This window comes from Papaver somniferum, chromosome 7 (assembly GCF_003573695.1).
Source record: "Papaver somniferum cultivar HN1 chromosome 7, ASM357369v1, whole genome shotgun sequence".
Taxonomy (NCBI): Eukaryota; Viridiplantae; Streptophyta; class Magnoliopsida; order Ranunculales; family Papaveraceae; genus Papaver; species Papaver somniferum.
Window position 1 is genome coordinate 84,094,033 of NC_039364.1, and position 62,608 is coordinate 84,156,640.

Below are 62,608 nucleotides of genomic sequence, written 5' to 3' on the forward strand. Positions count from 1 at the left end.
CGAGCCTTCCGGTCGGTCGGCCCAATAATGTTAACTGTTATCAATTAGTATCATAGTGAACTTAACTCAATTGAAATCTTATTAATATATATATATTATAAAAAGAAGTGCAGTTTGTGTATCCTTAAAAAAATAAAAGTTGTATATTGACCGATCCGTGAGCGTCCGTCCCTTGGGCTTTCCAGATATAACTTTGTTTCTTGCGCCTAATAAGATTCATAAAGGTTGCTGCAATTTAGGGACGTCCTGGGTTTAGGCTGAATTACGGTGTTCTGTTTAGCAAATATTAGGATTTATCACTCCTTTATCTCAGCATTAACAGTTCCCATGTTTGAATGATCGTTGCGCTAAAACCAATTAAAATAAAAGGATTTTCTCCAATTGAAGGTCAGTGTTCTTCCTTTACATGATTAATTTTCTTTGATTTTGATTTCTGTTTCTTTTTTTAATTACGAACATTACTATGTTTTCGTTAACAGTTGCTTCCTAATGCTAACACCACAAGATTTTAAGCGTTTTCAATATCTAAATAGATTGATAATCTTCTGCAATTTTATTCTTTAGTAATCCAGGGTTAACGATTCACACGACCCTGCTTCCTTTGATCAAACGACGCATCTGATTCGATCAAGATGTGCTCCTTCGTTTTCTCCTACTTTTCTGTAGAGTTTCTAATGACGAGGATATTTGTTTGTTTTTTTAGTCAAGGTATGTATTAGGGTTGAGTATATTGAAATATGATATCTTGAAATAAATTCAATTCTTTCCTGAGCTAATTTTTTTTCTACCACTGTGATTCTATTCTTCTTCTCCCCTCTCCTCTCAAAACGCACTTCGAACACACCCTAATTTATCCAACTTAGTTTTTGATTCGTTATTGAGTTACGCCTAATAAGATTCATAAAGTTTTTTTCGATTTAGAGACGTCATAGGCAGAATTAGATTCTAGGGTTTGTAACTCATATGTCTCAACAATTAACGTTTCTGAGTATTCCATGGTTAAAAATCGTTTTCTCTGATTTAGAGTCAGTTTTCTTTCTTTCTATGATTTATTTGCTACTGATTTCTATTTGTTTGGTTTTTTATATATTGCAGGTGATTATACAGGTTGCGATTCTTCCCTAGACTTCCCTAGATTGTTAGGTTGAATAACATGTGGAGACATGACTCTCTTTTTCTTATTCTTGATCTGTTCATTCTATCTTGATTTTAATCTCAACGATTGTTGTATTACATAAACAGATTGCACTAAAGCAGTGACCACCAAAGATATCATGAACATTAACAGTACAAGAAGATATTGAGATCGAAGTTGAGGAGGTTTTTTGGTTTGGTGAGACAATCTCAGCGTTCTTCATCAAAACGCTGGAATTGCCATAGTTGGAATAATCTCGGGTTCTTTTGTATGTGGTACATGACTAATAGCTCATAGTTGGAACTGCCATACACTTGCGCGCAGGTTTGTGGTTTTGTTATTGTTTTAATTTTCTTAATATTAGTAAATAATCTAAATGAGCACCATGTCAAAAGTATACATATAGTCACTCATTGTAGTAAACGACCCTATTTTCACATTGTAGGTAATGCTTTTACATATGGCGTTGCGAGTAATAGGAAGACACACTGGTTATCCAAGTAATTTTCGTATATGCCTCAAATTAGCAAAGCACCTGAGCATGAAAGGCTCACTGTAACAGTCTTCCGTTGGACTTGACATATGTTTTTTTGCTCATACAAGTTTTATTTCTGCTGAGACATAACCATCTATCGTCTTGATATTATTTAGAAAATTTTCACATGCTAATTTGTGGATCATTTTGGGTTTATGTTATATGGTTGATGATTATGAAAGAGTAGATGATTTTGTATTTTCTTTTTATAACTCGACTGATAATTTTTTTTCATATAATTAATAATGTCGTGCATCATTTCCATGGATGCATCACTGATGAGACAAACCAGAGGAACGAGGCAGCAATGCGGTTAATGCCCAAAAGTGTTTTTTTGGAAAAGCTTTTTACTAAAAATGTCTAGGCTTCCAAAAATATATGTCTTATATAAAAGTATATGACTGTCCGTCGGATCAATGGGTTTTTTGATCAGGATAGGCTTCCAAAAACTTTTAAAATTCCAAAAATAAAATAAAATCCGGTCCTTAGTTTTTCAAATTTGGCTAGGCTTCGGGCTTCCATAAAAAAAAGAAATTTGATCCTTAAAATACCACGTACCCTGTGTTTCCTAATATAGATATGCTTCCATAAGATCTTAACTAACGATTATATCAGGCAAAAATAATATCTTCTTCAACTTACAAGTAATACCGAACACAACACTGTTTTGGGTTTGATTAGGGAGAAAACAAGTGAACTCTAGGAATTGTGTTTGTCTGTGTTTTTTTCTCATTCTTTTTCGATTGCATTCTTCCTTCTTCGATATAGTTCTTTGAATTTAATTGTATGATTGGGGTTTGTTGAATTTTTTTTCCAGGATTTTTTACAGGGTCCATGAAGAATCAAAAAGGTTTGCTGCTTTTTAGGGTTGTTGTAATCAGATTTATGATGTGTAATTAATGATGTGTAATTGATGAGCATTTTCATGCATGAACATTTTGTGTGAACTATATATTCAGTCTGGAAAAAAACCCCTTCTGACTGAATATTTGTATAAGCAACTTTTGATTGTGCCCAAAACATTTAAATTTGTCCGTTGCTTCTTTGCGTTGCGAACTAAATAAATTATCTTGACTATGATTTAATCTACCAAACCACCATACAAAATGTACAAAATACACGCCAACGACATTAAAGGAAAGATCTACTCATCACAGATCTAACATCAATTCGAGAATTTTGTGATTCGCAGGCTTTCAAAGAGAAACGGCTAAATTTAACTCGGAAACTATTGGTGCACTTTGTGTTAGTTCTTAAGTATGAAACAGTGAACTTGAGGTGAAGGAATCTGTTGTTACAGTAGTAGGCGGGGGAATTGGATCACTCTTGCATTAGGTGTTTTGCAATCAATTGTGGGTCAGTGTGCTACAGACGCGCTCATTAATAGTTGTTGGATGATAAGAAGCTTAGAATTGGCGTCAAGAGAGAAGTAAAGATGGTTTTCTTATTGTTATACATGTACATTCGATGCTATCCCAACCAATAAATAAGTATAACCCGGCTCATTTGACACGACTAACGAAACATTACGGGATATTCTAACTGGATTTCAATCTAATCGCATCCAATTTAAACACGGGACTATGTTTGACCATGAACTTTATAATTTACGGCCCGGCCGTAGCCCCAGCCAATTTGACGCGACCAACAAAACACCAGGATCTTCTTAAGGGCTACGTCCGGGGTTGTAGGCCCCGACCAATTTGATGCGACCAACAAAACATCAGGATCTTTTTAAGGGCTATGGCCGGGTAGTAGGCCCCGGCCTATTTGACCCGACCAACAAAACACCAGGATCTTTTTAAGGGGCTATAGACCCCGTTAAATTTTCCCATCCACGGCGGGGCCCGCAAGGTCTAGCTAATTTGACCTGACTAACAAATCACCGAGATCAGAGACCCCGCTAATTTGACCCGACTAACGAACACACTATGCTATTAGAGGCCCCGCTAGCCGCTAAAGGCTTGATTAACTAAATATGAATAATAATAATAATTAATCCAACAACAATTTTAAGAAGAAACTATTACCATTAGGTAGATCTCGCGAAAATACGCATCAATCGGATATCGGATGAAAACGATATCTCACTTGGAAACTTGCATGCAAAGATTGACTTCGGTCAATCCGCTTTGACTTCGGGATTTGACTAATATTAAGAGTAATCATTGTTTAAGTTTATATTAATACATTAGTGAGCTAATTAATCACTATGGGTGTGGACGTGGTGTAACCATACCATTTGTAGTTTAGTGAAAATGCGGGGGTCTAACAACCACACCCAACAATTCGTTTGGCAATCTGAAAGGACTTACTTCAATACACTTTCTAGAGAATCAACTAGACAGTCAGACTCAATCTAGAATAAAGTATATCAAAGAGTTTAATATCTCTAACTCTTAATTCAATCCGCAATCAGCAAATAGAAATCTGTGACCCCGATTGAATATAAGAGAAATTACTTGAACGGTACCAAAGCCCAATGTTCAAGTGTCAATCAATGTAAATCAACAACCAAAGGTTGGATATTCTAATTGATTGATCTTAACGCACAACCTGTGATATTTAATATATAACAAAATATAATGCTGAAAAGAAATAACACGGTCACCAGAATTTTGTTAACGAGGAAACCGCAAATGCAGGAAAAACCCCGAGACTTAGTCCAGTTTGAACACCACACTGTATTAAGCCGCTACAGACACTATCCTACTACCAATTAACTTCAGACTGGAGTGTAGTTGAACCCTAATCAATCTCACACTGATTCAAGGTACAATTGTGCTCCTTGTGTCTCTGATCCTAGCAGGATACTACACACTTGATTCCCTTAGCTGATCTCACCCACAACTAAGAGTTGCTACGACCCAAAGTCGAAGAAATCTGTCTCACACAAAAAGTCTCTAGGATTGAATAAATCTGTCTCCCACAGAAATACCCAAGACTTTTTGTTTTGTCTTTTGATAAATCAAGGTGAAGATGAACCAATTGATAAACCAGACTTATATTCTCGAAGAAAAGCCTAGTATTATCAATCACCTCACAATAAATTTAATCGACTAGCGAATCAAGTTATTGTGGAATCACAAACGATGAGACGAAGGTGTTTGTGAATACTTTTCTATCTTGCCTATCGGAGATATAAATTTCAAGTCAATTTTACAGTTACACCCAATCACGATAGAAACAACAAGATCAGATCACGCAACTACAAAGAGAATAGTTGGGTCTGGCTTCACAATCCCAATGAAGTCTTCAAGTCGTTAACCTACAGGCTCGAGAAGAAACCTAAGTTTAAAGGAGAATCGACTCTAGTTATGCAACTAGTAACACACAGGAGGTGTGGGGATTATGTTTCCCAGTTGCTAAAGTTCTTCTTTATGTAGTTTTCAAATCAGGGTTTGCAATCCAAGTTACCTTATAGTTTTGATCACTAACATTGACAAACATGCTTGAATTAGCAACGCATGCGAGTTCGACCGAGCACTGCTCTAACAATCTCCCCCTTTGTCAATTTTAGTGACAAAACTATCAATTCATATGGATTACAAAATAAATAAAAATTGTACCTTCTCATCCAAATGCTTGATCTCCTTGGCGACTCAAAATCTTAGTCACTTCCAAGCACTCCATGATCCTAAAGGTTGTAAGTTCATCATCATAGTTGTTGAAGATCCGTAGCGATAACAATGATAAAACAAAGTGCTCTCAATCATTTTTATACAGTGTCATAATATTATTACACAACATCAAAGTTCAATTGTATCACAACTTTGACAATAATACTATGGTGATATGTATCATTCCCCCTTAGTCAATACTTCATCTCAACATGAAAACCACTCCCCCTTACATAATGATCCGTAAACCTTATGTATTTTTAGTATCACACTACACAATTCTCCCACTTTTTGTCAATATAAATTGGCAAAGGTACGAAAACTAGTGGGATCCTCATGAAATTTTCATAGAGATACTTCATGACCAAAAGAGAATACCATATCAACTTATTTAGATGCCATCATAAATCTGAAGATAAATGCATTCATCAAGGAGTTTATAAAGATACAAGATAACCCCTATATTCTATAGCCGTACTCCCCACAAAGATTTGGAAATTAAGCACAAGTTCAAAAAGAACTCTCCCTCCATAAAATATCATTCCCGAAAGAACAACAAAGGCGACCTTGCTTTTACAAGAAAAGAAGGATTTCTTTTGGATAAAACCAAATCACATGAAAACATGAATTTGTATCCAAAATATTCAATTAAATTAACCACAAAAGAACCCATAATTAATCCAATCGAAATGCACAACTAAATTAACCACAAGAAAACCCATGATTAATTCAATCGGAATTACACAGCTAAATTAACCACAAGAAAGTGATCAATTCAATTGGTCATGCTCGTCATAAGAGAACTTACGGAGCAACAACTAAACTGACCACAAGAGAATGATCAATTCAATTGGTCATGCTCAAACATAAGAAAACTTATGGAGCAACACAGTATATGCACACAAATATGGATCGGAGAATGATCAATATTGCGGAATAGACAAGGATTCATTCTATTTTCCATCACTATTTGCACAATGACATGTAATAGACTTAATCCTTGTAAACAAAAGCTTTATCCTTTCTTCCATCAAAACAATGACATAGAATGCTTTAACTTTTGTAATGTCAAAAGTTCATTCTATCTTCTATCAATACTTTCATACCGACATAATAGAGATAACTTTTGACCAATTACGGGATAGTCACAGGTTCACGGATGTAAACAACATATCCCATAACAGTTTGCAATATACGAAATCATAAAGATTAAAATTGCAAAAATCATCTTCCAAAAACTTAGAATTTAAATAAATAAATCTAAAAACATTGAAGATGAAAATCGTTGGACATAGCTATGTGTACTCACAATAATGGCTATTCCAAACCCTAGTTATTCTTTTAAAAACACAAAAAGAAGATTTAGTAGAAATATAAACTCAGACGAGATTAGCAACCATGGAACGGACAAGGGCAAGTTCATCAGTTGCTTTCTTTAGCTCCTCCTTCAAAAACACTAGATTCTTTGATGCAATCTCGAGATGTTCACGCACGACCTCAAAATCTTGAAGAATATTTCCAACCAATTGAATAGACATCTGGATTGGAAGATCTTTTTCATGATCAATTGATTTATAGCAAATAACGGGAATGGGATCATCATCAAATTAAAAGGTTACATCATCAAAGTTGTCTTCCTTTTTGCTTCCTTCCATCGTGCACTTGCTCAATCAATCCCAGAAGAGCTCTTGGCGTTACCGAACCAGTATATATGTATATTAAAGACTTGATACATATTTAAAGGAAAAATTCCACAAGATAAACCCATGGTTTCTTGTAAACGTTTGGTAATGGGCCAGTGTGCACAGATACATGGTTAAGACCCAAGGCGAGGTCGATTAACGGATGGAGCAAATAGGTTGAGAAGATGACAGGAATCACTGATACAAGGTGACTCGACTGTCATTCTAGGAAGAAAAACTAGTGTATCTTAAGAAGGTAATAGGTAAATAATTAAAATAAAACTGTTTGGAGCAAACTACAGGAAGGGAGAACACTGTCATTACAATACAACACAGACCATTTGTCAAGATGAAGATCTTCGTTGAGGGTTATGTGTATCTTCTCATTGGTCCATATAGAGGATACACATAAAAGAATAATCAAGTTGTATGTTGATGAACATGAAGTTCATCAGTGGTGTTGACATACTCCTTTTTACTCTCCTCCCCTATACTAGAATTATTAGGAGAATGACAAGAGTTACCTGGGTCAGCTGCTTTCCTTGCCTTCTTGATCTTGCGCTTGAGACCGTTGATACTGGTCTTGAGTTCTGAGACACAATTATTGATGTGAATGTAATCAGGAATATCGGCAAGATCATTATTGAGGGAAAGAGAGAAGTTTGAAGAATTTTTCTTTTTTCGACACCTTTTTCTTCTTACAGGTCTTTCAGAATTATCAGTCATCCACATAACATCGTTCCTTTTACAGTTGTAAGTAGAAGAATTGTTATGTTCATAATCAGAAAAAGCCCCATTGCAGCCTTTTTCATGATTGTGGAATGAGTTTTTAACTGAACACTGAGGAACAGGTTCAATGACTTCTTTCGACATCCAAATAAGAATGTTGTGAATTTTTTCATTCCGCGTACGAAAGTGACATCTTCTTTCAACACGACCTTTCTTTCCGCAATAATAGCAGTTGACAGGAGAGTTTTTATTTGCCCTCAGATACATCTATGGTAGTAGAAGGGTTTTTTGCCTTGACAAAACTCATCTTACATGTACTTGGAGATTTTATACCTTTATATCCCAGACCACGTGTATCACGATGTTCTTTGCAAGCTCCAAGCATTGAAGATAGTTTTGTAGAGCTAGAATTGAACTTTTTCAAATTCTCTTCTAATGCCTTGATCATTTTAAGAGTCGTACTAAGATCAGTCTCCAATTGTTTTTCCCGCGTGAATAATGCCTTTTCTCTGACGTTAAAACATTCTTGTTGAGAGACATACCTTGCATCGGTTTCTGCAATCCTTTCTTTCAACACAAGGAGATTTTGACGAAGATCATCACATTCAGAAATTTTTGAACATATATCTTCGTTACGATCTTTAAGAGTAGCTTGTAATAAGCTATCATAACCCTTAAAGAGTTTTCTCAATTTTATGTTTTCAATGCAGAGAGGAGTTAGAAATTCAGCCAAGCAGGATGTTGATTTCTTTTTCTTTAGAAGACGATCAAAGAGAAGGATGTATTGTGAGACTTCCTCTTCAATATCTTGTCCTTCTTCTAAATCGCCCCCATCAGAGAGTTCATCTAATTGTTCTTCAAGACGAGCTTCCCAGTTAAGAGTGGGTTTAGATGATGATGAAGATGTGACTGATTTCTCAGGTGTATCAGGATTTTTAGCCAAACTTTCCTGAACTGGTGATGCATGTTTAGAGATAACACCTCTGTCCATATCAGATCGCTACAAACACAAACTTGTAAGGTCTTTAACGTGTTTGCCTGCTCTGATACCAATTGAAAATGCGGGGGTCTAACAACCACACCAACATTTCGTTTGGCAATCTGAGAGGACTTACTCCAATAAACTTTCTAGAGAATCAACTAGACAGTCAGACTCAATCTAGAATAAAGTATATCAAAGAGTTTAATATCTCTAACTCTTAATTCAATCCGCAATCAGCAAATAAAAATATGCGAGCCCGATTGAATATAAGAGGAATTACTTGAACGGTACCAAATACCAATGTTCAAGTGTCAATCAATGTAAATCAACAACCAAAGGTTGGATATTCTAATTGGTTGATCTTAACGCACAACCTGTGATATTTCAATTATATAACAAAATATAATGCTGAAAAGAAATGACACAGACACCAGAATTTTGTTAACGAGGAAACCGCAAATGCAGAAAAACCCTGGGACCTAGTCCAGTTTGAACACCACACTGTATTAAGCCGCTACAGACACTAGCCTACTACCAATTAACTTCGGACTGGACTGTAGTTGAACCTTAATCAATCTCACACTGATTCAAGGTACAGTTGCGCTCCTTTTGTCTCTGATCCCAGCAGGATACTACGAACTTGATTCCCTTAGCTGATCTCACCCACAACTAAGAGTTGTTACGACCCAAAGTCGAAGACTTGATAAACAAATCTGTCTCACACAGAAAAGTCTATAGGATTGAATAAATCTGTCTCCCACAGAAATACCCAAGAGTTTTTGTTCTGTCTTTTGATAAATCAAGGTGAACAGGCCAATTGACAAACCGGACTTATATTCCCGAAGAACAACCTAGTATTATCAATCACCTCACAATAAACTTAATCGACTAGCGAAACAAGTTATTGTGGAATCACAAACGATGAGACGAAGGTGTTTGTGACTACTAATCTATCTTGCCTATCGGAGATATAAATCTCAAGCCAATTTTACAATTGCACTCAATCACTATAGAAATATCAAGATCAGATCACGCAACTATAAAAAGAATAGTTGGGTCTTGCTTCACAATCCCAATGAAGTCTTCAAGTCATTAACCTACAAGGTCTCGAGAAGAAACCTAAGGTTAAAGGAAAATCGACTCTAGTTATGCAACTAGTAACACACAAGAGGTGTGGGGATTAGGTTTCCCAGTTCCTAGAGTTCTCCTTTATATAGTTTGCAAATCAGGGTTTGCAATCCAAGTTACCTTGGTAATAAAGCATTCAATATTCACCGTTAGAAGAAAACCTGATTCAACCAAGCTAATATCTTTCAACCGTTAGATCGAACTTAGCTTGTTACACACAAATGAAATGTACTCTCATTTAGGTTTATGTAACCGTACCCAAACGTGTACACCATGTTGGTTCACAAATAGTTAACCGAGGTTAGCCATATGATTACTCTCATATCAACCTTATTCATCTTAACCATAACTAGTTCAAATGACTCAAATGAAACTAGTTAAATAGTTGTTCAAATGTTATATTCTCATGGATTTATACAAGAACACTATTGAAGCAAAATCGGTCTGATTCACTCGAATCAATACATGAATATTATAGCCACGGTTTGCAAAGATTGCATTCCTTATTGATAAATGTTTATGTTCATGTACACTACCGATTTTAGAAGGTAACCACTTAAGTATGCGTACTTAAGTAACCGGATTTGAGTTTGTTTTAGTTTTCAAACTCAGCAGAAATTCATGGACGTGAACTTTCCGCCAGTACGCGTACGAGTACGTACACTTAGGTAACTGAATGAGTTGGTTTTGAAATTCCAACATCAACAGAAATTCACGGACGTGAACTTCTTCCAGTATGCGTACGGGTACGCATACTTATCCAGTCTCCTTCAACCTTTTTGTATACACACAAGTATGCATACTTTAGGTTCCCGGTTTTGGACTTATACACAAATGTGCGAACACACTCTATGCTTATATACAAAGATGGTTACAAGAATCTAAACTCTTTATTTCAATCATTGAAACATTCTTCTATAATGATAATAGTCGTTTTCACACACTATTAGCATCAAAGCAATTTTCAAGATGTTGAAATAATCATTATCGAAACATTCCAAGTCTTACACCAAATGATTGTATCACACAAACCATGTAAGATGTTACTTGGAAATTTTCTCATGATATAAGATGAACTTGGTCGAAGCGAAAGCTTACCAACACATATTTCGAGAAATATGTAAGCGAGATATACTGAGCTCGAAATCTCAAATGTGTATATAGAAAACTATATCCTAACACGACTCATGTCTCAATATAGGAGATAGAGTAGAAATAAACTTTCCAAGTGATAGATGAGTTTAAGTCTCCACATATCTTTTTTCGATGAAGTTCCACAATTTTCCATAGTAGTTCTTCGTCTTCAAGTGATAAATGCCGTGAAGTCTATGCTCAAGTGAGATAGCAACGTATGCGAGTTCGACCGAGCAGTGCTCTAACATTTAGAATTATATCTACCCCTCATCAACCTAGTCAAGATAGTAATAGTAAGTCCTTTATCTTTTGAATTAAGATTTGAATGTTTATATTTCGTTTTCTACTAAGGAGGTGTTGTTGAGATAGGGAAGAAAAGATATGAGTCATCTAATGAGTATATGATTTAGATATAAGAGGCTAGTTAGTGTTGGCAGTATAAAACATAGAGAATATGAAAGAAAGAAAGATAATAGTTTAGGGAGAACATGAGAGAAATATTATAGAGGATTTTATGAATAGAGATGATGATGATTATGATTATGATTTGATCAACCTAGTTAACCAAGGTAACCATTTATACTGATTTACTAATGATATCAATGATGAGGGTTTGTACCATATAATGAAAATACAAATAATCTTATATTTGAACGTTTGGTGAAAATCATGAGTTTATGCGAGTAAATATGTGTCTCTGCCAAGTTCTGTACAATGAAAATGATCAACTTAAATTATGAATAAGAGTTCAAACAAAACATGAGTCTTTTATATGAGTCTCTTATATTTCTATAGAGATTGAGTTTGCTCGATTTGGGTAATCCTATAATTAATTATGAACTTTTGAAGTTTAGCTGTTGCGACTGAATTTCTGGAAAACAACAGTGAGTTAGCGACTAAACATACTTTTCTAGGTATCTTAGGGTCGAAATTGGATTATAGTTTAAACTACAAAGTTGTATAAGAGACTGTAGCCTTTCTAGCGAGCCATTAATAGCTTTGTTTGAATCAAAATTGAGAAGTCTAGAGACTCTCAAACTTAAGTGCTTGTGTTGTGTACAAGTTGTAAGAAACTTGAAAAGAAATATTCAAAACTGCCTATCAAGTGTTTGATAAATTGACTGACTGAACTTGTTCAGTCAGTGAGCTGACTCAAGTGTCAGACCGCGTCAGATGGTTGGGGGATGGACCGAGTTAGTGGGCCGGTCCGAGTTGACCCGCGAACCATAATCAGAGCCAATTTTCTTATTTTGATGTTTTGAACCCCTTATGTTCTGATTTAGCTTTCGGTTCCTTCTTCAAAGTTGTAGGGTGTTTCAACAGCTTTCCAATGATACCCAATTTGACCCTATTTGGATAAATATATGTTTATTTATTCCTAGAACACTAAATATCAGGTTATAGAACCATTGATAAAACTAGAATCATTAGTTATTTCACTTAGCGTATAACTGGAGACTTGTATGAAATTATGTTGTGATCATTGTTTGAGCCTATTGGCTAAGTTCTTAGAGTGCTTATGTGATCAACAGTTAGTCTATGTTAACAACGATCGATTCAAAGGATGAACCAGTGGATTGAGGAACACAAGGTAGGCGTGACTTGTCATCAAATCAGGTGGGAACTCTGTAAACTTCTTTTAATCATTGAGCTTACTTTCTAATTGCGAGCATGATGTGATTTTACTATTTGATTGAGTGTATATTGTGATTGAAGGTATACGATAGTTACTTTGAATATAATTGTGTGCGTTATAATATGCGTTGTGTGATTTTCCCGCGAAGAGTGTCCGTGTTTCCCAACGACTCCTAGCTAAGTCAAGTAGGGCGTAAGTCATCCATCGACAATAGTATTAATAGGGCGGTAAGTCATACGTCTGAATATTATTATAACTATTTCATTTAGTAGGGCGGTAAGTCATCCGTTTGAATATTAATGCTTATTAAGATAGTAGGGCGGTAAGTCATCCGTCGACAATAATATTAGTAGGGAGGTAAGTCATCTGTTTGATTATTATTATATACTATTTTATTTGGGGGAAATCACTCATGTGCATATTATACTTGTTTGTCTAACTTTATGATCTTGATGGTAATATTCTGAATCATGGTTTGTATGGGGACTCTGTGTGGACGATATTATTATTATTGATTAGGGTTGGTCTCGCGTCGTTTTCTCCAATGAGTTTGGCGAGGTTAGAGTGACACTTGCTTCGTGTTGCATAAATTGCTAAATGATTAGTTTCTTCCTGTTTCTTTCAATTTATATTCTTTTACAAATTGTGAAGCATGTTAGGGATTACTTGAGAGTTACATGTTTTCATTGAGCACCCTTTTGGGATGCTGTGCTCACTCGTTCCCACTTCAGTTGCAGTTATCAGGAGAATTGGTGTACGTGAATATATCTGTAGTGTAGAGCTTTACATAATTAGATTACGCCTATGTATCTTTTAGATATGTACTCTTGGATATTTGTAAAAACCACACATTAATATATTCTTAACACTTTGAGAGTTTCTCATTATAAAGTACTAGAGAGTTTTGGGTTTATGTTGGTTCCATTTATGTAATTATGATTCTTAAAATCGGTAAATTAGATTTAATATTTCATTTAGGTTGTAATCCTATTAGCTAAGCAGGTTTAGTAGTTGGGGTGTCACTATTTGCTAAGAAACTTCTAGATGTCGACGTTATTTGAACATGTACATAACTCTTATCATTAATTATTCAAAGATATTCATTGATACTCAAGGTGATCCCGTACCGAAAAATTGAAAAGAATTTAATTATGATTTTCATAATATATGTTTTAATTACCAGCAATTAAAGCATATCCTCTCGAAAATATTATAAGTTAATGTGCCAGACTAATAATAAAAGTTTTATAAGGGAGTTTTCAGAAATATGGTTTGGTAATTAATTGGAATAGGAAAACCTAATTTAGGTACTTTAATAAATATCTTGAGAATATTTTCGGTTTTGGAATTTCTTCTTGTCCAAACCATATTGGTCTATAAATGCTTGAATTTGCATTTCTTGCAAGATCCAGGCAAACTTCATTCTTGTTTTTTTCTAGTGGAGCCATATATCCGGAGAGAAAAGTACCCTAATTAGGAGAAATCTCTTACGACCGCTCGTTTAAAGACTTTTGTGGGATCAAGCAGTTGCACGAGTACCGTTGGTGGGAAACTAGATAATTGTATTGTTATTTTAGTTTTTGATTATTGATTTGATTGACTTACGGCTGTTGAAACTTTGATTGCACCTAGTTTGTTTATTCTTGATAACCTTCGATTCTGATATAATGCTCACTCAAACTAGATCAGAGTATTGACGGGATATTTAGAACCATTTTTCGGATCTAAAGACAACTTGTGATAATCCATTGTTAACAGACTCTGTTCTGTGTGTGATTGATCACAAGAGGATTCAAGTTGTGTTGTGCAGGTTATTATTGAAGACAAACGAAGATATGAAGACGACGAAGTTTTTCTTATTAGTTTCGTATCTTGTGAATTGTGTGGACAATCCTTGATTGGCTGGATCCAACTAGAATCGTGTTTATCTTTGATAGACTTGATTGGCTAGTTGCATGAGATCGACATCACCTTATAGTTTCTCTTTGAGATCTATATTGATTGATTGCAAATCTAGAGTTTGGTTATTTCGGTAATCAAAATTTAGGTTGATCTAACCAGGCAAAGGAGTTTATTAGTTTAAACGAAAGAGCTTTTCTTAACGAGTCATAAATATCTTATTACCAAGATTAATAAAGTGGTTACCAAATAGCTTTATCCTTTACTGTTTGCAATACGATCAAAAAGATTAGTGATTCACGTGCGTGACTCTAGAAGTCGAAGAAGCAGGGATACTGAGGAAACTAAGTAGCTAGGGGTAGTCTACTTGGTCTCAACTATACGAAGTTGGTATGAGATTTTGTATAACGTCTTAATTCTGAGAGTACTCAAAATTGGACCAGGTCCCGAGGTTTTTCTGCATTTGCGGTTTCCTCGTTAACAAAATCTTGTTGTGTCATTTACTTTTTTTTCCGCATTATAATTGTTATTATAATTAAGTAAATTACACATGTACGTTAATCCTAGTCACTTGATATTGATCCTATAGAGTTTCGGTATAATACCGTACCTATCATCAAGTTATCACTTTGTTGTCGTATTGTCTCGATTTCATATCCATAGACTATCACACAAAGTGAATACCATAGTTGTTGTATTGTCTCGACTTTGTCCATAGACGATCACGCTTGGTATCGGACTTATAGGTTGATATTTAAAAGATTGTGATGTATTTGGGTACCCTCGTCTTTTCAATAGGTCTTCAGGTTCTTCATGAGTAATAATAGGAGGTATCAACATCTATATGTTCCTAGTCTAACATAACGAAGTTGACTCTAGCAGTCAACTCAAGCAGCTTCGAGTTTTGGAACTAAATTCGACAACAAACTTGACATACCAATGCTTGGTGGCTTTAACCGAGCAATGCTCTAACAATGTGTTTTGTATCAATATTATTTTCTTTGTTTGTATATATCATATTTATCACTTGGTACGTGTGATAACATGTAATAAACTCGAGTTAAGAGAATATGTAATCATATCACATCACATATATTATGAAATATGTACTACTATATATATTATTAATCTTGCTTTGTTTATTAAACTTTATCTTCCATAACATAAACGAAAAATCTCTTTCTAAAATTTATCGACTAGTAGTTTTTTATTAACTATAGTCATTGTTGTACTTTTAATAATTGATTAGTTAATATAACTTCCTTATATGAAGCTACCTTTAGTAACTTTTCCTAGAGCCTCCAGAAACTTTCATACGACCCTGATAGTAGTGTTTGTTAAAGATGTTTTGACCGACTCTTTCTATTACCGTGGTTAATCTGGCACGCAGAGAAATACAACCATAAACATTGGGATAATTGCATTGGAGAAAAATTGAAAATTTTATTTAACTCAATATATCGATGAAGGATTTGAATTCATATATTTTTCAAAATACTTTTTATTCACAAAATAAATTCACTACTAATACTAACTGATCAACATGTATTGATTATGTATTATATCTACTATTATGTAGAAATAACTTCTCTATTTATGTTAAATTTTGGGCTAGAATCTCTCCAAGCATAAACAAAATGGTTATCAAGCGATAAACAACATACAAGGGTTCCAATGAAATTCCCATGTACTCGTACTAAAGTACAAGTACACAAACTAAGAAAACAAAGTATATGAAAGAATAAATTAAAAACACTATATAAAATAAAATCAGATCTTCACTTCAACTTCCACATATTCTGCATGTGGTACTAAAGGAGCTGTATATTTTCCACATGCTACTCCATTTGAACAAAATTTTGAGATAATTGTTTTAAATAAATGGCTCCCACAACTTTTTTCGCAAAGAAAAAAAGGAAACAATGAGTATTTAAAGAAATAAATTAAGAAAGAAAGAGAAGAAATAAAGTAAAATCCTTAAGGGTATTTCTGGTAATGTCGATACTTAGTTGCATGCGTAAGTAGATTGTCATACTTTAGAAGAGATACCTAGGCGTGATCAGGAACCTTTCCATGCATTGATTGAGTTCACCAATTTCGAAAATCATTTTTTCCTATTATCTTAAAAAGTCATTATTTAACGAAAAGTTTCAGATTCAAACTTTGAAAAAATTAGGATTTCGAGGGATGATGAAACTCAATATGGCGATTCAACTCTTTTGATAAATCGTTGATCAATTCTCAAGTCAATTTTTGGGAAAATTATAATGCTACAACCTGCTCTGCCTATGAGAAATCACATAGGTTTAAAACATCTTTGGGAGCTGGTTTAGGTCGTACTACACTATATAATTCTAAATGATTCCATTTGTTTGAGTTAGTTACACACTGATTGGGTGTGTACTCTCGTGATCAAAGAGAAACCTAATGTCACACATATTTGATTTCAGTAATGAATTTCCCTATGGAAAAAAAAGTTACACACAAATGGTAGTAAAGGTAATAACATGTACGTCTTACATTGTTGAAGGGTAAAGATGATATAGGTCCTACATGTCCTAGTCACAACAATGACTACACCTTTTCCTCGAATAGTATGATAGGGAGCTTGTTTTCCATTGTACTATGTCCTTCCTTTTATAGGCTTTTCCCAAAATCTCTTCTTCTCATGGCATCACGCCACATGTCATTGGAATCATCTTATTTACTATTGTTGTCACTCTCCCTAATACAACCCCTAGTTTCTCATTAATCCTCTCCTTATCCTTATTATTCCATGAACATACTCTATTGGACTTGGGCTTTAGTCCCCAAGTCCCCATTTTCCTAATGGGTCTGGCCTCTCTTTTGGGAACTCCCTAGCCCTATTAGAGGGTGACTATTTTCGTGTATCAATACTAGTCCCGTGATTATTGAGTTGATTGTCAAATAACCCTAGTCATCTTGAACTTCATCCGAGGAGTGTTTCTTCTCACTTTGGGTTATAAGTCCCCGGGATGATACTCAAATCGCTTTTTCCCTTCCGCCTAGCCGTGTTTGGCGCTCCAATGTCTCCCGTGGCGGTAGCCTGTCGATGTGCTAGTAAAGAGTAGGTACAAGAGCCGTTCACTCTCGATTTCTTGATTCTCCACTTTTCATGGCCATTCCCCTTCTATGGTTGTACTGCTATGGGATTCTTGCCATGCATTTATTGGGGTGGTTGTATATCCTCACATGCATTGGTGGATATGTGCGGTTATTGTATTATTTATGGCACAAACTTATCTATAAATACATGGCTTGTGGCCCTCATAGTTACTTCTGCCCTGAATCCTTACTCATTCTTCCCTCTCGCTTCTTCCTTCGCAAGTATTCTGACAAAATGACACGTCTTCTCCATGGTTATGTTTTGATTTTGGCTTCTGTACCCACGCTGGTCACCTCCTGGACAAACAGGATGAGTTGGCGCGACAGTTGCTCGTGAAAGCTGAGGTGGAGATGCTTCGGGAACTGAGGGAAATAGATAGGAATACCGCACGCGCCAAGTTTGATGAGCAGTACGAGACATACTTGATTGCTCAGAGGGCACAGGCGTCTGGACATGTGACGTTTGAAGTCCAACGCGTATTGGATGACGCCGTTACTGCGCGTTTCGCTGCTGATAGACTATTCAGAGAATCTGTTGCGAAGGTCGCTAACATAGACAACGCCATAGAAGATTGTCGCATATATTTGTATGGACAGGCGACCCCACGACTTCATGGATATACTTTAACCATGGCGGAAGTATCCGCGCTTGTGTGTTCAATCGATATGTGGAACGAACTGGCACGTCTACTGGTGTTGAAGGATGAGGTAGGTATGCTGCAGACTCATAGGATGATCACCATGACAAGGCACACAAGCTTCATGAAGAACACGAGGAGACCCTTAAGCTCGTGCAGGAAGCGCGAGCTTCCGAAAAGATCATGGAAGATGTTCACAAATTGATTGGTGTGGCTCGCCAAGTTTTGGCTTCAGCGAGTCTTCAGTGTGAGGAAGCGCTCCTGATGATGCGGGCTCTGGACGAGGATATTACTAATTGTTGTGCTCTTATGGCGGAACGATCTTGAAGAGACGAATGGGGTTTAGGGATTCCATCCTCCTCTCTATTATTCTCTTTTTTTTTGTTATTTGTGTGCTTTTTTTTTTCATGTTCGTTTACCTTGTTTTCTTTTTGGAATGTATATCCTTTGTTGCCGTGTTTTTTTTTTCTTGTATCCCTCTCTTTGGAATGTATATTTGTGTCCCTTGTTGTCTCTCTTTTCTCCTTTTTTTTATTTTTATTTTATTTTATTTTTAATCTTTTTTATACAATGCCTACCTATGTCTAATTATTCTGCGTGATTGGAGATGTTAAGGATGGAAAATTTCTGATGAAATGAGAAATTTTATGTGGTGTTGAGTGAGCCCTTTGTACTGTTTAAGGTGAGTAAATAATGAAGGTAGGTCCGACGTGCTTTCCCCCTCTTTTTTTATTTAGGTAGGCAAAATGCGCTTCTCCCTCTTCATTTTTTTAGGTAGGCAAAACGCGTTTCCCTCTTCTTTCAAGGTGCGCGAAACACGCCTTCCCCTATTCTTTCAAGGTGTTGCGTGAGCCCTTTGTACTGTTTTCAAAGTGAATAAAACGCGCTCCCCCCCTTTTTTTTTGTGAGGTGGGCCTGCGGTAATTAACAGGGCGCGTTGCTGTTTGCATAGCCGACCGGACGCATATGGCAACTCGTAGCCTTCTGTAGGCTTGCATGTTAGTCGACTGGGTGTATGGAGAAACCTGTGGTCTTTTGTAAATTTGTATGTCATCCAACCGGATGCACAGAGCAACCGGTAGCCTTTTGTAGATTTGTATATCAGTCGACTGGATGCGCGGAGCAACCCGTATCCTTTTGTAAATTTGTATGTCAGCCGACCAGATGTGTAGAGCAACCCGTAGCCTTTTGTAAATTTGTATATCAGCTGACCGGATGCGCAAAACAATCAGTAGCCTTTTGTAAATTTGTATGTCAGCCGACCGGATGTCCGGAGCAACCGTAGCATTTTGTAAATTTGTATACCTTTTGCTCGTTATTTGTAAATCTTCTTTATTATGCGAAATAACTGCTTGTCCATCAATTGAACTTATGCATTAAAATTTTCAGCCATTTGCCATTGATGGAAGACTTGATCTTGGAACCATCCATCCTCTTTAGCTTGTACTATCCGCTCTCGGCAGCTTTTCTTACTCTTAACGGTCCTTCCCAGTTTGCTGCAAATTTCCCTGCGCTGGCGTTCCTTTGCACATGTGGGGAGATCTTCAGAATTAACTCATCAATCTTAAAAATTCTTTATTTAACGCTCTGGTTGAAGTAGTTAGCCGTACGCTTTCTATAGGCGCCTGCAAATCGTTCCGCGCGAGCCCTTCTTTCTTTTATTGTACCCAAATGAGCAAAACAACTTACTTCATCTGGTGTAGTATGGTTCGCCATTACCACTCTCGCCGATGGGATTGCTATTTCCGTTGGTAGGATGGCGTCTTCTCCATATACTAGAGAATATGGTGATGCTCCTGTTGAGCTACGCTTCGAGATCCCGTATGCCCATAGCGTCAGAGGTAGCTGCTCATGCCATCCTCTGTGATGATCGTGCACTGTTCTACTCAAAATCCGAAGAAGGGTCTTATTGGTGGCCTCCGCCTGCCCATTTCCTCGGGGATAGTAGGGAGTTGACGTATGCAGTCTCGTGTTGTATTGTTGTAGTAAGTCTATTACATACTTAATGACTTGGCATTATCTGCTCGGATTATCATTGGTGCGCCAAACCTGCAGATGATGTATTCCTTGATGAATGCGGCTATAGTTTCCCATGCATAGTCTTTCAATGGTATTGCTTCCACCCATTTGGATGAGTATTCTATCATAGTAATTATGTATTTGTGGTGCTTTGAGGAATATGGGTTTATGGGCCCTATCAGATCTAGTCCCCAACTGTGAAATGGCCATGTCGCTACTATGAGTTGTGTAACTGTGTATGTGGCGCCCTGATTAGCGTTCTGTGCATCTGGAAACTTAAACATTTTTGAATATGTTCCGCAGTGTCGATTTCCATAGTCGGCCAATAGAACCCCCCTTCATAAATTAGTAGGAATAACTTTCGCATTCCTTGGTGTTTAGCATTATGGGATCTAGTCCTGACTTCCGCTGCTTCCTGGGCAAACATGCATCGTAGGATTGTGTTACTGTATCCTTCGATAGAGCACATTTTCGTTTATAAAGAAGCATGCCGCTTTCTTTTGTATCTTTAGCACTACTTGTATGTCTTTTGGTAATTTATTATGCTGAAGATAATCGACGTACGGCTGCCTCAAATCGACTTCTTCTACTATGCATATTTCTGCAGGTTGCGGCGGAGCTTGACAATCGGCACAATTATCCTGAATGGTTGCCGCTTGCACTGACATGCTTGGCCAATATACCTCGAGTCGTTGGAGCTTCCTATAGAGGCGTACAGTACCAGTCTGCCCGCAGATTTCTTCATGTATTTCTCGTAATATTTTCTCCGCTTCTTTATTGTTTTCGCATCTGGCGAGTGATCCCCCGCTGGTCGGTAGTATAGTGCCCCTTGTATTACCAAAAATTGTTTCAGAACCTTGGTGTGCATGATGCGATCTTCATTAATTTTTGCCAAATCTTCAACGTATACCTTCCTCCAATCATCCGTCTCGTCGAATGCCAAGTCCTCTTTCCAGGTGCTAGGCAGTTCTTTCCTTTTCACAGTTACCGTTCCTCCGTCTTCGCTATTTAGCCGCATCTTTCTTGCTAGGGTGGCTAGCGCATCCGCATGCCGGTTGCCGCTCCTGCATGTATGCTCTACTATTGATCTCATTTGAGAGATAAGGCTTCTCGCTTCCGTCCGGTGCTAGGTGTGCTTCCTTAACATGAAAATCCCCATTCACTTGGATTGTTACCAGTTTGGAATCTCCATTCACCTCCATGCTTCCAAGGTTGAGCTCTTTGGCTATCCTTAGACCTAGTATCAATACCTCATATTCAGCCACGTTATTACTACATGGGAAATCCAACTTGAAAGAGTAAGACATGAGATCGCCTTGTGGGGCTTCAAACACTACCCATGCTCCTCCTCCAATCCCGTAGTATGACCCGTCAAAATACATGGCCCAAGGTTTTTCCGTTTCAACAACTGCCCTTTTCGGGGTATATTTTCATGCACTTCGTCGGTACCTTCTTCTGAGAACATCGCCAGTAAGTCTGCTATCGCTTGGCCCCGCACTCCTCTAGGTCTCTGATATTTTAGCTCGAACTCGGATAGTTGCAACAGCTATCGGGCGGTTTTTGATAGACACATTTTTGTGTCTGATATGATCTCAATTATATATGTCGATAGTGCTCGATTTGGTGCTTATTTTGATATTTTATGTTTTTGCAGGTATTTTTAGGAAATAAACTCTTATAGAAAAAGTTGCTCGAAAAGTGGTTTTTGCACCCCAGAAGTATGTCGGAGATGACCCAGAAAAATGTTATTGGCACCCGGAGGACAACTGCTAAACAGATCGTCACTTTGGATAAGGGGAACTTCAATTGATAAAGGGCACCCATCAGATATTTGCACCCCTGGAATTGATAAGGGGCGACCTTCTTCTTTCTCACTCAAAAACAATTTTGGCGGGAAAATTGACCTCAACTGCAGAATTTTTCTCGTCGATTTTTGAAGGTGTCTTAGAAAGATTAAATGGTTGTAATTGATTGGGTTGACGTGATTAAGCCTAACAGGCGTGGTATGGGTTTTTTTTGGATTAATTTAGGCTAGATTCACGATTTGAAGAGAACAAAGGAAGGAAGATATTCTCGGGATTCTCCGAGTTATTTTTGGAGATTTTGTGTGGCCTGAGAGTATTTGTCGTCAGATGAGGCGTGTAAGAACGAGTTTGGAGTGTGTAGAGCTTGAACAGACACGTGAACGAGGTAAAGAATAAAATAATTACGTAACTTTCGTAAAAAATATTCCTGAGGATGAAAGGCATTAACGGAGATTTCTTGGAGTTATTGTGAAGATTTGATGGCACAGAAGAGTATAAAATGGGTACTGCGTTGTTGTAGAAAGGTTGTCGAGGGATTGGGGCAGCTACATAGTAGAATAGGAAGCTGCATAGCATATTTTTCTGCTGCTGTAGAGAAGAAGAACCTGAAGAACATAGTACCGTCAAAAACTGTCGTTTCCAACGTCTTATATCCAACAGTTTGTTTGTAACGTTTATGTTCAGTTTGTGACATATATTGTAACGGTGAATTATGTAACGCAGCAGCATCGTTGGAAATTCCCTGAGTTATATAATTTCTTCTTTGTAAAAACTATTGAGCAATGAAAAATCATTTTGAGAGTTCCTACAACATGAGGAGCTAAAACCCATCAATGCAATGACGGAGGAAGCCGAATGTCATACTGGGTAATTTTAATTAATTTTTTTATGACTTTTGCACTAATTAAAATTGAATTATGATTTTGATTAATTAGTTGTCATTTCATTTGATAGATCATGCTTGCGTAGATGTTTTGATGTCCCATGCTTAGGATTTACAACTAATATTTTGAAAATCTGCCTTGGCAAAAATAAGAGTCTATATTTTTATTTATTGAGTAATAATTGTTAAAAGAATTAATATTTGAACCTTATGTTAAAAGTTTGGTGGAATCCCGAGTTCCGGTCATCTATTCATATTGTGACCATATTTTATATATATATATATTTTCTTATTTTTAGTATTTTCTATATTTAAGCCTAAAATCAATCCCATCAAGTCCGAGTGAACGACAACCATATTTAACACTATATAAAATTCGATCAATTTTTGGCGCCGCCTATGCGGACTTGCTTTTAGATTTGTTTTTAGCTTTATTTTTATTTTTGTTCTTTTTTATGCGTTTTGGTATTTTCTATTTGCTTTCAGAGTCAGAGCTAAGCTAAAGAAAAAGATAAAATGCTGAAAAGAAAGCAAAGCCCAAAAAGAAAAGAAAAGAGTAATCCAAACGGAGTGAAGAAGAAAACTTTGTATATAGTTATGTTATTTGGTTTCACCTATTTGCCACCCCTACTTTTCCTATTTACCACTCTCATTAATTACCACCCCCATTTATCCTATTTGTCACCCCATATTTTTTCACATATCCTAAATACTACACCTTTGATTTTTGTTTACACCCAACAATGGAACCACCCCAACTAATAACTAAAAAAAAAACCTAAGTTGAAAGTCTATTCCGACCGCACTTCTTCTTCTCCATATTTTCTACCATTCTTGCAGACACTATGATTCAAGTCTTCAACATAATTAAGTTTGAATATCAACCGTAATCAATACATGGATGGAATTGGAATCAGAAGCCGAAAAGACTAAAGAGTAACCAAAAGAAGGCAAAAAATAAAAATAAAATAAACCCAAAAAAACTAGTTCAGGTGATTGGTATGTATTTTTGGGTTGGATCTTGGCATTGTTAGGCTTAAAATCATTGTAGAGAGTTGTTAGAGCATTGCTCGGTCGAACTCGCATGCGTTGCTATCTCAAGCATGTTTGTCAAGTTTAGTTGTCAAAACTATATGTCTTGATTTCTAGACTACTTATAGTTAAGTCTCGGTTTAGGACAGTTTAGTGTAGTTGAGCTCTAGACTCCATGGCGATCATCTTACGAAGACGAAGAACTACTCAAGGAACCAGTGGAACTTATGTGAAGACTTGAACTTATCTATCACTCAAAAGTCTATCTATCTCCTACTTTTGAGACAAAGTCGTATAAGTATGATAGTTTTCATACATACACATTTACTATTTCGAGCTGAGTTTACTCGCCTATCTTTTCCTCGAAATATGTGTTGGTAAGCTTTCGCTTTAACCACTTTTCATCTTAACCCGTGAAGAAAGTCATGATGACGTTTCAATCTTGAAAATAACTTTGATGACGATAGTTGTGAATAACGACTGTTATAACATTATAGAAGAATGTTTCAATGATTGAAATGTAGAGTTGAGATTACGTAACCAACTATGGATATTAGCATATATAGTGTGTTCGCACATTAGTCTATAAATCCATGTGCTGGAAACCAAGTGTGCGCATATGTGTGCATACGGTATTGGTGAAGGAGACAGGTTGGCTCGAAAACTTCTGGTGAGTTTGTAAGTTTGCAAACTGTTAAACCAGTCACATAGGTACGCATACCCGTAGGCGTACCCACATAAGTTTTCGAACCGAAAATTTCTGCTGAGTTTCTAAACTCAAATCCGGTAGTTATGGTACACGTACCCGTACGCGTACCCAAGCTGGTTATATTTCTCAAATCGGAAGTTCATGAACTTAAACACTAAATCAATAAGGAATGCAATCTTTGTAAACCATGGCTATATTTTTCATGAATTGATTCAAGTGAATCAAACCAATGTTGTTTCAATTGTGTCTATTCATAAAGACCTAAGCAATTGAACAACTCTTCAACTAGTTCTTATGAGTCATTTGAACTAGTTATGTGAAGAAGATGAATATGGAAGTGCTCATATGGCTAACCATTGGTTAACTATTTGTGAACCAACTAAGTGTACACATTTAGGTACGATTACTCAAACCTAAATGAAATACATTTCATTTGTGTGTGACAAGCTAAGTTTCTATCTAATGGTTGGAAGAAATTAGCTTGGTTAAATCAGGTTTTTCATCTAACGATGAATATTGAATGCTTTGTTACCAAGGTAACTTGGATTGCAAACCCTGATTTGAAAACTATATAAAGGAGACATCTAGCAACTGGAAAAACTAATCCCCACACCTCCTGTATGATACTAGTTGGTTTTGATAGAGTCGATTCTCCTTTAACCTTAGGTTTCTTCTCGAGACCCTGTAGGTTAACGACTGAAAGACTTCATTGGGATTGTGAAGCCAGACGAAACTACTTCTCTTGTAATTGAGCGGTCTGATCTTGCCATTTTCTATCGTACGAGTTCAATTGAATAATTGACTTGAGATTATATCTCCGATAGGGCAAGATAAAAAGAAATCACAAACAACTTCGTCTCATCGTTTGTGATTCCGCAATATCTAGTTTCGCTACCATACGATTTAGATTATTGTGAGGTGATTGATAATTCTAGGTTGTTCTTCGGGAATATAAGTCCGGGTTATCAATTGGTTTCTGTTCACCTTGATTTTATCAAAAGACAGAACAAAACTCTTAGGTTTATCTATGGGAGAAAGATTTATCTATCATCGTAGACTTTTCTGTGTGATACATATTTGTTTATTAAAGTCTTCAACTTTGGGTCGTAGCAACTCTTGGTTGTGGGTGAGATCAGCTAAGGGAATCAAGTGCGTAGTATCCTGCTAGGATCAGAGACGCAAGGAGCGCAACTGTACCTTTAATCAGTGTGATATTGATTAGGGTTCAACTACAGTCAAGACCGAAGTTAGTTCGTAGTAGGCAAGTGTCTGTAGCGGCTTAATACAGTGTGGTGTTCAATCTGGACTAGGTCCCGGAGTTTTTCTGCATTTGCGGTTTCCTCGTTAACAAAATTTCTGGTGCCTGTGTTATTTTTATTCCGCATTATATTTTGTTATATAATTTAAATATAACAAGTTGTGCATTAAGATCAATCAATCAGAATATCCAACCTTTGGTTGTTGATTTAAATTGATTGACACTTGGACATTGGTCTTTGGTACCATCCAAGTTTATCTCTCTAGTATTTGATAAAGACTCGCAGATTTCCATTTGCTTGAGTAAAGATCGAGAGATTGAGATATTAATTCTTTGATATACTTTTATCTAGATTGAGTCTGACTGTCTAGTTGATTCTCTAGAAAGTATATTGGAGTTAGTCCATACAGATTGCTAATCGAAATATTTGTGAGGTTGTTAGACCCCTGCTTTTTCAATTGGTATCGGAGCAGGCAAACACGTTCAAGACCTCAAAAGTCTGTGTTTGTAGCGATATGACTCTATGGACAGTAGTGATATCTCTGTCTTCGCAAAACCTGATCAGGATCCTCTTGATGATGATAAGAGTTCAGAGACCTCCAAGAAATCTATCATATCTTTACCGCTATCAGAAACCGATGTTAACTGGGAAAATCGCCTAGATGAACAATTTGATGAACTTTCAGATGAAAGTGACTCAGACGAGGGACCAAGTATTGATGAAGAAGCCTCACAGTATACTATACTCTTTGACGATATCATAGAAAAAAAAGGATCAACTGCCTACCTGACAGAATATCTGTTTCCTCTCTGTCGTGAAAACAGGAAACTAAAAAAAACTCTTTAAGGGATATGATAATGGTTATAAGCTTTTACAGTCAATCCTTAAAGATCGTGTTGAAGAAGTCCATTCAAAGGTTGCTGAATGTGAAAAACTTCAGAAGAGTTTATTTGTACTGAAAGAAAAACTTGTCGAATCTGAGGCAAAGTATGACTCTCAACAGATCTACTATAATGACAGAGAATGCCTTTTTCTTGCTAAAGAAAAACAATTGAAGAATGACCTATCTACAACTGTCAACAAGGTAAAATCACTAGAAGAGAATCTGAAAAGATTCAATACTAGCTCTACAAAATTATCTTCCATGTTAGGAGCATGTAAAGAACATCGTGATACACGTGGTCTGAGCTATAAAAGAATAGACGCTCCAAGCACTGGAAAGATTAATTTTGTATGTGCTAGTAATAACTCACTATGTGAAAATTCATCTATTACAGCTAATGCTTCTATAAAGAAAGATTGTCGTACTTCAAAGACAGGGCATAGGAGAACCGTTAAAAATGTGATCGTTAACTGCTACTATTGTGGAAACAAAGGTCATGTTGAACGAAAATGCCGTTTTCGGATAAGGAATGAAAAACTTCATAACATTCTTATATGGATGTCGAAAGAAGTAATCAAACCTGTTTCTCTCTACACTGAAAACATTTATGCCTCGAATTCAAAAGAGTACTATGACAAGTCCCCTATTAGTTATATGTATGATACTAACTCTTTCTACAATTTTAGAGGAAAGAAAGTCATATGGACAACTAAGTTGGTTGACGTTCCAGTAAAGAAAAAAAGACGCCAAAGAAAGAAGGATGATTCAATCAAGGAAGGAATATCATCCATTGGCAAGGATCACACTGCTTCTAAAGTATCAGGCTCTGATTATATGCACATCAATAATCATGCATCTGATCTAAGGACCAGTATAAACAATCTCAAGAGGAAAATCAAAAAATTAAGGAAGAAAGCATTGTCAGGTATGACTTGTCCTCCATGTAATAATTCTTTTGAAAATATTTCCGTTATTTCTCCCTGTATCCCAGATTTTGGTACTGAAAGGGAATTCCCATAGAATGTGGCTCATACTATCCAAATTATTCTCACATATGCAACGTCTAGAAGCTATCATATCCATTTTTAACCATTGTAGGATCATTAACATAAATACCTTGAATAATTTTCCAGACATTACTTGTTGTGCTAGGATGTAGAAAATAGTTCCATATATGCTTAGAGCATTCGAGAATAGGTTCTTTATGTCTTAAAATTGAAACTGCTGAGGAAGTAGTGAATTTACCTTGCATATGACCAGTCCAAATGAGTAAGTCTTTCTCTCCAACAATATCAGACAGTCTCATAGAGGTGATCATCTGTTGCAGTTCTGAAGGAATATTCCATTGATTGTTCTGAATCAACTGAGAAACTTTCATGCTTAAATTGTTCTTTGCATAGTCATGCATGCCTACTTTCTCAATTAAAGGAGTATCACCAATCCAGTTATCAAACCAGACATTGATATTATTGCCATTACCTATACACCATTTGATATTGTCTTTTAAAGAACTCCATGCCCACTTAAATCCAGGCCAAATAGAAGAAAATTTCTAGTTCTCAGTCCATTGACCATTTTTGTTCATGTACTTAGCTTTTATAAACAGAGCCCATTCTTCATTAGAGTTTATAATTCTCCACATCATCTTCATGAGCAAAGCCTTGTTAATTACCTCCAATCTTTTAATACCCAAATCTCCTTCAGTGTAAGGAGTGCATACTTTCTTCCAAGATAATATTGTATATTTTCTGATGTCTCCATCTCCAGACCACAAGAAATTTCTTATAATTTTTCACAGACCTTAATGACAGATGATGGCCATTTGTATACTGCCATATTATATAATAGAATGCTGCACAAAACTGATTTTATAAGCACCACTCTATCTTGAAAAGAAAGAAGTTTTCCCTTCCAAGATGCTAACTTCTTTTGAATCATTTCTACCATTGTCCACACAGTGGATACTTTAAATTTTCCAGGAGCAAGTATAACACCAAGGTATTTATCAGGGAAGTGACTTAATTCCATTTGCATGAGATCCTTTATCTGATTCTTCCTCACGACTGAAGTTCCATCAATGAACAACTTACTTTTGGTTTTATTAATAATCTGACCAGATCCTTTTTGATATATCCAACAAGCTCATGAGATTCTCTACACTCTTCTTGGATCCATTACAGAAAATCAGAACATCATCAGCAAAACAAAGAACAAGTGTGTAGAATGTATACCTTTTGTTATGACCATTGGCTCTATCTTGCCTTCATGCACTATTTTATGAATACATCTACTCAACACATCTTCCATAATAACAAATAGGGTTGGGGGACAAAGGATCACCCTGTCTTAGTCCTCTACCAACAGAGAAAAATCCTTGTGGTCCACCATTTATCATAACAGAAATTTTTGCTGATTCATACAAAGTTTGCAACCACTGACACCAAGATGTTGAGAAACCATACTTGCTAAGAACCTGAAATAAGAATTGCCAATTTACTGAGTTATATGCCTGAGAAATATCAAGTTTCAGAGCTACATTTCCTCCTCTTCTCTTTTTCCTCATTCCATTTACTAGCTCAGAAGCTAAAATGATTTGCTCTTGTATACTTCTCCCTTTAATGTAAGCCACCTGCTGAGGACTTATCATTTTAGTCATCAAGGAACTCATTCTTGTATTGATTATTTTAGTAATTGTCTTAAAGTTGACATTACTAAGACCAATTGGTCTGAAATGATTAGGAGATTTAGCACCTTCAACTTTAGGCAACATAACTAGAAAATTTGAATTAAGCCCTTTTGGAATGAATCTTCTTTGCCAGCAAAATCGAATAGCTTGAACAAAAACTGTATGAATTATGTGCCAGCAAGCTTTGTAGAAACAAGTTGAGAATCCATCTGGACCAGGCGAACTTTTTGGATTCATACTAAAGATAGCTTCCTTTATCTCTTCTTCATTTGGAACTGCATCAAGCATTTGTTGATCTTCTTTAGTAATAACCTCAGGGATGACTTCAAGGAGAGAATCAGCTTCTTCAGTTTCTTGAAATTGGAATTTTTGTTCAAAATGATTTACTAAAGTATATGCTATCTTCTTTTGATCTGAAATTATATCACCATTACTATCTTCAAGTTTACTAATGAAATTTCTTGATTGCCTAATCTTCAAATTAGTATGAAAAAAGCTTGTATTGGCAGAACCCTCCTTAACCCATTTTGTTCTAGTTTTTGCTGGAACATTGTTTTAAGTTGCACTTCTCTAGAATTATGATTATTTTCAGCCATAACCAAATTGTTCAGCATCGCAGCATCAGTAGGATTGTTATCTGATAATTTCATTGCTTTCTGAACTTCCTCTTCAGCTTCTTTAATTTTGACATGGACATTACCAAACATATTCCAATTCCAGTCTCTCAGGATATTCTTCAATCTTTTTAATTTTTGTAATAAAACAAACGCTGGATCACCAACAATATCTTCATTCCAGCAATTAGACACTAAGTCCATGAAACCTGGATGACTTAACCACATTTTTTGAAATTTAAAAGGTATATTAGAAGGCTTGGGTATGCTTGCACTTCCACCTAACAGAGGAGCATGATCAGAGGCAATTATCAACCCAACTTTATAACCCAATCAGCAAATTTTTGAAACCACAAATGATTATACACTGCTCTGTCCAAATTACTCAAAATCCTTTTGTTCCCGTGTTGACAGTTTGACCAAGAAAATTGTAACCCAGACTTTGGAGCTTGAATTAATTCACAATTATCAAGACAAGTATTAAATTCTTGCATCACTCTTCTATTAGTTGCTCTTCCACCAATCTTCTCATCAGAAGAAACTATGGAATTGAAATCCCCAATAGCAAGCCAAGGCTGCTTTAAGTCACTTATGAGTTCCATCTCACTCCATAAAAATCTTCTTTGAACCACCCCCACATGAGCATGAATTCCAGAAACAAGAACACCTCCAATACTAACAGTAATCATCTGACTTGACATTGAAATTACTGTTGGTTCTGGTAAGGTTTTATTCCAATGAGGAACTTGAAAGTGGTCGAGCGTTGATTGCTCGTCTGGGATAGATTTTTCTAGGAAACTTCTTAAGAGAATTTTTTTTCTTGTTTTTGTTTAAGAAGGATAAATAGGGTTTGGAATAACCATTATTGTGAGTACACATAGCTATGTCCAACGTTATTCATCTTGCAATGTTTTTAGATTTATTTATTAAATTCTTCGATGGAAGATAGGTTAAAATCTTTTGTTTACAAAGATTATGTCTATTGTCTGTCATTGTGCAAATAGTGATGAAGATAGAATGAATCTTTGTATATTCCGCGGTATTGATCTTCCCTGATCCATATTTTATGTATATACTGTGCGGCTCCATAAGTTTTCTTATGTGAGTATTTCCAACTAAACAAATCATAGAATCGTTTGTGATTATTTTGGTTGTGAATTCTGATTAAATTAATCATGGGTTCTCTTGTGATTAGTTTGATTGATAATTTTTTGGATACAAAATCATTTCCTTATGGTTTTTGGTGTCCAAAGAAATCCTTCTTTTCTTGTAAAAGTAAGGTCGCTCTTGTTGTTCTTTCGGGAATGACATCAAATGGGGGAGAGTTCTTTTGAACTTGCGCTTAATTTCCATATCTTTGTGGGGAGTGCGGCTGAGGAATATTTAGGGGTTATCTTGTATCTTTATAAACTCCTTGATGAATGCATTTAGCTTCGGCTTTATGATTGCATCTAAACAAGTTGATATGTACTTTTCTTTGGTCTTGAAGCATCTCCGTGGAAATTTCATTAGGATCCCGTTTCCGTACCTTTGCCAATTTATTGACAAAAAACAGGAGAATTAATATGTAGTTCACCCTACAAATACATATGGTTTACGTGTTTTACGGATAATTATGTAAGGGGGAGTGGTTTTCATGTTGAGATAAAAGTATTTACTAAGGGGGAGTGACACATATCACCATAGTATTGTTGTCGAAGTTGTGATATAAGAACTTTGGTACTGTATAATAATACTATGACACTATATAACAATGATCGAGAGCTTTTGTTTTCTCATTGTTATGGCTACAGATCTTCTACAACTATGATAATTAATTGAACATCTATGGAATCATGGGAGTACTTGGAAAAGACGAAGTTTTCGAGTAATGTTGAAGCACCAAGGAGATAAAGCATGTGGACGAGAAGCAACAAAGGTTTATTTATTTTGTAATCCATATGTATTGATAGTTTTGCCACTAAAATTAACAAAGGGGGAGATTGTTAGAGCATTGCACGGTCGAACTCGCATGCGTTGCTATCTCAAGCATGTTTGTCAAGTTTAGTTGTCAAAACTATATGTCTTGATTTCTAGACTACTTATAGCTAAGTCTCGGTTTAGGACAATTTAGTGTAGTTGAGCTCCAGACTCCATGGCGATCATCTTACGAAGACGAAGAACTACTCAAGGAACCAGTGGAACTTCATCCGACTAAAAGGTATGTGGAGACTTGAACTTATCTATCACTCAAAAGTCTATCTATCTCCTACTCTTGAGACAAAGTCGTATAAGTATGATAGTTTTCATACATACACATTTCCTATTTCGAGCCGAGTTTACTCGCCTATCTTTTTCTCGAAATATGTATTGGTAAGCTTTCGCTTTAACCACTTTTCATCTTAACCCGTGACGAAAGTCATGATGACGTTTCAATGTTGAAAATAGCTTTGATGACGATAGTTGTGAATAACGACCATAATAACATTATAGAAGAATGTTTCAATGATTGAAATGTAGAGTTGAGATTACGTAACCAACTATGGATATAAGCATATATAGTGTGTTCACACATTAGTGTATAAATCCATCTGCCGGAAGCCAAGTGTGTGCATATGTGTGCATACGGTATTGGTGAAGGATACAGGTTGGGTACGCGTACCCGTACGCGTACTAGCGGAAGTTTCTAAACCAAAAATTTCTGCTGAGTTTGTAAGTTTGCAAACTGTTAAACCAGTCACCTTAGGTACGCATACCCGTACGCGTACCCACATAAGTTTTCGAACCGAGAATTTCTGCTGAGTTTCTAAACTCAAATCCGGTAGCTATAGTACCCATACCCGTACGCGTACCCAAGCTGATTATATTTCTCAAATCGGAAGTTCATGAACTTAAACAATAAATCAATAAGGAATGCAATCTTTGCAAACCATGGCTATATTGTTCACAAATTGATTCAAGTGAATAAAAACGATTTTGTTTCAATTGTGTCTATTCATAAAGACCAAAGCAATTGAACAACTCTTCAACTAGTTCTTATGAGTCATTTGAAATAGTTATGTGAAGAAGATGAATATGAAAGTGCTCATATGGCTAACCATTGGTTAACTATTTGTGAACCAACTAAGTGTACACATTTAGGTACGATTACTCAAACCTAAATGAAATACATTTCATTTGTGTGTGACAAGCTAAGTTTCGATCTAATGGTTGGAAGAAATTAGCTTGGTTAAATCAGGTTTTTCATCTAACGATGAATATTGAATGCTTTGTTACCAAGGTAACTTGGATTGCAAACCCTGATTTGAAAACTATATAAAGGAGACATCTAGAAACTGGAAAAACTAATCCCCACGCCTACTGTGTGATACTAGTTGTTTTTGATAGAGTCGATTCTCCTTTAACCTTAGGTTTCTTCTCGAGACCCTGTAGGTTAACGACTGAAAGACTTCATTGGGATTGTGAAGCCAGACGAAACTACTTCTCTTGTAGTTGAGCGGTCTGATCTTGCCATTTTCTATCGTACGAGTTCAATTGAATAACTGACTTGAGATTATATCTCCGATAGGGCAATATAAAAAGAAATCACAAACAACTTCGTCTCATCGTTTGTGATTCCCCAATATCTAGTTTCTCTACCATACGATTTAGATTATTGTGAGGTGATTGATAATTCTAGGTTGTTCTTCGGGAATATAAGTCCGGGTTATCAATTGGTTTCTGTTCACCTTGATTTTATCAAAAGACGGAACAAAACTCTTAGGTTTATCTATGGGAGACAGATTTATCTATCATCGTAGACTTTTCTGTGTGATACATATTTGTTTATTAAAGTCTTCAACTTTGGGTCGTAGCAACTCTTGGTTGTGGGTGAGATCAGCTAAGGGAATCAAGTGCGTAGTATCCTGCTAGGATCAGAGACGCAAGGAGCGCAACTGTACCTTTAATCAGTGTGATATTGATTAGGGTTCAACTACAGTCAAGACCGAAGTTAGTTCGTAGTAGGCAAGTGTCTGTAGCGGCTTAATACAGTGTGGTGTTCAATCTGGACTAGGTCCCGGAGTTTTTCTGCATTTGCGGTTTCCTCGTTAACAAAATTTCTGGTGCCTGTGTTATTTTTATTCCGCATTATATTTTGTTATATAATTTAAATATAACAAGTTGTGCATTAAGATCAATCAATCAGAATATCCAACCTTTGGTTGTTGATTTAAATTGATTGACACTTGGACATTGGTCTTTGGTACCATCCAAGTTTATCTCTCTAGTATTTGATAAAGACTCGCAGATTTCCATTTGCTTGAGTAAAGATCGAGAGATTGAGATATTAATTCTTTGATATACTTTTATCTAGATTGAGTCTGACTGTCTAGTTGATTCTCTAGAAAGTATATTGGAGTTAGTCCATACAGATTGCTAATCGAAATATTGGTGAGGTTGTTAGACCCCCGCTTTTTCAAGAGTATTAATTTATCATGCCATTTTCAAAAACAAGACTATCCTCCCCACTTAGAGGATTGAGTATCTATAGTCACGAGTCAAATAATCGATTCAAATGACATAGGTCATACTACATGTAACATCTACAGTAACATCAAGCTTTTTTTTCCCCAAAAAACTGATTAGAAACATTAGACATGCGTAAAAGACCAATTTCATGGTATTTGATCATGAGAAAATTTTTATGCATCACTGAACAAGGTTTGGGTTATTATTTTTTTTAATGGGTTTTTAGTTGACAATAGTGATTAATGGGGAAGAAGGCAAATTATAGTGGTGATAGATATAGTCAACTTTAATTTGACTTTTGTAGGTGGTAAATAGGAAAAGTAGAATTCAAAAGTAAAATTACTTTAGAATTTTTGATAAGAGTGGCAAATAGGAAAAGTGAGGGTGGCAAATAGGTGGAACCTTTTATTTTTATTCGATTTTATTTTTTAGATTTTATTAATTTCTTCTATTTTTAGAAAATGTAATTAGGGTTTTATTATTGTAATCTTTTATTTTTGGACTTTTTGAATTTTATTTTTGGGACATTGGACTTTACTATTTTTTTAAACCCTAAAGAAGGGTTAGTTTAAATATTAAACTGCACAGGGAAGGAAGACAGTTACGATACTGTCTCGGCCCCTCGGGTTTGTACACTGACATAGGAGTCGGTGGCCCGAGTCGACTTCAACGGTTCATCCCCCGTCTGAAACGGGAGGTAAGTTTGTCTAAACACCCGCGAATCCCCTGTCAGCGGGTTTACTGTCTTCCTTCGTATGAATATATGTTGAGGACTGAAAACAGTTTAATTTCCTAGTAAAGGGCAATCCTTGGCCATATAAGATAAGGGTTCGGATTTCATCATCGTTCTCTTCTTGCACATCTTAGGAAAAAGATACCAAACGCGAACCTAAATTTAAAATACTGACTAGAACGAGACCAATAGGGTAACGAGCTTATAGGAAAGTCGTTCAAAAGGATCGTATTGGGTATCTTGTTAGCCTAGCTCAAAGTTCAGGAAGATTACTGGAAGTCGATTAGAGCCGCCTTGTAACCTAGGGAAGCGTTGCCAAGGAGGTGGGGATATCAAAGCACCTCTGATCTTCTCCAGCTTCTCTTCGAATTACTTTATTCGGATCGTCCTACGAGGTTTGCTAAAATTGTACCTAGTTGCCTCTTGGAAGAGTATAAGCTGGTCTAGAAACAATCTAAGTGGATCTGTCATGCTTTTTGTTTGCTAGATTAAATAGGCTTGTTTTGGTCGAGTCAGCCTTGTTTGTGCTTGTGTAGAATTTCCTAGCAGTTAGGATGTTAAACTGGTATTACAATAGCCAATACAATGAATATCCAACTGAGAAACATGGACATTTTTTTTTTATGAGCATAGTGTGAATAGTGGTTGGGAACGCCAAAATTTTGAAGGTTATGGTCCCTACCACGGTGATCCCAGTTACTATCCACACGCTCATCGGTCATACGAGCAAAATTCTTATAATTCCTCTTTACTAGAGTCGACAGGTAAGTTAGCTGAGTCGATAGGTAAGTTAGCAGAAATAAATAACTTAGTTATGGACGAAAGCAATGAAACGAGTGAACCTTCTTTCTTAGATTCAATCAGGAAGTCATGTGAGTCGACTCAGATGCTTTTGGTAGAGGCCCAGAAAAGAACTGCTCGAAATAATCTTAATTGCCAATATAGTGTTTCCAATATTACCCTTGAGAATGAGCATAGTTATTCACATAATCTAGTTGACGAGGTTAGAATTGGTAACACTACTTGTTTAGATGAGGTTCAACCATTTTCCTACTATTATAATGATGATTATGATGAGGATAGTGTTGATGAAGAATCATACATATGTAGGCATAGTGATCAGAAAATTGTTACTCCACTTGAGCTTCATAATGATAGTACTATTTCTGGTTCAAATCCTGATAATTTTAATGATTATTCACCTATTCAAAAGGATGAGGATTTGACTAGAGATATCACCGCTTTAGACGATGTAGTATTTCCTTTTGATTACAGAGCTAATGATGGTTTAAAGGAACGGGTTTATTATGAGAATAGTGTTTTAGAGTCTAGAGATTTAGAAACAATAGTCCTTGACAAAGAAGATGAAATTGTAGAGATAAGTAAAGATGCACCACCTGATAATAACTTAGAAGAATCAGTTGACCATTTTCAAGAATTTGATGATCTAGAAATTAGGGAGATTGTGACTAGTCTATATAGAGACACTGAAAACTCTAAGTTTGGGGGTGATTATCACTTTCCTAGTGCCTTAACTTTAACTCTCAGAAAGTCCCCTCACTTAGGACTGGACATATGTGCCTCAACCATTTTACAAGATTATCTTCATACATTTTTTCCTGAACCTAGTTGTGTCCATAAAGAAGTTCAGTTGTTAGAAACCCATCCTTTGGTTGATGTGGTTAACCTAGGCTACCATACCATGATTGACTTTGTTTTCCCACCAAAAAATTTTCTTCCAATTGTGGGAACTTATGAGTTTCAGATGTGTCAATTATTAAGTTTTGAGGCTAAACCTAATTACTTTAGGAAATTAGAATCGACACATTTGCGTAAGGAAGACCACCTCTTTCATTGTGGTCATCTGTGTGAGTCAAATATTTTTGACTTAGAGGATCCCCAATTATTCAGGTTATTGATATGTGCTTCTAGGTTCTTAGTTGAGTATTTCCAGACTCTACAACCTGATCTTCAGGATCCTGCCTTGAGGAAATCCAACTGATGATTTTTTTTTATCTAGACCCTTTTATAGAGCCTGAACTTGAACCACAACTAGATGTAGTTGTCTTAAACAAAAAGTTAGATAAGGGTATGTTCGGTATCTTCTTGGCTTGTTGCAGTTTCCTCTTTTTGTGGTTAGCAATTTTTGATCCAGAGGACCCGCAGTTATTCCGGCTACTGCTATTTGATTCTATGAGATGACTAATCTCTTCTAATGTCTGGATGAAGACTTTAAACTTAGCACTTCTTGGGAGGTAATCCATCTTCTTGCGACACATCAATATTCTTCTTCCTTTTTTCCTTTCCTTCAAGTGGTAACAGTTTCTCATTGTTCATGCTTTTAATTTTATCTTTAAAACATTGAGGACAATTTTAAATTTAAGTTTGGGGGTGTTGATGGTGGTTTTTAGCTTAAGGTTAAAATTGTAAAATCATACATCTGACATGACGTCATTATGACCACTAGAGCATTTATTGAATCAATCAGCATGCCTACGTAAGAATTACCAGGGTACCTTTTTTTTATATATGTGTCATGTTCCACGGCAGAACCCTTAGTATTGACCGACATCATCTTCGTACATACCAGACCCTAATTCTCACACCACCGTGCCAATGGCAAACCATGCCAGCCACGTCTCCGCGCCAAGGCATGCCAACCATGCCAGCCGCACCACCGTGCCAATGGCAAACCATGCCAGCCACGTCTCCGCGCCAAGGCATGCCAACCATGCCAGCCGCACCACCGTGCCAATGGCAAACCATGCCAGCCACATCTCCGCGCCAAGGCATGCCAACCATGCCAGCCGCACCACCGTGCCAATGGCAAACCATGCCAGCCACATCTCCGCGCCAAGGCATGCCAACCATGCCAGCCGCACCACCGTGCCAATGGCATGCCATGCCAGCCACGTCTCCGCGCCAAGGCATGCCAACCATGCCAGCCGCACCACCGTGCCAATGGCATGCCATGCCAGCCACGTCTCCGCGCCAAGGCATGCCAACCATTCCAGCCGCACCACTGTGCCAATGGCAAGCCATGCCAGCCACATCTTCACGCCAAGGCATGCCAACCATGCCAGCCGCACCACTGTGCCAATGGCAAACCATGCCAGCCACGTTTACCGCGCCAAGGCATGCCATCCATGCTGGCCGCACCATGCGCCAATGGCATGCCAAACCCTTGGCCCTAGCCATGCTGGTCGCACCATGCTCCAATGGCATGCCAAACCCTTGGCCCTGCCATGCCAATCCGTCCGCACCATTCTGCCTTGGCCCCACTATGCCAAGCCATCCGCACCATTCTGCCTTGGCCCCACTATGCCAAGCCGTCCGCACCATTCTGCCTTGGCCCCACTAAGACAAGCCGCCCGCACCATTCTGCCTTGGCCCCACTATGCCCTGCAACGATTAACGACCACCTTTTCATCTAAGATGCATATCTTAGCCGTCCAAGGTTACCAACTAACGCATGACAACTTTTGCCCCTAGTTTGGTCGCGCCTAGACAAATCCAAAACCCTAACTTTTGGCCGCGCCTAAACCAGGCCATATTAAAGCCATACCGAGCATGCTTTCATGCCACTGGCTACCAAACAAAGGGTTGCAATAATCAACGTCTACCTTTCCTCTTAAGATGCAAAATCTCGACCGTTGAAGGTCACCGAGCCGACAAGTCTCCCAAGCTCGACTTGCCAGACGACAACAACATGCTACATGTTTTCCATGAAAACACTCGAGACATCAACGCATGTCACAAACTGGGGGATGCTCATTGGGTATTGGTTTGGCGGTTTACAGCGTGCGGCGTACGCTACGCCCATTATAAGAAAGTGTCATAAGGATGAGGCGGTTAGTAAATACAGGGAGTAATGGTGAAACGCTTTCTTTTATGGAACATCAATTACAGGCGATACCGGTTACCACCTCCTCCCATTTACTCACCTGTTTTCATTTCTTAATGAGAACAGAGTACGTTTCACTTCGACTTGTATAAATAGGCATTACCTATTTCCACCGAACAACAAGTTCTGGTCAGGAGCATACAACACTCAGAAAACATTTGCTAGCTTTCCCATCTGTTAGCTTCCCACTTTCTGATGCAAGTCGTAAAACAACTACTCTTCCAGAATCAACTATTCTGGTCTCAACACTCTCTTCGCTTCCCTCCCCAAAACCAACCCTTCTCCTCCACTTTGAGACCGAAGCAAGTCTGGAACGGCCATTTCTTGGTTTAGGCCGGATTTGTACAGATTGATCTCTCGAATATAAAGTACTCCCTTGCAGTACATTGTTTAGGGTTCAGACACGTTTCTCACCCACACACCCAAAATTACCAAAATCAGCAGAAACCGTTTTCACCCTCAAACAGGGGGTAAGGGAGAAACTTCTAATGTCGCATAGTATTCGGTTAGCTAAGTTTATATACTTTTTCTCACCGAAAAGATGGAAATTCGAATTGCTAGAAATAACATTATAGTGAGACATTAGAGAAAAATACATTATTGAGAAATCATTGACACTCAGAAGAGAAAATCTACCTTTAGGAGGGTAATCGTGATGGACCTAACCATCCATGATGGAAAGACAATTAGGACAGAAGGAAATGCCAGAAAGACAAAACAACCTCACAATGTAGTGTTAGTTACTGGATTACGACTCTCTCTCAGTAGAAACTTATCATCATCAACAAGCGGAGCGACATCAAAATCTATGAAGAAAATTGAAGGTTTATGAGTAACAATAAAAAAGAAAAATTCAAAATCGAAGTTTAAGACTCAGTTACAAGAAGTTACAAGAGCAAATAAAATCAAACGATGTAAGTTGTTGAAGTTCATGATACCACGATATTACAAGTTGCGAAGATTCAAGTGCTAAAGTCCTTCTTTCATGGACATGTAAATATTAGTCTTGTTATTACTGTTTTTTTTTTAGAAGATTAAAAAAAAATGAAAAATGAAAAAAAAATATATATGTACATTTAAATTTTGTTCAACATGGCCATGGGGAAGTAGAAATCTATAACAAAGTTTCAAACAAGAAATTAAGGAGAGGAGTTAATTGTCAAGGTTCTACGAGGTTCGAGAATTTATCATTAATAGTTGGAGCCGAAGAAGACGTTGTTTATACTGAGTAGTACTATGAGAGAGTCGAAGATAGATGTATATTGGTTGCTTTGTTAGTCCGCTTTCCATATGGCACAAGATCTTTCTAGCAATGGTTCAACTCATCACACGTAATTTATCCAGCTGTGTAGCAGATGTCCCTCTCATCTTTATCTATATCCTAATATTATCCAGCTGAAAAGAGGATACATCTCATAATGTTTATCTAGCTGTATAACGGATATCTCTTTATCCAGCTGCAAAGCGGAGTCTCCCCTTTTCTTCATTCAGCTGTAGAGCGGATACCTTTAATTTATCTTGTATTCTAGTTACTTGGAGATAGGTTGAATATGTATGTACTCGTAGCTCTTTGGATACTTGTGACCAATTATAAGTCAAGGTTTTGTGGGTACACCTCTTGTAAACCTTCCCGAGACTATAACTCGGCCACTAGGGCCACCTAGGGGTTCAAAGGCTTGTTTCACACGCTAAGTGCAATCGCTTTGCCTGCGACAGTGAGTTAAGACTTTTATTTTCTAGATTAGATTTGCTCGAGGACTAGCAAATAATAAGTTTGGGGGTATTTGATAGACACATTTTTGTGTCTGATATGATCTCAATTGTATATATTGATAGTGCTCGATTTTGTGCTTATCTTGCTATTTTATGTGTTTGTAGGTATTTTTGGGAAATAAACTCTTATGGAAAAAGTTCCTCGAAAAGTGGTTTTTGCACCCCCAGGAGTATGTCGGAGATGACTCAGAAAAATGTTATTGGCACCCGGAAGACAACTGCTAAACAAATCCTCACTTTGGATTAGGGGTACCTCAGTCGATAAGGGGCACCCATCAGATATTCGCAACCCCTCAATCAAAAACAATTTTGGCGGGAAAATTGACCTCAACTGCAGAGGTTTTCTCGTCGATTTTTGAAGGTGTCTTAGGAAGACTAAATAGTTGTAATTGATTGCGCTGACGTGATTAAGCCTAACAGGCGTATTATGGGTTTTTGTTTGGACTAATTTGGGCTAGATTCACGATTTGAAGAGAACAAAGGAAGGAAGATATTCTCGGGATTCTCCGAGTTAATTTTGGAGATTTTGTGTGGCCTGAGAGTATTTGTCGTCAGATGAGGCGTGTAAGAACGAGTTTGGAGTGTGTAGAGCTTGAACAGACACGTGAACGAGGTAAAGAATGAAATAATTACGTAACTTTCGTAAAAAATATTCCTGAGGATGAAAGGCATTAATGGATATTTCTTGGAGTTATTGTGAAGATTTGAAGGCACTGAAGAGTATAAAAGGGGTACTGGGTTGTTGTAGAAAGGTTGTCGAGGGATTGGGGAAGATACAGAGAAGAATAGGAAGCTGCAAAGCAGATTTTTCTGCTGCTGCTGCAGAGAAGAAGAACCTGAAGAACATAGTACCGTCAAAAACCGTCGTTTCCAGCGTATACTTCGAACGCATGACCTCGAAGGATTTAGATAACGTACCAATCCACCAAGTTGCCCATCTTTAGATGTTTTTGATTAGTGTCTTGAAAATACTAGATTGGTTGAACTACTCAACATTTAAATAAACACGCCAAGTTGAAAGTATGGCCAAAAAGTACACCCAAAACCCTCAAGACTAATTCCCTAGCTTTCTCTGGAATAGATTCTGACTTGCATGTTGTGCAAGTTATTGGGTTCTCCAAAACTATTTCTGCAAATCTTCTAAACACCTATAATCATAATTTCTTTGGTAATCCGTTGCATTGGAATGCTATAAATAACTTGGGAGACTGCAATTTGGTTTCTAAAAGATCATACTCCTGGACTATGTGTGCTATCAAAATTTCCTCTTAGCTACCACACTGCATTTATAGTAAGATTTTTCATTGCTCTCTCAAGCATTCCTGTACTAATATGTTATTCTATCTCTATAACTTCAAAGTTGCCTATGCTACCAGTTGGAGTAGTTCATATGAATGCCCAGATAAAACTATTAACCCCATAAAACAATTTCAAACCTTCATGATAACGAGAAAATTTCCAAAGGTGTCTAGTTTTCTTTAGTTATTCCAAAAAATGTTATAAATTACCAAAAATGTTTGAATATGTACCCATTGATTGATATTGTGTACACAATATCAAGAATCCACACCTATAATGTGTACACATTATACCTTTTTAGGAATTTTTAAAAAACTAGACATTTTTAGAAAATAACTTTCTGTAGAAAACACTTTGGGGCATAACCCCCTTTCAAATTCCCCCTGCTATTTACTATAGTCACCATATCAAGCTCAAAACCAAAATTAAACACAACAGCCACTCAACCAAGCATAATACAATAACCCAGAACCCCATATACATTCAATTGAACATCATTGTCTTTAAAACCAACACTATCAAATCCAAAATCAGCACCACTAGCATTAACTGTTTATCCATGAGAAACATATGCAATATTCACCCAAAAAACATTTACAGGAATACTTACTTTACCATCTGGAAGGGGATGGTTGAATACTGGTCAAGCTCCTGGTGCAACCCCAGAGGTTCCCATACCACTTCCAACAACCTTCTTGTTAGCTCCACTCCCTTCTGGTGCAACCCTCCTCCTTGGCACATAATAGTTTCCCCTAGGAGGAGGCATAAGCACTACTACATCCTCAGGAATCTCATTAGAATCCGTTATCTCCCCTGGTCCGAAGATTGCAATATCATAAACATCCTCTGCCAACTGTCGCATCACTGGTGCCAGCATGAAGATATTGGGGAAGACTACCACATCATTGGGGAGACCATGAGGTGTCATTCTCCGAATCTTAGCTTTGCATGCAACTGGAACTGGTGCAGAATAGAACCCCTGTCTAGCACCACCACAAACCACCTGCTGCTCCCCTACAAGCACCACACCTTCATTAATCACAAAATGGCCTTTGTCAGGATGAATGACATACACCACCCACCCTTCATCAGCCCCTTGGAGTTGAGGAAGTTGAGGATCCAACGCATAAGCACTGGCACTATCATGCATAACAACCCTATCCTATTTGACTTCTCCAACACCTCCAGTACCAACTTGCATGTTTGGCTTTGGTTCCTCACTGCTGCTACTGCTTATCTCTACTACCTGTCAAATTGGATAAATGGGGGAATCCCAATCAATAACACCATCACAGTTACTAATAAAGCCAATTACAACTATGAAATTCACTTTCAACACCTTGAACCCAACAATTCTTCCATGATTATCAAAAATCAATACCTGGTTTTCTTGCATATTCATCTTAGCCTTCTTTTCCTCTGGTCTACCCATGGATTCTTGATTTGTAGACATGGCTGGGCGATCATTCAGATTTAGATATGCATTATAACCTCGTTTAGACATCGCTTCAACAATTGGAACACTGAAGGGATTTTGCGGAGATGGAATGTGGAAGTTACAGAGTTACAGAATTGGAAATTAAAACTGATTTCTTCCAAATAGGCCTTATGGACGAGAAGACCAACAGTTAACACATCTCACCCATCCTTTTTCAATCCTCGAGATCAATTAGTTGAGATATCGTGGAGGCGCATGCCTACTAAGTGCATGCAAAGACCTATTGAACGCCACCCCAACTTATTGGCCGTTTAGAGGCGGCAGCAAACACTTGGAAGCTATTTGGCAAGCGAACTCTCTAAGCGGGCTACCCGTGACCCGAAGTCGAAACCCAGTACCGAACCACAGCTGCCCTCAACTATTTTCTTCAGAGACGGGCTTGAAGTGGCAAGCGGGCTACCCGTCTCTGACCTGACATTTTTCTTTTTTGGACACGCTATTATATGAAGGACTGTTCTAGCAGGAAGAGCATTTTTAGAAGGGTGCAATGAAGCCTCCTAACTGGTGCTGCCATCTCCTAGTATGCATAAAACATAAAGAGTTAATTAGACCCCAAAGATAAACATCAAAGTTTGGTGACCCACCAGATACTCCCTTAATGGCAGTTCCAAAGAGGGTAAAAGTCTTAATGGGAATTAGGTGTTGAAAATAGGTCTTGATAGGGTAATGATGGTTATTAGAGTGAAGGGGACACAGATGGCTTTGAATGGGTGTAATTAACAAAGTGACATGATGGCTAACTAAGCGCCATAAATGAAATTGAATTGGCACAATGGGGTATTTGAGGGGTTAATTAGCAGAGAGATTACCATTTTCAGATAGATCTTTAACAGAAGAGGAAATGTTTAGGTTTAGCAAACTAAATTGAGAGTATGGATGATCCTACCCAGAATTCAACTAATTCCATCGGAAATCTTCCAAATGCACCACCAGTAACATCTGAATTTGCACAAGCCAAGTCAATTCTCCCTTCTTTGAGCATAGAGGAATTGCAACAGTTAAGAGAAGATGCACAGTCTGAAATTGATCATCAGATTCAAGAGCAAACTCGTCAGAGAGAGGCAGAAGAGGCTGTTCAGGAGCGGAGGAAAAGGAGATTTGAGGCTCTCTACAATGCATGGCTACCCAAGTTCTTAGAATGGCAAGAACGGAAGGATGAGGAAAAGGCTGAGAAGCAAGCCAAGACCCCAAAGTTTGGAAGTTCAACAGAAAGTGATTCTGAGGCCTCAGAAGGGTATAAGTATGAAGTGGAGGAAGTGGATACTAGTGACCTACATTCGATGCTGCGGAGGACAAGCAAAAGATGAATTCTTATCATGATGAGAAGGAGAGAAGGCGATTTGAATATGAAATTGCCAATCCCAAGATTTTTGCTCGCACCATGAGTAAGGGTGAACCTGTTGCAGTGAAGGTGAGCCGTTGAATCGCTGATCTCGATGATAAATCAAGTGAGGAAGAAAGGGAAGAAGGGGATGAGGATAGTGATGATGAATCATCATCCAGTGGGACTTCTCCTGCATAATCTGATAGCGAGGACTATGGTATAGAGGGTCTGGATACTGATGAGGATAAACGGTGATAAGCTCATCAGAGTTACCAGGAAAGGCTAGATTTCCAGGCATTGCATAAATCCTGAAAACGATCAACAAGTTTTCTGCAAAACAGCTTTTCTGGTAATTTTCCTTCCTTCTACTCTTCCTGATGTTGGTGCGAAAGATGGTAAGTTTCTTTGTATTTTGAAAGTTGATGCGGGCGGTTTTGGATTTACTTTTATTTTGATTTTATGGGCAAGTAGTAAGATACAGGGAATTTTCTTGTGTTTGGATTGTAAAGTTGAAAGGGGTAGTCGTTGTTTCAAGTTTGTAGTAATGGTTTGTAATGAAAGGGGTTTGGGTTATGGACTTTTGGTGAAGGTATTTTGAGAATATGTAATGGTAGTTGTAATGGTAGTTTAAAGCTTTGATCTTTTGAGGGTTTGATAGTTGTGTGAACTTGTGGTGCTGATGCGGAAATTGAAAAAACTTGATATAATGCTCAATGAGCTGATAAATGTTAAAGGAATGTTTGTAGTACTGGACTTGTTTTTGTTATTGTCTTCTTGTTTTTGTAAATGTACAACCAAGCAATGTTCTTGGTGAATGATTCTAAAATTCCAATGATTGTTAAGTAGAGATGGGTAGGAATGACTGAATTAATGAATCAATAGGGTATATAAAATGCTGTTTAAGATGATGGGTATTACTCGAGTTTATAAAATGCAGTTGGAGTAAGATTAATTCAAAGACTAGCCCAATTCCAAAAAAAAATCTATGTGCAAGCCTAGTACTATTACTACTAATCCTAGCATGACAGAATATTAATTCAATAATCAGTATAGCCAAATTCGAACTCATCCAACATTGCTAAAACCCACCTGCATACAAAACTCCACCATGATTTAAGAATCAATTTTTTTCAACAATCCATACATTCATTCTCTAGTTAACAGAAAAATCCAAACAACTACATTCTATCACCTGGCTTGTCGCTTAGTCCTTGGAAATGGTTGCTCATATGCAGTCGTTTGAGAAGCAGGGACTGCTATTGGTGCTGGTGCTGGTGGTTTCCTTGCAGTTCTACCCTTAATGTTGTACCGATAGTAATCATCCCTGGATGTCCTTTGCATGTCAAGTTTATCTACCTTTGGCAATTTATACTCATTCCGACAAATAACTGCCGTACTGAATTCCTCGTCGACTTCATCATCAGCATATTTCCAGATTTGGGTAGGTGTACCGAACACAATAGACTTTCTTTTATTTTCCTGGTCTGACACATAAAATACCTGCTTAGCTTGGGAGGCTACAACGAAAGGATCATCCTGGAGTCCCAACTTATCAAGCTCAACTAAAATGTAGCCAAGTTTGTCTTTTGAGACCCCTGCTTTGGTAACCCATTTACACCTGAAAAGTGGCACTTTCAGCGAATGATATGTCAGCACCCATATCTCTTGTAAAACACCATAATAATCCGCCAGATTAAGGGTAATCCCCGCTTGTCTAATGTGCGTGTCAGTTGCCTCTACGTAAACCCCGCTATTCTGGTTAACGAAACCATCATGAGATTTTGTGCGAAACAGGTATCCATTGATGTGATATGCTTCGTATGTCTCTACTTGTGCATTCGGTGGGATTGATAGCCACCTTAAGTCCTGATTGAAGTGTTCCCTAGAGTCTGCCCACTCACTGTCAACTTGAAATACATTATAAGGATTAGCCTCCGTCTCAACGAAAAATTTACATAGCAAGAGTGACATTTTCTGCAAACTCTTACCACTTTTTGTAACCATTTGGCGAACTCTTCACGATGTTTTTGATCTAGCTGTCTATCACTCATACCAAGATATTTATCCTTCAAAAAATTATGGTGTCGGCTGGACAGTGCAATGATTAATGTTATTATCTTTACAGAAATTCGGACACAGAATCAAAAACTAAATAAAAAATGAGGTTATCTGGTTAGATCTAGTTATACTTACTCAACGTAAGGAGCAATTTCAGGCGAATTCCGCAATACATAGAAATGCGCTTTATCAAACAGATCCTTATCAACACGAGGAAACTTAGGATTTGACATTGGTTTTCCCCTGAAAGAATAAGAATGTTCGCCAGTGTCAGATGTGTTGAGTTTGTCTGGTGGAATTCCGACTGTATCATTCATGCTTTATTGGTGCTCACTGATAACCTCAATTGTCTCTTCCGCAAGGTTGCCTTCAGAAATGCTTCCTCCATGTCTGTTTCTGTTTCGCACATGCTCTTTTATGACCTTCATGCACCTTTCAAACGGATACATCCATCGAAAGAATACAAGACCACAAATTTGCACTTCCCTGGTAAGATGCACAGTTAAATGAACCATGATGTCGAAAAATGATGGAGGAAAGTATTTATCGAGCAAGCACAACGTCAACGAGATACGACTGCAATTTTCCTAGCTCTTCCACCTTGATTTCTTTGCTAGATATTGCCCTGAAAAAAAAACAAAACCTGATAATAGCATATCTTGTTGGCTGCGGCATAATTGATTTAATCGCAATGGGCAAAAAATGTTGCATTAGTATGTGATAATCATGCGATTTTAGTCCGATAAGCTTTCGATCTTTTCGATTCACCAGTGTTGAAAAGTTTGAACAATACCCTTGTGGAACCTTTATCTCGGATAATGTTGCACATAACTTGTCCTTTTCCTCCGGGCTTAATGAGTGACATGCTGCCTTTAGTATATATCCCCCTTTTCCATTTTCCCGAGGTTGCAACTCGTCTCTAAAACCCATCTCCTTCAGGTCCATTCGAGCAGCAAGGTGGTATTTCGACTTAAATTCATTGTTCAACAATGTTTCAATGATACTCTCGCATACATTCTTTTCGACGTGCATGAAATCTATGCAATGGTGGACAACATGATACCTCCAGTAGGGGAGGAGCCAGAACCATATATTGAACTTTTTCTAGTAGAGCCTTTCGGTCTCCTTCTCCTTCCCCTTCCCCTTCCCCTTTTTTGGGTCGATGGTCTTTTTGATTCTCTTCATCTTTCCACCTCTTCATGGGTTATCCTGCACGAATTCCACCATAATGTTCTTCCGTCCCTTTCCCCATTTATTCTTTATAATCTTTACCTCATTATATATTTGTGACGGGGTCATAAGTTCCGGAGCCTTTTCAGTTTCTTCTTTTCCGTTGAACCCCTTCTGATGTCTGAATGGATGATCGTATGGTAGGTATCTTCTACGCCCGGTATAAACCTCTTTTCTACAATGTTTTAGCCTGACATAGTAAGTATTTCTCCCACACACCTTACAGGCTTCTCGTCCCTGGTAGGGGAAAACACAGTGTACCGAGAGCAGGGTAATCATTTATTGTCCATAAAACAACCACACATAGAGTAAACATCTCCTGTTTCAGCGCATCAAAACATTGGACTCCCTCAAACAATTCCTTGAGATCCTCGACAAACAGTTGTAACATAAAATCAATGTACTTACAAGGCCCCCCATCGATAATTAATGACAACATGGTGAACTTTCTCTTCATACACAACTCTGGCGGAAGGTTGTAAATCACTGTCAGAATTGGCCACACACTGTGTTGTTTTTGCATGCCTTTGTTTACGTCAACCCCGTCAGCCGAAATGTCTAGCCGCAGATTTCGAGGATCATCACGAATTACGGGATATCTTTCATCTATATTTTTCCATGCTAGTGAGTCCGCCGGATGCCGTAAAACACCCTCTTCTTTCTTTCTGGTGTCGTGCCACAATAAATATTCGACAATTCTCTTTGATTGAAACAACCGTTTCAGTCTTGGGATATTTGGGAAATACCACAAGACTTTTGCCGGAATTTTTTCATGCACCTCTTTGGTGGTGTCATCAACTTTCCATCTTGATTCCCCACAGGTGGGACACTTGATGTCATCCTTGTATTTATTCCTATAGAGAATGCATTCATTGATGCATACATGTATCTTTTCGTAACCTGAACCCAAATCTCTCATCACCTTCTTAGCTTCATATGTACTTTTCATCATCTCATTTCCTGGAGGGATCATGGATTGTAACAGTGGTAGAAGTTCATTAAAGAACTTGTCGGAAGCTCCGTGCTTGCTCTTCAAGTTAAACAGTTCACACATTGCAAATATCTTTGTAAAATCCTTACATCTTTCGTATAGGGGTTTCCCAGCATCATTGAGTATCCATTGCATCTTCTCATATTCCTTTGAAATTTTTTCTCCTAATAAAGCATTAACCATTTCTATAGTCTCTGCAGCATGTGCTGTTTCATCAGAGTGCGGACCATCGCTGCCATTACCATCCTGAAGTGTCCACCATGATGACTCATCTCCTTCTCCGTGCTTAGTCCATACAGCATAATTTTGAATGAATCCAGAAGTATATAAGTGATACTTAACTTCACTTGCCTTGTGCACGTAGACGTTGAGACATTTCACACATGGACATAGAATCTTAACTTTGCCCTTGTTGTATGGTTTCCGTTTCCCAGTCGCAATATCCTGTTGGTATGTATGCGTAGCAAACTTTATAAATGCATCGACTCCGTCTTGATAATGCGGTTTGGTTCTATCGGTATACATCCAAGATTTATCCATTACTCTAGGATCCACTCTAGGATCCATTATGAATTCTCAGATACCTGGACAGAGAAAAAACTTGTCAATATCTTGTGAAAATGTTATTGTGGGCCGAATAAAACTACGAAATAATAAAACTTGTCACAAAGAGTAATCATAAATCACAATGTGAGTTCAGTTATCATATATGAATCATATAAATAATCAGATGTTATCTACCTACATACAGTTGCATGTGAAGACGATATTTGCCATACTATGACCATTAGAGTTACAATCTCAGTTAACAAAGCAGTACTGAAAAGAATTACTTACATTGTCGATCCGATTAATCCGCAAAGCAAAACTGACAGGGGTATATATGGTTTATCCAGGAGATGAATCAGATGATCAAAGTAAACAACTTGTTTTGTTTTCTAGTGGGAGGTTAGAAGATTTAAGAGCAGAAACATGAAATGATTTAAGACGAGAGAGATGAACACGTAGGGTAAATGGAGATTTGGCAATATCTTTACCAATAAATAATTTGGAAAAATATTTAAGTGTATATCGTAAATAATTTGGTAAAATAGGTAGGTATAGATCCTTCAATTTGCATGTTGCACGTTCTATGTTTAGAGTTTTCTCAGTCAAATCTTGTTATCCTGCTGCATAATTTTCTGCTTTGACGACTCTAAATGACCGGAGTTATATGCGATGCAATTAATATTCATTCCATACTGAAGATTTTTTTGTTCGTACCCGAATTCAGAAAATAAATCAAAATGAATCAAAAATAAATAAATAAATCAAAATGATAGGTAAAAAGCGGAGTACGTGTTGCTGCAGTTGTTATAATGGTACTAAAGTAAAAAACTATCTTTGTATAAAGTGGAGTACGTGTTGGTGCAATTGAAATAAAAATCGTAAGAACTTCTATGGCCCCAATTAGAATTAAGTGAACTAAAACACACTACTATATTTGTGTGTTCAGTCCAATTAGAACTAATATCTAAAACCAAAGCTTGATTCATCCAATTAACATAATACGTTTGATCATTGATGGATTTTATTAAAGTTTGTCAATCTGATTCAAAGATAACATGATTAAAGTTTTTCCAGAGTAACAGCTGCCAACATAGCCTTACATTCCAGCTCCTCAGCTACAACTCCTATCTTCATTCCTCCATTGAAGCATTGTCCTTGCACCCGAATGCAGCTACCTGCACAATTCCTAACTATTGTCCCTATTCCACCTTGTAATGAATTTGACTTAAAAGAAGCATCAAAATTTGTAAACATTATCAGGAGGTTTCCATCTTAGCGGCTGCACAACCCCATTAGTAGAAGAAACAAGATTAGTTCCAGGAGGCACAAGTTTGTTAATGACATCTATTGACATTGTCTTATTTGGAGTTATGTTCTGAAAAATCTTTGAACATCAAATTGTCCAAACTGATGCTTCAGATGTCCTGCACCAAAGGTAATATTATTTCCTGCAGAAAACCAAGAGAGAATCTAGCTCCTAAATGAACAACGTTGTACCATAATATTACTAATATTGATATTTAAAACCAAACAAATAATTTCCATATCTAGCTAGTTTATCTCTTGTTGGGACTATATCTTTTAAGCACTTCCAAACAAATAATTTAACTTCCACAAAGCTTTCCATACCTGTGGAGAAACATAATTAGTACCTGCAAAAGTATTAGATGCACTAGACAACACATTATAGACACTCTTAACAGAGAATTGGCCTTTGCTATCTGGAAGCCAAATAAGAGTATGGATTCCAATTCACCCACCATTGAGTTCTGGTGGTACTCCGAAAATATGAATACTATGAAGTAAACGATTTCATCAAATGTGAATGCTTCCCCCTTTTCCTCTAAGTAGCGCGCTTTAACGGTTTCGTGCTACAAAAACAACACACAAACTTATTTGGTTACATATAAATTGAAAAAAGTATTGTGCCGAATAAACCACAAAGATACGTACAAGTTGTAGAGGGGACAAGATCAGGTGGCTTGAGTGCCAGATCCGGTGTTTGATTTTAAAAAAACCAGCTACCACATCTAGGATTATGTTGTGCTTATCCTTGATTTGTTGAACACTTCTACCTCTCGGGTTCCCATAATCTTGGCTAAATTTGTTATGTATCTTCTCCCAAAGGGTCTCGGTCGAGGAGCGATCTAGAACTCGAATTTCGGCTGCCCATGCTTGGTGATTGCCAAATCTTACGCGGAGTCAAACGATGCCATTTGTTGTATGTGGAGGTAGGGAATGAGTAGGTTCTCTAATAGGATACAAGTGGAGTGCACACGTGCGTTGCTTGTCGAACGCCGGGTTCAAATACGCCTTCTTCCCTGTTAAACCAATTGCTTAGCATGATAGAACACCGTTGCGATGTGAAGATAAACAAAATCGATAGAATACAGTAACAAATTCTCCTTTCCAGCTATATAACAACGCCGGCCTAATCTACAATGTAACTTTTACTCCTTACAGCAACAAAAGCAAATTCCTAAATCCATTAACATCCACTAGTAACAAAAATTAGCTCAACCTAAACCAAATTCCATAATTTTCGTCACAAGAATCACACAAGACATCAATTGTTTCAACCAATTAATACTAAGATATGAAAAACCTAAATTGGTTTATGATCATATAAGTATGAAAGACCTGAACAAAACAAAAGAAACCCTGACAATAAAAAAAATCTTAAAATTCTTACTAAGATATAGAATCACATCCAAGATCATAAAAAACTCTTAAAATTGACAGAACCCTAGGTTTACATAATATAGTAGAAAACGATTTTAGAGTTGGAAAAGGTATATACCTGAAACCCTAGCAATAGTAATTTCAAATTAATAAAATAAAAACATCCTCCATTCATGAAATTAAACAAGTAAGTTTGAATTTAATATGATAAGAGAAGGAAAGAATCCCTTACCTAGGGTTTCTCTATTTGGCCTTTTCCAGTCTTTCTCCCGCGCAAGTAAGAGAAGGAAATAAAAAAATTTCTACTTTGATTAACCAAAATTCCATTTTACCTAGGTTTGTCACGTCATTATGACATTATGGGTTAGAATAGGTGCCAATTAGACTAGGGTACGTGTTCGATTAAAGCTTTCTCTTGGGAATAGCCGTGACCCTACAAAAATATAGTTTATTCCAGAGAGAGAATAAACAGGGAAACCAAAGGGATTAACAAGGAAACCAAAGGGTCAGAGAGCAAAAAAATTCAGAGAGAGAATTTGTAAAGGGAGATTACTGTTTTCTGAATTTTTCTCAATCAAATCAAATCAAATCAATCAAAATAGTTGGTGATGATCAAAAACACAGACCAAAGGGTAAATCCCCCATGACTGAAGAACAACTATTGAAAGAGTTAGAAGAGAAAGAAAGATGTGAAAGGCTATCAGCCACTATGCAGATGATTGGGCAGATGAACAAGGATGATCTGGAGAAGGTAAACAAGAGAGTAAATATGACTTTTTATATGATATTGAAGTCCCTACACTCTGGGAAGATATGCATGCTGCAGTGGATGTAATCAAAGCAGAAGAGAAACCAATTGAAAAAGAGAAACCAGTTGAAAAAACGGTACAAATTTTGCAAAACAAGCGTCGTTTTGATCTTTTCAAAGATGAAGAAGAGGAGGAGAAGTTCTGGGAAGTGCATGCTAAAAGGATGAGGTTGGCTGAAAGGGCAGTAATGAAGAAAGAAAATGACAGTGATGGTTCCGAAGATGAAGAACCTGCTGCTTTTTTTGGGTATCGAAGTGATACCGAATCTGCTCTAAGAGTGATGATTGGGGATTTTCGCCAAGATGAGAGATTTGGGATTAATGATGCAGTGTTGGCCCAAAAGACCGATTCCGAAGCGGACGATGCAGATGAAGACGAGGAGGAAGAGTGGTTTGATGAGGAGCAAGAGGGGCCTGGCGAGGAAGAAGAGGGGTCTGATGATGAGGAAGAGGCATCTGAAGAGGAGAAAGATGAATCTGATGATTCTGATTCCGAGTGATGGGTATGACAATGAGTAAGCCTTATCGACATTTGAATTCTTCTGTAGAGAGATGGTGGATTTTTGGGTAAGTGCTCGAATGGAAATGATGACATAATGTTAAGAAATAGCTATTATCAAAGTACAGAGAAGAATTCGAATGGAGAGGGGTCTAATGCAAATGGTAAGTCACTGAATCATGTTTTCTTTTTTGGTTCTGGCAATGAAGACTGAAAATGCAGGGGAATGTTATGTTTATTTTGCTTTTTTCTTTTTCTTTTTGATATTTAGATTTTTTTGTGGGTAAGATGGTGAAATACTTGTAAATGGGTATGTTTAAGTTTATGAACATGTAAATGTTGCTCAACACTGAATGAACAGAAAAGTTGTAACTTTTTTAAATGCAATATGATGAAGTCGGCTTATTTATATTTTCCAATGATTATGCGTCGATAATGTTGGAGATGCAGGGTGTATTCTAGAAACTAAAACTACAATCAAAGAACTGGATCATGTACAAGACTAAGATAGTAAGATGTATCGAAAACAAATGCATATTGACAACAAGTCACTTTAGTGTTTTTCTATCCAGTCTAATTCACTTGATAGAGAGGCATATACACACCTAGTCTTAATCTACAATCTGGCAAAGGGACAAATTACGAACATCCATATATGTTTTATCTTTAGATATAAAGATCAAATCACAGGGACTAACAATAATTGGCTTGCGTTGGTTGCGTCGTATTCGACTTGCACATAATTGACATGAGCACTACTTGGTGGAGCCTTATGCACACCTAATTTAATTCTACAATCTGACAGTGAATACAAATCACAGTGACTCCTGAGATGCTGCTTCTCAAAACAGAATACAAGCTTTATTCACCAATGATGGCATCATACAACCAAATACTATGTCTTAGTTTAAGATAATCTGTCAACTGACATATAAAACTACTTGGTGGAGGCATAAATCATGCAATTGAGATGTTCATAATCACAATACATTCTCAAAACATGATACAATTCACAACAACATAATAAACATAAAATCTGAAAGATAGAGATGTTCATAATCACCAAAACATTCTCAAAACAGGATACAATTCACATCAAACATAATACACCTAAAATCTGAAAGATAGAGATGTTCATAATCACCATCAGAAATTGTACCATTCAAAATCAGTAGTGTGTAACCTCCAATTTGAAAAATCATTAAACCCCCAAATGAATGAATGAGAAATACCTTAGATGAAGATGACCAAGATTTGCATTTCCAAAATTATGAATCACTAGCAATACTTCTATGAGAGATCGATTAAACTTAAATCTAGACCTGAATCGATCTTTCATAGAAGAATCAATTGATTCATTGTTGTTGATGAAGTTTTCTGCAGATGAATCTCCAAGAAACCCCAAATGAATATTACATGAAGATAATCATTGTGGAATTAATTCAATGAATTCACCCAGTCTTATATTAGAAAGCATAGGACGAACTTGGTGATGGTGGTGGTGGTTCGTTCAATTCACCCAACTTTGAATTTAGGGTTACAGGTTAGAGAAGATTGAATATTCAATCAACCAAATCCAAACTCTGTAATCTAAGTCGAAATTGAGTAAAGATTGATGGACATTTTAGGGTGTGAAATTGATGAATATGAAACTGGATTTCGATTTCGACGAAAAAAAAAGGATTCGAGAGATATTTCTGCTGCTGATCGTTTGGGAGAAAGAATAGACTATGTCTCAGGCGTTGTTGACATAGTGTTGGTAGTTGCCCATGCTAGATACAGTTCAAGATATGGCCCCTGTTAACTAATTAAAATTAAATAAATAAATATACACAATTTGTGCAGGGGCCTTATGTTTGACCATTTTTTGATTTTAATTGTTGGTAAAGCAGTTAAAGACATGGATAGGGTTTACGGGTTATCTGCAAGCCGGGCATGTTCAGGATTTCTTACTTGCTATTCCAATTATGGGGAACATGCAGTTCATTGTAAGGTAGACCCTGGTTTTAAACATAGACATGATCATGTGAGGGACATTTTATATGATATACTATGGAGAGCCGGTATTTCTACAAAGAAAGAAGCGGCTGTCAATTTTTTGATTGATCCACTCGAAGGGAAATCGACGCTCAGAACAGCAGATGTTTTAATTTTTGGGTGGGCTAACGGAAAACATGCATGTTTTAATCTTACTGGGGTTTCTCCATTAGTAGGAATTGGACATGGTATGTTTATAGTCGGGCAAGCGGCGTTGAGGGCTGCCTCAGGTAAGATAGCGAAACATGAGAAAGCGTGTCTTGATAATGGGCATACCTTTATTCCTTTTTCTTTTGATACTTTTGGTTTTTTAGCTCCGGAGGCGGTTGGACTCTCAGAAGAGTCCAGAAAGTCATGCACAGTAATGTCATGACTCCTGGCTCGAGGGAGTTTGTTTTCCATAGGTTAGGTTGCAATTCAAAAAGGGCTCGCGGCGCAGCTTGTTCCGCGTTTGCCTATTTCGTCTAGGGATGGCCATTTACCCCACCCAAACCCATCCCCGTGGGTACCCGACCCATTCGGGTAGGGTTTTACCCGCACAAATGGAGATGGGATCGGGTATGGGTAATACCCGAAAACTAAGCTACGAGGATGGGGTGGGGATGGGATTCAAGGTCCCCGTCCCATACCCGCCCCGTATCTTTCACAAGTTAGGGGTTTATACTTTTATGCAACAATGTGTATAATTTTTATACTTCCACCACTTAGTCGAGATTTCTTTCATTTATCATATTCTCGATCGTTATTGTACACTACCCTCCCCATACCTGCCCCATGACCATCCCTAATTTCGTCGATGTAAAATATTATTATTTTATTTTATTATTAATTAGATCTTATTGTTGGTCACTTGGTCAGGTACTTATATGGCTTGATACATGAGCCAAACATGCGAACCCTGGTGAACCATAATGCTACAGTTATGGCCTTCAAATTAGGCTACCGCCTCGTATTACTCTTAAAGATAGCGCTGTGTGCAATTAAGAGATGAGACGGGTCAGGAGAGGATAATAATGATGTATTTTGACAAATCAAGATATGGCAATACACCATCATCACATAATGCCTGTAAACCCTAGTAAACCGTGCATGATCAATAAGTGCTGGTCTATGAATTTTACAAAAAATCAATTATGATAGTAGTAATAATGTAGTAGGAAAAATTGCGTCTGAAATTCAATAAGGAAGGACTATTTTGTTAAATAAGGAAGGTAAACTTTTAATTTTAACAAGTGTACTATCTCATTGACATGAATGCTTAACGTGTCAGGATATTTAGATATCTTTAGGGTTTCAGCAAGAATATAAGCGTCTAATTAGAACTGACGATCAGTAGTCTAATCCTAGAATCCTAATGCAATATTTTTCTGTTGGGTCTCACAAAATCCGTAAAATCGCACTTTCCATATATCACCTTGATTTTCGTTTGTTATATTCATGGTAAACATAACCCACCCACTATATTTAGATTTGCATACTAGATATTTATAGGAAAAAAAATAATATATTTAGCTAGATTTGGATCCTAGATACCTCGTTCATAAGTAAAAGAACGAAGGAATTGAGAGGATGAGTTCTAATGAGAGATGTGTTGTTCCTGACAATGGTCTTGTTAATAATGATCCTCCTCCTCCGAAGGGATTTTCTTCAGGGGATGACTTTGTGGAAAGCATTGGTGATATACTAGAAGAGTATGTCGATGAAGAATGAGAATTAGTTCATATTAAGAAAATGATCCATGTTGAAGATGATCCTCCTCCTAAGGGTTTTGCTTCTTGGGATGCATTTGAGAAAAGCCATGGTGAACATTTGGATAATGATTATAATGAATAAGAACATGGGAAGCCACCAAGACCAGCAAATTTATGGCCGAGCACTCGGCATAGACTAAATTCAAGTTTTTTACATTATTTTTAATATGCTAATTTTGTTAATTGCGTAAGCAAAATTATGTAGCAGTCAAAGGCCTACTGTTCAATTGTGCTCTCAATTCTGATTTTTTTTTGGTTAAGTTTGTCAGATTTGGCATTGCAATTTATGAAAAATTTGGCTATGTTTTTCAACTCTAATACAAGACTCAGTATATAGTCCCTATCATATTCATGATCCTATCACTTTAACAACAAAGCCACAACAAAATCATGGTTAACCCTAACTCTTCAGATCCAAATCTCTAAGCCAAGCCCCCTTAAACACATTACTAGTTCATTCTGTTTCATCAAGAGATTGATACTCCAACTGATGAACAATGGACAAAAATTAAACAACATATGTACTTGGAATCTAAACAAAATATTGCATCCTTAAATATTAAGCATTCACAAAAAGTAAACTTACAAGCAGCTTTACAAACAGACTAATTAAACATCTAAAAAAAACATAAGATACACTAATAACACACACACACAAAAAAAAGACATAACTAAACAAAAGATGATGGATCGAGATGTGATTCAATACCATTCTTGCATAGGAGAACCATGAAAACAGAGGACTATATCATTTAGAATCCCCTTCTTCTTCACTGCTGATGTCGACAATCATAAACAAATATTTGTATGGCCAATCATCATCAACATCATCGTCTTCATCCTCAAGCGCTGGCCCAAACGAAAAGAAATGTTTAGGATCATCTAAATCATCATCATCATCATCATCAGAATCATACTTATCATCATCATCATCCTCAGAATCATACTCATCATCCTTTTTATCGTCCTCCTCTTCTTCATCGTCAACAATATCATAATCATCATCCTCTTCATCTCCAAAACAAGGAACAACCTTGCAACCAAAATAACCAACAATCTCGTTGTCTTCATCATCAAGAAGAAGAAATCGGAAGGAACTTACTACTATAGAAGTCATTTTCTCTTGTTTGATACTAAAACTTTCAGTTTTTGATACTGAAACCCTAGGTTCAGTTTAGAAAGATACTTGGAAAAGAAAAAGCCGAGTAGTAGTACTCTCCTAGTCTCCCTTGCTCGTGTTTTGTACCGTGACACACGTTTTCACTTTACGATTCAACCTCTATCTTAGCCACATACAAGCATGATAACTTGGCTACTGAACAAGTATAGCTTTGGAAAATAAATAAATACAGTATAATATAAAATAAAAAAATTGGGTGGAAAATTAACATCAAGGAATTTAACTTGGAAGAAATATAAATTGGTTTACAAGCTCGTCCAAGAGTGACATCGGTAAAAATGGAAAATTAACATTAAGCAATTTGTCTTGGTGGAAATACTCCCCGGAAACTTAGATTTGGAAGAAAAATTCTTGCTAAGGTCGTGACATCGAAATAAATAAAAATTGGTTTAGAAGCTCGTCCAAGAGTGACATCAGTAAAAATTGAAAATTACCATAGATCGTGACATCGAAATATAAATTGGTTTACAAGCTCGTCCATGAGTGAAATCGGTAAAAATAGAAAATTAAATCAATTTATTTCGGTGATCTCCGGAAACTTAGATTTGGATGAAATATAATTGCTAATATATCTTGACAACGAAATAAAAATCCGGGGTTTATAAGCTTGTCCAAGAGTAACATCGGTAAAAATTGAAAATTACCATCAATCAATTTATCTTGGTGGAGATATTCCCCGGTAAACTTATATTTGGGCGATAAATTGTACTTGCTAAGATTAAATTAGTTTATAAGCTCGTCCATGACATCAGTAAAAATAGAAAATTAATTCAATTTATCTCGGTGATCTCCGGAACTTAGATTTTGGATGAAACTTAGATTTTACAAGCTCGTTCAAGAGTGACATCGGAAAAAATGGAAAATTACCATCAATCAATTTATCTTGGTGGAAATACTCCCGGAAACTTAATTTTTGATGAACTATACTCTTTATGATCGTGAGATCGAAATAAAAAATGGTTTAGCTGAATAAGCCATGTCCAAGAGTGACATTGGTAAAAAAACTTGGATACCGAGTCTTGTCGATGAAGCCAATCATAGTCGTTCGTGAATTCATAATGCCGACCAATCAAATAAACTAGTTACACCTGACAACCTAAGATCCCCAAACATCCTTGCCAATATTATCGGTCCGATACGACCAATAATGTGATATTATCGGATATTCATATTTATGTATCACTGATATTTCATGTTTTGTCCAGAATAAATGCATAAACATGATAAAATCCTATATTATCGGCCAATATTTTAAAAAATAAATACCGATCGATTCTTTTAATACAAATTTAATTGTAAGAGCTAGCTATAATTGCTTCTAAGAATATGAATTGGGATTTAGTCAAAAAAAAATTGCACAAAAAAGCATTTATGATCTTCCAAGGAACTAGCTAGTACTATATTACTCCGTAATAATTTATTAGTTTGCTTTAAAGAATATGTGAATTGGGAGTAAAATAGTGCAATGTAGTTGACTAAAGTAGTAAAGAAAAGATACTACTATATATCCAAGGCACTAGTAACAAAGGAATTAGCTAGTACAATAATAAGTACTCCAGTTTAGATGTTAAGCGGTAACAACAACAACAACAAAAATAGAAAATATCTTGAAGGGAAATTAAATTTCAAAAACGTTAGTGAGGCACAGTGGTTCACTTTAGTTATTTTAAGTTTGAGGTTGGAGGTTCGAAACTTTTTAGACCTTTTTTATTTTTCTTTAAAATTTAGGCATTATGTGGCACAGTGCTGATTTGATTTTGCTTGACCTATTTTGTTTTTGGTCAGGACTCAGGGACCAGGGTATTGAGATATGGCATGATGCCTGAACCAAACCATGCTGCAGTTTAAGATATGGCCCATCTGTTAACTAATTATCAAATCAAATAATTATGCCAAATATACACAAGTGTGCTGATTTTATTTGGTATTTGACCTTATGTTTGACCATTCTGCTGATTTTATTTGGTATTTGACCTTATGTTTGACCATTTTTTGTACACCTAACTATGTTTGACCATTTTTTGTACACCTAACAAATCTCATCAATGTTAAGCCATTTCATGTGTGAACATTGCCATTATAGATGCAGTACACCAGCGACATATTATGTCCCTCAACAGGTGCTGGCGCTGCAGTATCTACCAAAAAATCAAATATGATAATTAGTGCTTGGTTGAACTGTCTATCAACCCCTTAATGGCAGATTTATTAGATATTGACCATCGGAAGAGTCTGCAATTAGGCTAATGGGGGTGTACCAAATTAGTGGGGGGCGTACCAGCCCCAAGGCAAAACTAGTTTTCTCTTATGATTTTTGAACCCACCACCCGCTAATTTGGTACACTCTCATTAGCAATGTTGGTGTGAAGGAGTTATTATGATGGGTTTAGGACTTGTTGCGCATGCCTTTGAATAGGCGTGAATTGCTAAGGGACTAGACGTTCCACCAAAAGCCTTAAATGACTAGTAATGTCATCTTCTCTACAAAAGGAAATTAAACAGAGAATTTCCAAAACACACAAAATCATCCTAAATTAGGCAAGGAAATTAAGAAAAGAAAACATAGATTAGAGATAATGGGTGATCTAGGAGGAAACAATGCTAATGGAGATAATCAACCTTCTGCACCTTTTAAGTTCGCCAAGAAAGTTGCTAAGACTCTCTCTACTAGAGAGTTGGAGAATTTGATGGATTTTGTGCAGCAAGAGATTGACGAGAGAAATCGTCTGATTGAGTTCGAAAGAGTTCGTCAGGAAAATGCTCCACTGTATGAACAATGGAAGAGGAAGAGAATTGCAAGAGATGTGAGGAAAGCTAGAGAAAGAGAGGATAGAGATGAGGGGAGAAGGAGCAGATTTGTTTGGAGAAAGACCCGCAGTGCAACCTCAAGTGATTCTGAAGAGAAAGAGAATGATTTTGAGAGAAGTGATGATCATGAGAGAAATTCTGAGACAGAGAAACAAAGGAGGAAGAGAGAAAAGAAGATTTAGGATGCATGGTATGAAAGGTTCTTAGCAGAAAAAGCAATCCCTAGGCTTTTTGCAAGAACCATGAATGAGAGATTGAATGTTGATTCTGATGGAGAAACAATTGATGGTGTTGATGAGAATGGTGAACCAGTTGAGGTTGGAGATTTGGAGGAAGAGAATGAAGATGATGAAGGAAGTGAAGATGCAGGTGATGAAGGTTATGGAAGTGCAACTGAAACATGCAGTCACTATAGCAATGATTACAGCGATCATGAGATGGGCATCGACAACGACGACGATAGCAGTCAGCAGAGAAATGAGAACAACGGTGATGATTCTGAATAATCATCCCTGAAACATCAACAAGATTTCGATGGGAAAGCTTCGATTTTTTGAAATCGGACTAAGAGCTTCTTCGTGAAATTCAAAGAAATCTTGTAGGTGTTTGCTGATCATTTTGCTCATTGCTGATTTTCCTCATATTGTTGAATCTACTGACAGATGTTTTCTTGTGGTTATGTTGTTATTCGGATATTTTTATTTTTTGGAACAGGTGGGATTTTTTTGATACTGTTATGCAGATGGTAACTGCTAACAGTTTTAAGGTGTTAAAAGTTTTAAGGTTTAATGGTTTTAAGGTGTTTTGCAGGGGGTAACAGTTTTAGTTTGTTTGTAATTAAGGTGTGTGTTTGCAGGGGGGG

The 62,608-nt window shown here is 37.1% G+C and overlaps 2 protein-coding genes and 1 long non-coding RNA gene across 4 annotated transcripts; 1 reads left to right on the forward strand and 2 right to left on the reverse strand.

Annotated features, from left to right (window-relative positions):
• The first annotated feature begins 202 nt into the window (after positions 1–202).
• Positions 203–1,879, forward strand: LOC113292785. Of its 2 annotated transcripts, XR_003331867.1 has the most exons (5): positions 203–387; positions 565–708; positions 1,096–1,107; positions 1,243–1,459; positions 1,581–1,879. It is a non-coding gene; the product is annotated as an uncharacterized LOC113292785 (long non-coding RNA). The 2 variants fall into 2 exon arrangements; XR_003331866.1 differs by lacking the exon at positions 565–708 and having other exon boundaries at positions 212–387.
• A 19,388-nt stretch (positions 1,880–21,267) lies between these two features.
• On the reverse strand, positions 21,268–21,645 carry LOC113294853. Its single transcript, XM_026543230.1, has one exon. The coding sequence runs from the start codon at positions 21,643–21,645 to the stop codon at positions 21,268–21,270; it is 378 nt and encodes a 125-aa protein (XP_026399015.1).
• Positions 21,646–27,897: 6,252 nt separating this feature from the next.
• Positions 27,898–30,835, reverse strand: LOC113294854. The gene is made up of 5 exons (XM_026543231.1): positions 30,520–30,835; positions 30,087–30,415; positions 29,175–29,994; positions 28,635–28,954; positions 27,898–28,356 (listed from the first exon to the last, which is right to left on the reverse strand). Exons 1-5 carry the CDS (start codon positions 30,833–30,835, stop codon positions 27,898–27,900), a joined length of 2,244 nt encoding a protein of 747 aa, XP_026399016.1.
• Positions 30,836–62,608: the final 31,773 nt, after the last annotated feature.

Coding starts and splice junctions, on each gene's coding strand:
- LOC113294854 (XM_026543231.1), bottom strand. CDS start 30,835: ATGTCAAGTCAGATGATTACTGTTAGTATTGGAGGTGTTCTTGTTTCT. Junction 28,955..29,174: donor TGGTAGAGGACTAAGACAGG/GTGATCCTTTGT, acceptor TATATCAAAAAG/GATCTGGTCAGATTATTAAT. Junction 28,357..28,634: donor GGCCATCATCTGTCATTAAG/GTCTGTGAAAAA, acceptor CCTGGATTTAAG/TGGGCATGGAGTTCTTTAAA.
- LOC113294853 (XM_026543230.1), bottom strand. CDS start 21,645: ATGTATTTTGACGGGTCATACTACGGGATTGGAGGAGGAGCATGGGTA.